We start from the raw sequence: 72,089 nt of genomic DNA, 5'->3' as shown, positions 1-72,089 counted from the left end.
GTCAATTACAGTTTTATATTATTATAATCAAAAGAAAAACTTTTGTTTGTACAGTCAACAAAATATCAAAAAAAATATCAGATGTTCTAGGCAATCAGATGTTATAGACTATACCACAGACAGCCTGATGTAATACACTATTCACATGCCCATATGTCACCGAATAATTTTATTAATGTAAAGAGTTCTAAAAATTATTAACTAAAGAAAGAAGTACTTCTCCCATAACATTCTGTTTTTCCAGTCTAAAGAGCATCTCTTCACACAGAGACTGCACTGTGCATTGTCTTCTGCTACATCTTCCCAAGACTCTGACTATTATTCCTACTAAAATACATTTTTATCAGAGAATGTCAGTATTTTCAGTACAATGTAGGTACCCATAAAACTAAAAATGCCATTCAAGAATATCCTCAGGATTATACACTGTATTATGCAGTCATGAACTGCTGTATTAATGTGTTTTAACCTATGGCAATATTAGTGTAGAGAGACATTTTAACATTTCACCTGAAGGATGGCACACTGGCTTTTTAAAAGATGAATGGTGATATCTGTTAACAGTTCTACTGTCAATGGCCTGGGATCGTCTACAGACAACGATCTCCTACATCTGTTAGTCTTTCCAAAATGTGCTGTAGCAGAAGTTTGATAGAGCTTTTATATTGCAAATACCTCCTTAAAAGGAATTTCTTTTCAAGAACCACCATTTCTCCTTCACAGTTCTTTAGCTTCATCTTAGTTGACACTAGGAATAGGTTTCAAATAATTCTAATTGAAAATATTCATAAAAGTTTAAAAAAAAACCAACTCAAGTAATTTACAAGAAGTAGTCTGGAAAAATAGTAAAAAAAGAATACATAAGTGGAACATACCAGTGTAATAAAAAAGTGCATTCCTCATCCTCTCATTTTTAAACATATGCATACATAGTTGCACATAAAAACATGGTGTGCTGCAAAACTTGAAATGGGTATATTGAAGAAAAAGAAATTAAGCATTTTCTAGTCAGCTGAAAGAAAACCCATGATCTCGTGTCCTGCCTGGTAGTTACAGGAATTTTGACCTCTTGAAACGTCCTGGAAGGGCATAAGGATAGCTGCTAGCAGTCCAGAAGCTTGTGGATGTGTTGACATAAGTCATCAGAGAGCCAGCTGGTTTGTTCCTTCACAGAGAAGAAAGTGGTTGAGGATGTGAATATTTAGGGTAGCCTTGACAGCAGTGACCATGAGATAACTGGGCTTAAGATCCCATGGGAAATGAACAAAGCAAAGAATAAAATCCCTGTTAAGGGTACCAGAACAGCATTTCTTGCTGAGAAATGTAGTTTGCAGCTTCTCATGGAAAGTTACCCTGAATGACAAAAAGCAAAGGGTAGTTGATCTTTTTCACAGACAGGCTCCCTAAACCTGTATGGAAATCCGAGCATTCATGGCAAGGACTGTCACAGATGAACTGTACTTGGAGAAGATTTACACAAAAGTGCAAACAAGGAGCTGCCCCAAGGGAAAACACAAAGCTTGTGTTTTCAGGGTAGGAGTTAGGAAAACCAAACCACAACTGGAGCTGAAACTAGTGAGGAATATGAAGGGCAAGGAGAAGGACTTACATAAGTACAATAGCAGCAAAAGGTCTGAAGTAAATGGCAAATGCTATATAGTGGGACAGGAAACTTTATGATCAAGGTGGAAAATGCTAAACTAATTCGTGACTTTACTCCAGTTTCTTTTGGAGAAGACTACCCTCAGGTTCCCCAGGTCCCTGAAGCCAGTGGCAGGTTCTATGGTAATGTCACAGATGAGACTCAGCACAGCTAACCTGCAGTGGGATTTGGATACTAGGTGCTGCTTAAACACCAGCAAGAACCAAGCTTGTACCTCACCTGTTGATTTTTCCCACTTGCTCACTGCCTCTGGTAGTAAAGTCATCAGATACTTAATGCCCATCCCCTCAAGGACATCACTGCTGGTGCAAGGAGGCTTGGCAGAAGGACATGGGGTTTGTGCTCTGCAGCTGCCCACAGGCACCAACTCCAGTGTAACTGGTCACCATCCCTGGACATCCACTGGAGCTTGTCCTCATGAAGTTCCTTCTTTTCTGGGATCTTCCCGACTGCTGTCTTTCCTCCAGACAGGATGTTCACCTATCTCTGTCTGAAACTCCTTTCTAAGGTCACTTTCCAGACTTTTTTTCTGGAAACCTTAATTTGCCAACCCCTGGGTATCCCAGTCTAAATACTCAGTATCCTGAAGTACAGCTCAGGATCAGTCTCCCAACTACAGTTCTGTCTTATGTCTCTTAATCAGGATGTGCCACTTTTGCTTCATCCAGTTGTTGCTAAAATTTACCACCAGTAATACTGGTTGTAACTAGCAAGGCTTCTGTTTGGAGAGTTCCAGCTCTACATCTCATGCATTCAGTGCCTGTCATTCTCCTCATCCTTGATTGCCTGATGCCTCTCAGAGTTCACTGTTTAAAGCTCTTTCTCACCTTTGACAGCTAGCAAAGCATTATCCAGATTACAGAAAGGTTGAGATAGGGACCACATAATTAAATTGGACATATACAGGCTGTGAGCTTGAAAAAGTGCCAAGGGAAATGACTGATAACACCGCAAGGCCAAACTCTATCACTTTTATAATAGAATGGCAACTGGAAGATGATCCCAATGACCAGAATACAGCAAACGTAACACTCATATTCAAGAAGGGTGAACTACTGGGCAGTGAACTTTATCTCAATGCCTGATTTGACCACTGAGTAAATTCTCCTGGGAGCCACATCCAGGCTTCTTAAGGACTAGAAAATTTTACAGAACAGTTAGCATGATTTTATAAAGAGGTAATTATACCTGAGGAAGCTGATATTATTTCAGAATGAGATCACTTGCTCAGTAGATAAAGAGAAAGCAGTGGATTTTGCTTACCTTGACTTTAAAAAGACATATATTATGGTGTCTATACCACTCCAACAGCCCTGGAAACAGGGACTGGTATCCAGGCAAGAGTATAGGGACACTGCCTGATTGTGTAGCGATGTGGTCAGGAAGGCCAAGATCTGACTGGAGCTGGACTTGACAAGGGAAACAATAAGAAGGTTTTCTATAGGTCTGTCAGCCAGAAAGAGGTCAAAGAAGTCATATGCCTGCTCATGAACTTGACTGACAAACTGGTAACAACAGATGAGAAGTCAGAGGTGCTCAAGAACACTTTGTCTCAGACTTTGTTTCAACCTGTTTTCTCACACCTCTCAAGTGGATGCGCTGGGGGATCAAAGTCCCTCCCACTTTAGGAGAAGATAATGTTTGAAACTATCTGAGATACCTGAACAGAGTTAAGTCTATGGGACCAGATGAGATGCATCCCAGAGACCTGGAGGATTTGGCTGTAGTTGCCAAGCACCTCTCCATGACATTTGAAGAGTCATGGCAGTCAGACGAAGCCCAGATGACTGATTGTACCCATTTTTAAAAAGAGCAGAAAGGAGGATCTTGGGAACTACCAACCTGTCAGTCTTGCCTCTATACCTGGATAAATCATGGAAGAGATCCTAGAAGCTCTGTTTAGGCACGTGAAGGGCAGGGAAATAATTCTAGACAACCAACACATCTTTACCGGGGGCAAGTCCTGCCTAACCAGCCTAGTGGTCTTCTATGATGGAGTGGTTGCATCAGTGGATGAGGAAACAGATATAGATGCCATCTATCTCAATGTCTGTAGAATAGCCTTTAACATGGTTCCCCACAATATCCTTCTCTCTGAATAGGGGAGAGAAAAAATTGGTGGATGGACTATTAAGTTGATGTGAAATTGTTGGAATTGTTGCATCCAGACAGAAGTGGCTTAATGTGAGGATGGAGTTCAGTGGCAAGTGCTGTCCCTCAGGGGTCTGTGTTGAGACCAGTAGTGTTTTATGTATTCATCAGTGATGTAGACATTCAGTATGGTGATGAAGATGCCTCTATTGACTTATTTCATAAATGTATAAAACATAAACTATGTACAAACCAATTAAAACCAAAAATAACTGCTTAATTTCGCAATGTGTCTATCTTAAGATCTATTTATTTAAAATAGGCTCGTGTTCTTACCACAAACTCAACTATTGACTATATAGCTGGTAAAAAAAAAAAATTAAAGTGAAACTTTTCAACAACATAAGGTATTTCTGAAAGTTTTTGTGGAAACATTTTTTTCCTTTATACTCGCCAAATTTAAAGAAGATTACAATCTCAGTTCAGCTGCAATTTCCAGAAAAAAGGAGGAAAAACATGAAAGCCTTCTCCCTGCCACTTACTTGCACTTCTTTATCCAAAACACTGGTGAAGTATCTCTCAAACTGGATCACACAAAATACGATGGAACCTGGAACGACTTATTGGGAAGGAGAGCATTGTTCTGTCTCTTAAGTAAATAGTGGCAATGGTAAATAAGTTTTTAGACAGTTTATTTTATCCTTACATGTAATCATAATCTCAACTGCCCTTTAGATTTTCAGTCTGTATGATGTCACCCAAAGGGCCACACATACTTACTTCATGTCACACTGAGGATGACTATTTCCTTTACACAGCTTTATTTCATGCACATAGGTTAAGATGCTTGTCATTCAGAATGGCTGGAACATACACTTTTTTCCTTCTAGATAACGGGTATAAATCAAAACTGCACACAGTTAACAGCACTCTAAACATCTGTACAAATGTACTGTATTTCTGTGGAACCAGATATGGTCAATGTTCACCTAAGTGCTCCCAAAGTAAAAGTAAATCAGAGGAAAGCTCCCATTGGCGAAAAATGAGAGAAAGTAAGTGATTCCTAGTTCTCTACCAATAGCATTTCATGTTATTTATTTCAGCAATATCTATTTGTCTTCCAAACCAAAAAGCTACATAGCTCTAAAATAACTCAACATGACTCTTTCTGTTCAGTGAATAAGCTATATAAAGGTTTAACTGCTGCTTAGTACTTTATTTCATTTGTCATCCACATAAGCTGGTAGAAAGGTAGTTGCACTTTTACAAATGAGATCCCAAATTACCATGATCTGCTGTCTTTTGCAGCCATCTATGATATATTTGACAACAGTTCTGTCATCACCAGAATCTCTTAAGAAAGCTCAGCGTTTAGTTTTCAGTGTTTCCTCTGGATCTCCTACCGTCATTTAGCATCCTTCTTAAATTTCAAAACTTCACACAGTACTTTAGCTTAAACCACATCAAAGTAAAAGGTGAAAAAATAGCTGGCTATGTCTTAAGAGACTGCAATCATCCCTATAAATCGCAAAGTGCAACCAGCTATTCTGCAACAGTGAATCACCTCTGATTCAGGTTGATATTATATTTTGTTTAAATCTCTCAGATATCCTCTGTGAAAAGGCTATTGTTGACTTCTTCATCCTATGCCTGTATCTCTTAAGCGACCAACACTTTATAATTTGGTAATGGCTGGAGGCTGAAACTTTGCCTGGACTCATAAGGTCCTCCAGTGTAGCTTGGTCAGTGAATTTAATGAACAGCTTGCATTACATCTTTCAGAGTACTAACGAAAAATATTGAATATCAGTGCTCACTACACACTTTCATTTTGATTATGAACCTCTGACAATTAGTCTCTGTAAACAGATTCTACCCAGCGTGATCCATAATGGATTTTGCACTGTGTTCTCTAAGGTTATCTGTCAAAATGTAAAATCTTAACCTGTTAAAACCCTGACACGAGTCAAGATATTACACCAACTGCTTCCCATTGTCTACAAAATGTTACTTTGTCACAGAAAAAAGTCAGACTCATCTCGTACAATATGCTCTTTGCAGAACCATACCCATCACTTTTAATTTTCTCACCCTTGTACATGCATTTGAAATATTTTTATTTGCAGATATTTGAAAATAAATTCCGGCATCATTCTGGGAACTGGAATGAGGAATACAGGTCCAGTTTTCCAGTTGCTCATTTTCAGAACTACTTTATCATTCACTATTTTGTTGATGTGTACTTTTCTAAACATGACCCAACAGTGACCACAGAAGTTTTGAATCTTATGTTTAGCTGGATACATGTGAACTATGACAACCCAGTTATAGATTTCTTTGTCGTAAAGGGAAGGCCAGAAATTGTTTGCAGTGGTATAACTCTCTCTTTCTCTCACCAAATTCAGACTACCGCTGCTAACTTCCCTCCAATTATTTTTTTCATTATTGGAGAATGGAGGTGAGAAGTGAAAAAAAAAAAAGCTCATAAAAACCTTCAGAGAAAAAAAATAGTTTTGTACATTTTCTCTACAAACCCACTGAGAATTTCTATAACAATATTTATGAAAATATTTCTCCAAACTGAAAAAAAATTGTCATGGTAAAATAATTGAAACTGTCAATGCAAAAAAACCAAACCAAACCAAATAAACAAAAAAACAAAACAAACCCACAGTGAAACAATGAAAAAAATTAAACATCATCAAGTATCTCTCTTCCATATTCTTGCAGTGTCTTACAGTGACCTGAAAAAGGCAGAAGTCCAATGACATTCCAAAAATTGCTTAATATCATCAACAGACTTTACTGGATCATTCTGTCTCTTGGAGAGATGGATATGATTTTAAAAATTAGAAGAGAGGGAATTAAAAAGTAAATGTCTTGAGCGGGTCCAATGCTACACCTCTGAGTAGAAAGAACCTAACTCTTTTTTTCTTCCACCAGTTGCTGAGTAGTTAGAAAAAAATCTTGTCAGGAAATTATACTTAAACAAGAAACAAAAGAACTCTTTATCAATAAAAAATGCTTACAGAAAACATTTGTCATGATTCATATTTAATATCCAGTCTTTAATGGGAATGATTTCTAATTCATAATGTGAACCTAACAGAGCATAGCAACTATTAGAATTGGTAGAATTTTTAACTCTTAGAAGACAACTTTCTCTTCAATGAGATAAACTTTACAATACTAAAATTAAAGTTGGATGAATGTAAAACAGCTTAAAAATACTACTGAAGCAACTAAAGTTTTATGACTTTAATTCTGGGGCACATAATTGAAAAATTACATAGAAAAAATACAGGAGTTAGACAGGACACACAAAATTTTGCCCACTTATGAATTACACATTGGTAAGGGTAAATACTGAAATATTTTAAATAATGTATATAGATCTTTCTTACTCAAATAAATCAGTAGGGGTGAGGTGGGGGGGTGGATTTAAAAAAAAAATAAAGAACTATCATAGATAGCTGGAAGTTGAAATGAGTAAGACAGGCAAATCTTGACTCTGGGAACACACATAGGGAGATAGTCCTACAGAGGGAGATAGTTAGACAACACAAAGAACTTTTAAAGGAGTATAACAGAAAAGCTAGGATGAGGAGCAAAGACATTTAAGCTGAAAGACTACAGTACCATAAAACAAAGGTAGCTATGTTCTGGGTTTTCTTCCTGTACTAAAATTATTGTAGAGAAACTTTGGAAAAAGTCTATGACAAATCTACAGCCTTGGAAAAAAATATAGAACTCTTCAAATTAGCTGTAAATAATAGGTATTATTTTTATTATTACTACTACGCTATGTTCATGCAAAGCACCTGGTCTTAAGGTAGAAGAGAGAAAGTGAATGGAGAAAGCAAAGGAGGTGAGGTAGACCTGAAGTGCACATGTGGCCTGTGAGAGGGATAAATAGCAATATGAAAGCAAATATACTCTCTTGAACTGAAATATAATTCACCAGGCATTTAAAAGGAATACGTACAGTAAGCATTCTGTTGTATTACAGTAAGCATTCTGTTGTATGTCTGAGAAGCATAGTCAAGTCCCTAATTACCCTTAAATATATTTTGAAGGAAAAGGCGTTCCAGGAAAATACAGGTGTTGCTATGCTTTATAGATTTCATCCATGAGACCTGATACAAAGCATGGTCCTAGAAGGAGACTGTTAAGGAAACTTCCCAGTCTGAAAGCTCACAAGACTCTCTGGCAGTCACACTCCCACCACCAGAGATTGTCACTGGTGGGACCAAAACCCCTTCTCAGTGAATGGCTCCAGCCAGCCCATGAGTGCCCTGTTTGACTTGCCACACACCCCATTCACACAGTCAGACCAGGTTTCCTTGCAGTCCAACCCCGGGTTTTCCACAACAGAGTCTCAGATGTCTCGTTCCACAAAGCAATTTATTCACGGTGCAGCGACACTGACACAACCTGAGCTGGTGCCTCTGAGGGGTGACCTCAAACAAAGTAACTGTGCTTTTATACCCTCACAGTTTAAGCTCAGGAAAGTCTGAGATCATGGGTTCCTGCCCGTGTCACTCAGTGTCAGGTCACCTGGCTGGGCCACTGGTCTCCGTGCCCTTTGTTATGCATTTCAGTGCTTCTTGTCTCTGGCTATCACCCAGAGCTCCATCTGCAGCTCCACTGCATCTACACACTGAGCTACCTGCACCAGATGTATTCCCCCACAAGACATCCACAGGGTCAGTGTTCCCTGCCACCAGTACTGTATAGTATAGACACAGCTGTGTTTATAATAGCAGGGGTACTGATGGTCAGGTAGCCTGTGTCTTTAAGGTAGTCTCCAAATCCTTCCTTGTGTGTGCTGGAGAGGAATTAATAGTCATAAACTGACACTCATTTTCACATTCAAAGCTATCCCAGTTATTTGATTTTGTAACCGTTTTTGACCAAACAACTGGTTAACTGGTAGATTTAAACTTACAAGTAAGCTGCTCATCTGGCTTCATTGATTTTATTTATAAACAATTGCAAATGGTAGCTACATAATAGTTTAAAAATCAGCATCTTCACAATATTTAATTAATATTTATATTAACATTTATAAAAAAAAAATCTTTTCTATTTAGCTAACAACTAAAAGTTTTTCTCTGAACCTCTGAATCTTAATAACATCCATTTAAATAGTTGTAGAGGAAATGTTGCCAGGAAAATTATTAAAATATTCATTGCAAGGAACATTTTGACATGCAAATCCTTCCTCACTTCTATATCTTTGTTTTTCTCTTTTCTCATATCCGTCCATTTGCACATACACATATTTCCTACCCCAACTTAATTAAGCAAGTGGGAGAGTACAGCTGATACTGCATCCAATAATTAGTAAAGAAAGCAGTAATAGTCAGCCTTTTGGGATGTAATAAGAAAGAAAGCTTTGAAAAAAATAGACAAATAGGAATAGTGAAAAGAAAAAGGTAAACTAAACAAACCAGCCTGTAAAAAGAAATCATGGAGGCCCTTATTGTAGCTGTTTCAGCAAAGCTGCTGATTAGCAAATCTCTAAGTTGGACCAGAATGAGATCCTGATTACTGTGAAAGAGGCAACTTCAGCAAAGGACCATGCTTCCCAACCCTTCTAGGCAAAAGAGAATAATGGTTGTGAGTGATTAAGAGCTCACAAAGGCCTATCTTTTACACTGAGGAATGTTTCTGATCTCACTCCTGGTCTGCCAGTTTTCCTCTAGGGCTTTTGTTCAGGACCAGGGACCCATAGTGAGATTAAAATACATTGTCCCACAGGGGGCAAATTGCTACACAAGTACAATAGAAATCCCCTCTTAGTTGTAAAAACCATTCCTGTCTATCTCTCATAGACAGATGAAATACAAATAAAGAAAAGCATAAAAGAAACTGTATTTTAGATCCCAGTATGATAATTTCAAAAGCCATACTTATGTTATCTCCTTAAAATGTCAGGATTTATAGAAGCTTTAACTTTTACACAATGGTCTTATTAAACGTACCATCTACTTGAAGCTGCTGTGCCAGTAAGAAAGAATATTATATTTGCCTGCTGCGTTGATACACAGATCAAAGTTGGGCAGGATTTGGATTACAGCTTAGTATGAAGTTATCTTGCAAAGGATATTCTCATTTTAGAAAATCATCAAAACACCACAAAAAGCGTATCTTTCAATCTAAACGAAGAAGATGATTCTGAAAAGTAACTCATACATGTAAGCAAACCTCCTGCGGACAACAACGCAGACTTTGTGATTTAAAAATCAGATACAGCAATTATATTAAAAAACAATCACATTATCAACATTTCATAATCAGTACTGGGTTGCTGCTACTGACTTGGTGTACTAACAACTAAGTATATTCTATAGGAACAATGATGACAATGTAGAGATTTAGCAGGAAATGGTTTTCAGGTATAGCTTGAAATCAGTAAATAGTAAGCAACAACCAGTAAGCAAAAGGCCTCATTTTAAAAATACTGTGGCACTAGAACATGAAAAATCCAAAACTAAACACACTATTATTAAGTAAAGAGAAAAAATTTACTCTCATACAGTGGGCAGTAGATCCATGTATGTCCTTGTTAGAGTATGTTCGGGATGGAAAATATTCATGCATTGAAAAGGAGACTGAACAAAATTTACTTAGAAATTACGGTCAATTACTGTTAAATTATTAGGAGTTACTAAACTGAGACAGGAATATTTAAACTTGGAGGATGATTAATATATGCTTTTAATAATTAATATATGCTTCTGTAGTTGTAGGTGTCTGATTATGTGTACTATTTTACAACTTCCACTGACAACTTCCAGAAATTCAAATATTTCCTCCTTCCAAAAATCCTGCAGTTAAGACTGAGCCTGGTAAAACCATCTTCCCAGTAAAATAGGTCCACAGTTTCAAAGCAGGATTTGGATACAAGTTGGAAGAGTAAGGACCACCTCATATTTGTAAGACAAGACTTTTGACAGCCATGCCAAGGAATTCCTGTGCAAATGATGAAACCAAGATTTCTGCATTTAAGGAATTTCCAGAGGTCAGAATACTTTAAAAGTGAGGATTGAACTTTACCAGGGAAAACTACAATCTTGACTTTGGAGTACCCCTTTACATTTGAAGGCAGGACTGAATCAGAGAGATTCTGAATGAACTCAGAGGTCCTATTCTGTAGCAGTTCATTATTACTCCAAGCACAAAAGTGTGAAAATGCAAGATTGTAGGTATGGAGACAAGCATATAAGGAAGGACATTAGACAAAACAATGAGCTTGGACTTTCTGAACATGGAGACTTGATTTCAACAACGAAACATCTTAAATGGGAGCAGGAACAGTTTCTTCCACTAGTCTATGTTCTATGTAACTATTACAGATATTAACTCTTAAGGTATTTGCAAATTCTTCCATTATTTTCAGAGTTCTTTTATGACATGGTTTGAGATAGCCCCAAAATTCCAATTCCCTAGTCCTAGCCCCCCTCCCACATCTCAACTTAATGTGAGATGGGTTTTTCCAGACAAAACACAACCAGACAAAGAATGGGGGAAAGGGAATATATTACAATGACTGTACAAATAAATACTATAACACATTATACACACGATCACAATTATCTCTAGCATGACATATAGTATTTACAATGGATCAGATCTCTTCTCCCCTCCAAATAAAAGTCCAGGAGGGAAAGAAGGACAGATCCCTTCCAGTCTCTGAACAGGAGGAGTATCTTCCAAGGCAGCAGGTTTCTCCTCATCTCATGCATGCAGCAGTAACTGGATTGTTGTTGCTGGATCTCTGTTCAATACACACAAGGGGGTCTCCAAGCCCCTTGGCTTGTCGTCTCCAAAACAAGGGTCTTTCTCTTCCGTGGACTGCGTAGCAGGGACAAGCTCGCGTCACCACGTCGTACCACGAAGTTCAGGGGTCTTCGTGGCAGTCCCTTTCCTCAGGGGACTGAAATTCCGCTTTGCAGAGCTCCGTGCTCTGCCTCAAGGCAGCGGGGGGGCGAAGCCCTCCTCCACATTCCTTTCCGTCCCGGTCCAGCTTCCCAGGATGCTCTGAGTTTCTCAGCTACTCTCTCTCTCTCTCTCTCTAGTGCTGCATGTCCAAAACTACTCTCCAAAATAGAAGTCCATCTCCCTCTTTTTCTCAGAGGGATCAAAGGAGTTTGGGGAGTCTGGTATCAGTTCTTACCCCCAGAACTCTGTAACTCTGCTGCGGGCTCTCTTTTCCTCGGCTCTCCTTCCAAGAGTTCCGGAAGAACCAGGAGTTCTTTCTCTGGTGCTGCATGTCTCTGTTGCTCCGTCTTATCTCTTCTGGCTCTCTGCCACCGTTTCTCTGGTCAGTACCGGCTGCTGCTTTCTCCGTCCACTGCCCACGATGGAGAAAAACATCTCCCGGCATAACTACAGGCACCTAGCCCAGCTTTATGCTGTTCCAGGTCCCGCTAGCTCCCCCAGCCCAGGGCTGGGAGGCCCCAGAGGCCCCGAGGGGCTCCGGGCCCCTTTCCTCGTGGCTCTACAACATGGCCACCTCACCTACTACCCAAACTACAACTCTTCCGTTTGCTTGTGGTATGTTTACATTTCTGCAGGAGCGCCCATTGGACAAGACTTCAAAACTTCCAGGGGTTTCCACCCCCTGGGGTCTACCACTGTTCTTATCCTCTGGGGGGAAAACAAGATTCAAACCACCACATTTTATAAACACCACCAATTACGATCCTTTCTGCAGGAAAGATTGACATCAGGCTGAAAATCAGAGAGCGTGCCCAGGTGGCTAAGCAGGCTGATGCCATTTTGGCCTGTATCAGAAATAGTGTGGCTAGCAGGACCAAGGGAGTGATTGTCCAGTTGTACTTGGCCCTGGTGAGGCCACACCTCGAATAATGGTTCTGGTGTCCAGTTCTGGGTCCCTCAGTTCAGAAAGGACATTGAGGTGCTTGAGCAGGTCCAGAGAATGTCAGTGAGGCTGGTGAAGGGTCTGGAGCACAGGCCCTTTGAGGAGTGGCTGAGGGAGCTGGACTTGTTTAGCCTGGAGTGGAGGAGGCTCAGGGGAGACCTGAAAGGAGGTTGTAGCCAAGTGAGGGTCAGTCTCTTCTCCCAGGCAACTAATGAGAGGACAAGAGGACACAGCCTTAAGCTGCGCCAGGAGAGGGTTAGCGTGGACATTAGGAAGAAGGTCTACACAGAAGGAGTGATTGGGCAGCAGTGACCTTTAAATTCCCTATATAATAACAGTAGATTTTGAACATTTATCCTTCCTGTTTAATTCCAGAGGCTCAAGGCAAGCCTGTATCAGATACAACAAAAAAACCCCTGCAGTTATAATCTATCAAAGTTATCTCATTGTCATGCAAAGACTAATTAGAAGATTAGATCTAGCAAGAGGCATACAAAGTGCAGCCAGAAAGGCCAGCTCTCTGTGAAATTGCTTTTCTTGGCACAGAGAGTTCGAACAGGGTTGGACCAGGCGACACTGAAAAACAGCAGGAAGATATAGAGGGACTTTTCTCAGTGGTAGAACAAAAGACATGTTCTTTACCTGCAGTGACTCTGCTCGGTGATACTGTAATTGAATTCTCTTCATTGAGTGGTGACTAGATTTAAACTTCCAAACTATAATTAGGAAAACTTAGAGTAATGAAGAAGTTAGGCCCTGTAAGTTTTCCACAGTGAGATTGTCTTCCTGAAAGACAGTACAAAGAAAAAAACTGCCCTGTTACAGAGTGCCAATTTACAACTGCAGTTTACTTTCAAATAGCCAGGAGAAAGGCATGTTAGACTCATCTATTAGGCTTTTAGAAACTGTAGACATGAGTGTGGCTCTGTGAAAAACACTAAGAAAACATTTGATGAGCATAGATGAGCCATAATGTTTACTACGCACTGTAATTAGGGATGATTTTCACCACAAAATGAAGCATACTTTTAAATCAAAGAATTAAAAAAATGTGTACACTTGGTTATTTGGAGGATTTCTCTTGAAAAAAATTCTATTCATCCTTGGTGAACTTCCATTCTTTTCTGCTGATGAGATTGTATATCTTGTTGCACCAACTCAGTGTGTTCAATTGCTGCTTGTAACAAGAAAGAACACAACAGCATTTTTCAACAGAAAAAAATGAAACCATAAAGTGTTTGGCATTTGAAGTGACTAGTTTAAAAAAAGATCAGCATATGTTCAAATACAATGATTTTTCTACAGGGTATTGACAATCTGAATCTTTGACACATCACAAGAACATGTATTTTTCAAAGTTTTTCACCCAGAATTGGAGGCATGCCCAGAGAAAACAAGTTAATGATTTCTTTAGCAGTGGTCAGAGCTTGTCAGGGTTGGAATATGGACCCAAACTGGTATGAGTGAGACTGATTTCCCCAGGAGATATGTGTGCCTTGTCAATATAATGAAACAGCTGAAATAGGCACTGTTTACCTTAAACAGAGATTTGTCATTGCAGCTCCAAGATGACAGTTCCAGAGAGAATGAGACGCATCTAACAGAGAGTATCTTGTAATTTATGAGGAGTGAAGAGAAGAAAGCATTGGTGGGATAGAGGAGACAATAAGGTTTTGTGGAAGAGGAGATTTATCATTAGTGATAAGAAACCTACAAGCATTGCTGTACTTGGTTGGTGTGAAACTGGTTTAGCAAAACCAAAGGAACTCTCCAATGTATTAAAGTTTACCATCAGAAATTGTTACATCTTTCCTGCTAAGTGTTTGACAGTACTTTAGACTAATCAAGCTGGAACAGTTAACATTAAAAAAAACTATGAACAAAAGTTGAGGACAAAAAGATTCACAAAGTTACATTTAAAAACCTTCTGTATCAATACAGAACTTGGTACTCATGAATTAAAAATGGGAAAAAGTTATCAGAAACATTTGGCAGCTACAGAAATTCCACAATTCTGGTGTAAACATGCTCTAAGAGGTTTCAGCAGTAACTGAGAAAAAATAGAGTCCGATCCCTGATTTGAAGGCAGAATTAAATTTATATTTACCTTTAAATACAAGTTTCTTGCTCTGAATGTGACTGTTGTCACAGGTTTTTAATTTTTTTTTTCTATCAAACATATTATTGTGTCTTCTGTGATCTCTGTCACCATTTGACTCCTCTAGAACTAGAAATAACTTTTAAAACAAGTACGATATATAAAACCAAAGCCTTGAAATATATGTCTTCATATTTAAGCTATAACAAGATATTTACTTTAAGTTGTGGGGAATATTAACAGCTGTAAGCACCTTATTACCATGTTAGCCTAATTAACACATCATTTTTTCTAGAATATTTAAATTTACTATTATTAGCTATGAAGGCAAAGGATGATGTCATAATCATTACTATGATAGAATTAAAGATTTTCACACTTTGAAATGCATCAGTAATGTATGTTAAACGTGGGTTAATAAAACCATGTACATTAACATTTTAAAGATCAGAAATTTACCACAAAAGTGACAGTTTGCAGGGTCATAAAAAATGAGATTCTGATTGACCTAAACATGGGACCATGGATTCTTTTACTGGAGGTTCAAATGACCCACATGGTCATAATGCTAGCCTGTAAAGCACTTATTAAAACTCACAGTCTTTGTGTTCTCTGTATATTATAACCATTAAAACATTAAAAAAAAAAAAATCAAACTATTACAAATTCTGGATTTCAAATATAAGTATCTCAGTTAAGGAAATTCAGGATGATTTTCACAATAAGTGAAAGTCTCTTCTGTGACAGAATGGTTTAAAAAGTATGGTTAAGTTACTTTTTGAAGTAATTTGTACTGCATAATAAGAGGAAAAGTGTCAAAGCTGGTCCATCAGCCTAATCCTATTGAACTAAAACTAATGACGTCAAGCTAATTGTGCTAAACAGAGCAAACAAGACTGAAAGGCTTTCAAAAGGCAGTTTTTGCAAAGACAAACTAGGGAGATGATTCCCAATTTTCATTCTTTTCCTTACCCTGAAACTCTATATGAATCTGAAACTTGCAGTTAGAACTGAGAATAGGAAGCAAATTCTCAGAGAAATGTTTCACTTTCCTATAAGGACCAAGGGTTATGTTTTATTTCTGAAATATGAAGCTGAATTAGTCATTTGAGATTCTGCAATTTTTATGTAATAAGCAATTAATTAGTATAATTAGAAAGGCAGAACTTGGGAAAATAGAAATTGCTCCTTCATATCATATTGAAGTTAGATGTAACCCAGTGTCGTACCTCTGACAGCAGACAGTGTTTTGGATGGGATTGAAGGAAATGCAGGACAGTGTTCATGGGATTACTGTTTTCAGCTGCATGGGTACCTCAGCACTGCTGGAAGTCATCCCCATCAAAGAAATAGATCTGAACTTCTCTGGTCTCTTCCCTCACCCGTCCAAGCTAATGTGACTGTTAATGTTTTTCTTTTCATCTCTAAAAAGGTTTGTAGTCCCTGACTTTGATCCCAATAAGCCCTCAGCCACACTGATCATGAAAAAGTGTTAATGAATTAGTTTCACAAGTTGATTTCATACATATGTGAGAAGATATTTCCTTTTCCCCACTTTAAAGGAATAGACCTTCACTTCTACGGTGCATCCTTTTCTCGACTTAAAATGGTATTTAGAAAAATCAGTCAATTTAGTGCTTCTCTGACTGAGCATAAACCTAAGTGATATGAGACAGATAGTACTCAGTGATAATGTCCATGACCCCTTTCCCTATTTCCACGAGAAGTTTGAGGGGACACCCCCCAAAAAACATCTGCATTGGGATTGGTCACAAGCTATTCTCAGACATACATGCACTTGCCTTCTCTGAAGGGGTTAAATGAACAGTTAAAATTCCTACATCTTAAAGTGATGAAAAAATTCTCTTCAACCAGAGAAGCAAGGAAGCTAAAGTTTTCCAAATGATATTATGGCAGATGTACCTTTTGTTCCCAATATGCCTTGTTAATTTAAGAGAAGAATGTCATATCCCTGAGGATGGACAGTAAGATTCTCCATCTTGGGTAGCTCATTCAGTGTAGTGAAGTTTGTAGGGCCCTTAGTGTGTGACAAAAAGGAAATCTAAGCATAGTATTTGGAACCTACATCTTGTCCAGGACACAGAGACTTCTGGGAGAGAAATAGAGCCAGTAATTACACTGGTTGAAGGGGTAACTTCTGAAATAATCAGTATTTGCTACGACTCAGGAATTGATACAGTTCATTTGAAACAAAACAATGACAGAGATGAGAACTGACAGGTGGAATTTGTATATAAATATTTATATTATGTCTTTCCCAAGTATTTATACTTTTTTCCTTTAAAAGTTGGTGGCACTAATTCAGAATTTTGTTAATATAGAACTTTCTTTTCCATTTAAAAACCTCTCAGCCCACTGAATGAATGTAGATAAATGTTATTCCAGAGATGCAGGATCATCTATCTTGAATCTTGAAATTTCTGTGTGCTCTGGCATAACCCCACAGGTACAATAAAACAACATATAAAAAAATTAAACTACATACAACAGGGTTACTGTATCACCTTGCAGAGCACATCACCAGAAATCCATTTCTCCATCTTCTAAAACAGCTGTTGCACTCTGTCTTCTTGCCCTGAGTGAGATTCTGTATCTTTGGACAAAGAAATTATTTGAATTCGTGTTTTGCCCTCAAAATCAGAATGAGAGTGGACAGACACCTCAGAAGCAATCTTTTCTTCTGCTGAAAAACGATGATTACAGAGCACTTCAATGATAGGTACGGGAAGTTACCTTTTCTTGTTATCTCCACAGGGCATCTTAATTGCTTTTTCCCTTGTAAAAACTAGTGTTTTCAAAATATTTTTTTTTATTTAAATCTACAAAACAGCTGAAAGAGATTGTTTTTTAAAGCATTGTTATAGCAAATATTCCCAAGCAATGACAAAGTAGAAACATTTGAAAAACAAGCCATGCATTTGTGACTTTTGTCTAGCAGGTACTGAATTCAAAGTAAAGTCATTTAAATCCCTTGAGTGGTTTAGAATTGGAGTGTTGGTATTCAATATGAGAACAATATGCTAAAATTAGGTCGTCTGTATGCTGAAAATTGTAAAGTTCAGTTTGGCTTGGGGTTTTTTTGGTAATATACTTAGCATTACTTCCTTGTAGTACTTGCATCTGAAAAGAAAGGAAACAGTTCCAAAGGATTTAATTGAATTCCCTTCTCTATTGAACGGATATCTTAACCTGAAAAAGAAGGTTATATAAGAACACACAGTACTGGTCAAGTCTAATCAAGTGTTATTTCTAAAGTTTTGAAAATGCAAAGGGGTATCAGAGTATAAGAAGTGTATAAATGTTGTGGATTACTTAAATAAATTTAACTTTTTTTAAAACTAAATTCAGTTATTCTTTGAAAACCTACAGTGAGATCTATCATAAATGCAAAACCATTTATTTTCAGAAGAAGAATTTTCTGTTAATTAGCACCTTATCAATTCTTGCAGACATAAATCCTAGAAAGAGATAAGAAAAAATGCACTGTAGAAAACTGTTCTATATGGTTTTAGAATTTTTGGAAACAATAAATTGTAAATTTGAGTAACTGTAAATTTCTTCATTTTGACTAAAAGTGAAATAAAAAGAAAAATTTGCTGAGGCTTCTGTTATGCCCATATGAGGCATTTGTAAACCAAACTATATAAATGTTGCACTTCAATGACCTGGTATATGAAAAATGTAATAGAAATCTTAGCCATAGCTGTTTATATTCCTAAAGACAAAACAATCATCACTCACAGTGGGTTTCCTTTTCTGCGTGTTTTGTGTGTATTCTTATAAGAGCGAGGAACATACTGAAGGTTGCCTGCAGTCTTGTTGACACGTTATATTATTCTTGTACATTAATTTAGTTTTTTATCATTCCTGGCATGCCCAAGCCAATCCAAATTTTCTTTAAAAGTCACTGGAGATACAGCTTCAGAGTTGGTCATGAAATCTATAGCAGCTAGGCCCCAGGCGAATATATAAGCAGCAAGACATACCTGTAAGAAAAAAAAAAAAAAGCTGAGAAATGCTTACTCTATTATAATACTATTAACTGAAATGAAAACTATATTATTATGTATTATTATACTAAATTAAGATTATATCATCAGATGTTAGAGGGAAATGCATTTTTTTAAGATAGTGCAAGTATTAGGACTACTCAGCAGTAATAGAAGTTACTGAGTTTTAAAACTCTGTAGCTAAAATCTGGGAACCAATCTAAAGAACGTTAAAACAAAGAAAAAAAGAAGTCAGGAAAGAAAAGCATGCTTTAATACATAGTAGCCATACAAACAATCCCTGAAACAGCTGAGCAGAAAACTAATAAAAAACTCTCATAAGAAATAGATTTGTATGTGTGGCACAAATCCAGCAATGAATGGATTGTTTTCAGGCTAGTTTCTTTATGTGTATAAAAAGAAAGAAAGCATCACACTTAAAGAGAAACATAAAATTATTCATGCTGTCAAGGTGCCAGTCCAATAGGGCTCCTATTCTGTATTTGAAATTATGCAGTAGAAGAGTGCTCAGGAAAACAGAGCTGTTAACACTGATGTTGCTATTGAGTTCAGTTCTCAAACCTCAATTCATTTGGCAAGAGTTATTAAAAGAAGACAAAAAAAAAAAAAAATTACCAAAAAACCTTCTACCTTGTTTAAAAAATTTAGATTTAGATATATACACACACACACACACACACACGCACACACATATATATATATATATATTACAAATAGTTTAAGGATTAAGGAAGTAACCATGTATAGGAAATTCCGGTAATGAGTGAGCTAATTTTATTTATAACTTTGGTTTCTTCTGTAAGAAAATATTCATTGAAGGCAAGACAGAAATTAACAGAGTAAGCGGCATGGTCAAGAAATCCACAAAATACCTTGAATCCGTCAGAACTCTGAAGTAAAGCTGGTAGTTTAATGTGGATCTAAGACAATGATATAAGTGAAAGAAAAGCATGAGAAGACAACTAGGTAAGTGTAAGAAAAAAATTCCTCTGTAACACCTTGTTGAATAGAATATTTGAATAAAAAGCTTTGCATAGACCTTGCACAATGAGCATCAAAGAAAAGAAGTGTTATCATAAACAAATCTGTGACAATGGTGCATATGGTCAATCAACAGTCCCTTAGGAAACTGGCAGTAAAGTAATTTATCCATGGACTTGGGATGTTAAATGTCATCACTGGACTGAGCTGGTAGTATCATACAAATGACACAGTTATTAGGATAGGATTCATGAGAGGCTGAGTTGTTTAACCCATAGCTGGTTTTGTTCCATGGGTGAAATAAACTGTGGGTCTGGTACAGTTTTCATAATTTATGACTGCAATCAGTAATTACAAATATTTTCTTTCAAAATTAACTAGTCAAAGGTCTGTAGTGGAATAAAAATATATACAGAACTGATATGAGTGAAAGAAAACATTATCAGAGAACTTGTGGCATAGATCAATTATGGAAAAAGGATGAATTGACCTAGTTTTAACGGTATTGAATGATCACTGAAAATCTGAAGTGTCATAACAGTGGAGAAAAACAAAAATTGTAAGACCCATCGCCCTAAATCTCTTCAGTATTCCTAATTAAATCCAAAATGTTTTAGTCCTGTTGACTGACCTTTATAGCTCAATCATTTCATCCTTGGAGTAGATCTTGGTCAAAGCATGACACAAATACAGCACTTAAGTAGCATATTTTTTAAAGTTCTGCTGCTTGTATGTACACACAACTCAGGTTTCAATATCTAAAGAGATGTTATGTGAATCTTTTGTTCTGTGACATGATTTTTGATACATAGAAATACATATCTATAGAATGTAACTTGTTTTTTAATTCTTTATATTTTCAATACAAAAAAACATATGATAGAAAAAAATTTACATGAGCCAGGTATGGACAGGTGGGCTAAGGTTTGCAAGTAGAGAATTTTCTTCATGGCATTTGTGATTGCTTCAGTTGCAAGGCTTATATAGAAATAGAAAAACAGCAGTTTATGCACATCCAAGGGATATCTAAACTCTGTGTCAGCCCCATACTGGAGGATGAATTTTAAAATCCTATTCTGTTGACGTTCAGTATACGGTCAGGGATAATGCGTATCGCATGTGGAGCGTCTTCTCATATTCAAGGCAAAGGATTGTTATGCAAATGAGGTTATACTAAATCAAAAGGAAGTATCCTGTGGGAGTCTTTTATGCAACAAAATTAGAGACTTGGAAAGTCAGGAGAACACCAAACGAAGATATTATGTATTCTAGTCATTTGAAAACAATGCAAAATGTACATCCCCAAAGGCAATCTGTCAATACAGAACAGAAAGCAGTGAGATTTGAGCTGAGTCATCCATTCTAATCAACACCATTCAGGATCACATGGGCCATTTCTCCAAGTGTTGTTCTACCTTATCAGTTCAATACTTAATGCATGTATGATCCATCATGAGACAAAAATAACTGTGTCTTAAAGAAAAGGCATAAGTATAGAAATTAAAAACATGAATTGTTAGTTTAAACATCAATAAAGCTGAAGAATGTAATTTTAACAAACATTTTTCACTTGAATTTACTTTTTCACCATAGTTTCCATAAAAGAATTGGTGCCTCACGGTATACCCAGCCTCAGGATTCTACCTTTTAAGGTCTTTTCATGTCCTATAGGTCTAAATTAACATGTTACATGAATATATCACCAGGTTGCTGTATAGATTAGCACTGGTTTTGACAAGATATGTGTCAAAGATATGTGTAATCTATCATACACTTCTAATTGAAGGAGAGCAAATAAGGCAACCAAACTGAGTGCAGAAGTGTAGTAGATAGAAGAATTTTGGTCCGGTGAGAAAAACATGACACTGATTATGTGGATGATTATGATTATACATTGCTAATAGAATATCAATTATTATCAATAAAGTATAAAATATAAGCAGGACTATAGGGTCACGAATGCACAGTTACAAAGCAACAAAGCATCTATGGAGTTACTTTAGGATTTTATCTCCATACATTACCATGTCTTAGTGCTTTTACTCACCTATGCAAAAGTGAGTGTTCTCTGTCTTCGGGCTGGATCTACCCCTGCAGGTGTCCCTGCTGGAGTGGAGTGTGGGAATTCACCTGGAAGCTGCATATGACCCCAGTTTGTCCAGATGTTTCAGTCTCCAGCAGCATTTTGTGTGTTTTTGCAGGCTGATGTGTACCAAAGTCAACCACAATCATCACAGCTTCCACATCCCTGGAATGCATCAATTACATGAGCATTCAGACATTTCCTTCTGCAATTCCGAACTGGTCTTCTTATCTCAAGACAATTCACACCTGATGTTCTTGTCATAGGACAAATCATATTGGCTATCAGAGACAATTGCAAGGGAGAGAGTATGTGTGGGAGCTAGTGGGAGAACACAGACACTCAACTATCTTTTGTCACTGTCACATCGAGGATACTTTTCTAGAGCTAAGACAGTCTACACAGCTTCAGGTAGTTGTTTTATTTGAGAACAATCCTTAAGATAAAAATAAATGCCCATAAATTATTCATAAAATCACAGAATTGATGAGTGGAAGGGACCTTTGTAGGACTTCTGTAGGTCCCCTAGTCCAACCCCACTGCTCAACCAAGAACATCTAGACTAAGTTGCACAGGTCTATGTCTAGTCAGGTTTTTAACAGTTTGAATGATGAAGACTTCACAACCTCTCTGGGAAACCTCTTCCAGTACTCAAACACCTTACAGTAATGCCTCAGTAGAATTTCTTCTATTTCAGTCTGTACTCATTACCTCTGGTTCTTTCACTGAGCATCACTGAAAGAGTCTTCCTCCATTTTCTTTTCTTCCTCCCAGTAGGTGTTTGTATAAATGGTAAAATCCCCTGGAGGCTTCTCTTCTGTAGGATGGATAATCTTTTGCTCATAAGAGAGATGCTCTGGTCACTGCACCACCTATATGGTCCTTCTTCTGAATTCAACCCTATAAGTTCATATCCTCGCAAGGAGGATTGTAGAACTGGGCTCAGAATTCCAGATGTTTCTCACCAGGACTGAGTAGGGAAGGACTGCCACCCTTGACCTCATGATAACACCCCTTCTTGTATAGATCAAAGGACCACCATTTTCTACTGTAAGAGCATCGTGCTGTTCGCCAAGACACTCAGACCTTTCTCTGCAGAACTACTTTCCAGACAATCATCCCTCAGCCTGCCCCTAGAGACTTTTCTCTCTTATGGCAGGAGTTGATATTTTCCTGTATTGGAAATTGTGAGCTTCCTGACAGTTTTTTTTCAGTCTATAAGATCCCTCTCAGTAGCAGCAGAAACATCTGCTATGTCAACCAATCATTCCAGTTTTGTGTCATTTGTAAAGTTGCTGAGGGTGCACACTGTCCCATTATTCAGATCATTAAAAAAGATTTAAATTATTTTGGAGCCAGTATCCACATCTGGGGTGCAATACTGGAGAATGGCCTGCAGGAACTTCATGCCACTCATCAGAACCATTTCGGCCTATCAGTATATGAAAACAAGTCTGATAGTTCTGTCAGTTTCCAGGCCACATCACTGTCTACTTACGTGTCACATAGTCAAGTGATATGTCCTTGGGGATGTTCAGGATACAGCCTTAAAAGCTTTGGAAAGACAAGGTAAATAACATCCACTGTTCTCTGCTCATCCATGAAACCAGTATCTCATCATAGACAGCTCTCATGCATGTTTTCATCTTCATAAATCCATATTGACTACTTCCAGCCACTGTCACGTCTGTAATGTGCTTGCAAACAGATTCCAGAATTATTTGCTCCACTACCCGCACCACATTTGAGGTGAGATTGTGTCCTGGTTTCAGCTGGGATAGTTAATTTTCTTCCTGGTAGCAGGTACAGTGATGTGTTTCGGATTCACTATGAGAGTAATGTTGATCACTGATGTTTTGGCTGTTGCTGAGGAGTGCTTATTCTGAATCAAGGACTCTTCAGTTTCCCCTGCTCTGCCAGTGTGCAGTTGCAAAGAAGCCAGGAGGGAGCACAGCCAAGACAGCTGACCCAAGCTGACCAAAGAGATACTCCACACCATAGAACATCACGTCCAGTATTTAGACTGGAGTGAGTCAGCCAGGTCTGCCAACTGCTGCTAGGGAACAGGCAGGGCATTGGTCTGTTGATGGTGAGCAATTGTATTGTACATCACCCATTTCTCTCAAGATTTGTCCCTCTCCCTCTTTTTCCCTTACATTATATAATTATTATTATTATTGTCATCATCAACATCATCACTATCATTACTATAAAAACTATTAATACTACTATTATTAATGCTACTACTACTGCTGCTTTATTGCAATTATTAAACTCTTCTTATCTCAAGCCACATGTTTTACCTTTTTCCTGTTCTCTTCCCCATCCCACCAATGAGGGGAGGTTGTGGAGTGAGTGAGAGGCTGTGTAGTACTTAGTAGCCAGCTGGGATTAAACCTCTGTAGGCTGATGGATTTAGAATTCCCCAGGTACTCCTTGACCTTGTTGAAGATAAAGGTGACATTTGTTCTTTTTCAATCATAAGTAACCTCCCCCAGTCTCCACAAACTTTCACAGGTAATTGAGAGCAGCCAAGTAATGATGTAAATCAGCTCCTTCAGCACTTCTGAGTGCCACTTTTCCACTTCCATGGGCTTGTATATCTACAGTTTCTTCAAGTGTTCCCTAACTTTATCTCCTTCCACAGCTTAAATGGCAGATGGACTTTAACTTTTCCTAATACTGTTGGTAGAGGCACCAAGCCTTAAAAGAAGAGCAAAAATTTGAACTGTATTAAATTATGTTGGAATACTTTAAGTCTTTCAAAAGATCACTTGGTGGTGGGAACTTGTAAAATATGGCCGACCTGACAATTCTAGGTATAAAAATCCACAGTAAAGAGAAAATCATGCAAAATAACATTTCTGAACTTTTCAATTAGCATTATAACACTATTCACACAAAACCTACTCACTCTGATGAATGAATAATGTCTTTCAGAAATAAGAAATCTTGTTAATAGGATTACGAATTCTCTTAATGTTTTTCTAATCTCTTTCCCTGAAGTCTATGACACAACGTACACCGATAAAAATAGAATAAGAACAACAAAGGAAACTTTTGAAATATGTTTTCTTCTTACTGTCACATTTTCTCCTTTTCTTTTACACCCTAGAACAAACAAATGACGTAGCTACAATATTAGCTGATTATCTTCTTTCCCTTCTATATCCTCACTGTTTAAAAAGAAGTATACGTGTTTGCAAAGTAAGAAATATAATCCTCCTTTAGGTTGTTCCAGTGCCAATGTACAATTAATCAACTAAACCAACAGACTGAGAAAGAAAAATGAAATTTCTTTAAAAAATGTGATCTTTAACAAAACCCAGACAATGTACAGAGTGGACTTTTCTCTCTTTATAAGTTGTATGTTAATATATTTCCCAATGTTTCAGTTGATTACACTTTAATATAATTTTCCTGAAGTCACAAATCTCTCACATGATAACCCACTTGATAAAAGACTAATGAATTATTTTATTGTGGTGCTGCTGTTACTTCATTTTCTGCAGAATAGCAGTGTCTTTAGTCCTCCATAAATCAAATGTTGCTTTCAATATTTACAATCAGATTCCTAAAAGCCACAAACAGCTTTTAAATTTACTCCCACACACCCTTTTGTGATGTTTTTTTAGAGTGTGATGTCAAGGTACATGTAAATGTAGTGGAAGTAAACTGAAATATAAGGGCAAAGCTGAAGTGCAAATGTTCAGTGAATGCAATCTTTCTCCTTAAGGACAGTGAGATGAGCTGGATTCACTGACTTTGTTTCTTGGTCCCAGAGCTTTCTCTTTAGGAGAGAGGGCAACACCAGTGTTTGTTAGGGAAAAGGTGTACACAAGCTGGCAATAATTGATCTACTTCATGCACTAAAGGTTGTCACCCTCTCTGTTGGAAGAATATCTTTACTATTTTGGGGAAAAGAAACTTCACAAGTACTGTACAAAACCACATTGGATAACTGTCACTCTTTGGTACTTTAAGTGATGAAGCAAGACCAAAATTACTTAGGTAAACAAGAATGTTGGAAAATATTCTGTTACAATGATTCATACATAAATTTGCCTATGTTCAGGAACAAAGACTCCTGACAAATACTATTTCTTTTTGTGTGTCTGTTCTGGACCCTGCATTAACCTATTCAGCATCCTATCACGTTCCAAATGAACACATTCAGTGTTTAAATTTCATAATACCCAAATCATCCTGCTCTTACAGCTCTCTATTTTGTTTTAAAGAAGAACCAACATACTCAGAGGTATCAATGCTATCTCCCCTCTAATACACCCGTACAACCTTTAAGAGAATTGAGTAGAAGCTGTGTGAGGAGCACCTGAGGTCGCTTGATCTGTCCAGCCTGGAGAAGAGGAGACTGAAAGGAGATCTCATTGTAGGTACAGCCTCTTTGTGAGAGGAAGAGGAGGGGCAGGCACTGATCTCTCCTCTGTGGTGACCAGTGACAGAACCCGAGGGAATGGCCTGAAGTTGTGTCAGGGGAGGTTTAGGCTGGATATTAGAGAGATGTTCTTCACCGAGAGGGTAGTTGGGCACTGGAAAAGGTTCCCAGGGAAGTGGTTCTTAGCACCAAGCCTGAAAGAGTTCAGAAGCATTTGAATGATACTCTCAGGCACATGATGGTCCTATGCAGGACTAAGAGTTAGACTCAATGATCCTTGTAAGTCCCTTCCAACTCAGCATATTTGCTGATTCTGTGAAATAAAGATGACAACAGATACAGATATATTAGTTTGAAAAACATCTCTCCGATGATTTCTAAATAATCAATTATATCTACCTAAAAAAATTCTCCAGCTTTCCCTTTAGCAGTTTGATCCCCTGGGCTGATTGACATGATAAAAATCCATTATTTCAAACCACAACTGCAGTTTTTTAGTCATTGAATTTAAGGTTTTTATATTAATTTATATTTCCTCTTTGGGGTATCCTGATCAGCAATGTGCATAACATCAGTAGAATCTATGCATGGACTTCAGCTTTACAAATTTTCTTTTATGCAAGTCAGACCCTTGGTACCAGGGTTTTCAGAAATGAATGTTCAAGTGATATTAAATCATTATAATCCCATCACAGTAAATGTAGACACAGTAATTTACAGTAGTTGAGATTCTGGGTATAAATATCAGACTGGTCATTCCTCAGCTCTAGCATTACATTAATATAAATTCAATATCTTCTTTGAAATTATACTAGTTTAAAATATGCATATGTTAAAGGATGATCAAGTCCCTTAATTTACACCATTGCTGATCAGTGTGCTCTCGCATCTTTGCCCTGGGAGATGGGTAAGAGAGGACCAAAATCCCTCTTTTTCTCTCAAATTTGTTCTACTTTATAGAAAATAATTAAATATTCACTGGCTTGGATTGCAGTCAGTTAATTGTGGTGAAAGATTGTCTCTGTGTATACTCTTCTATTGACAAAGAGTTCTAGCAGTAGAGAGAGATTATTATCTGTAGAAGAACCAACAAGTTGTTGATGAATGCACTAATTTCAAGCAATAAAGAAGGGACAAATGTTACTCTCCATGTTATAAGTGGTTTCCTGGGAGCTGAAGCATGTCTTCTATGAAGACAGACTGATTCAGCTTGGAGATGTGAAGGCTCCAGGGAGACCTTATATCACCTTTCAGTACCCAAACGGGGCCTAAAGAAAAGTTGGAGAGGGACTTTTCAGCAAGGCACACAGTTGAGAATAGCTTTATAAACTGACAAAGGGTAGGTTTAGATTAGATATTAAAAAGAAATTTTTTACTGTGAGACACTGGATGAAGAAGACACTGCCCAGACAGTCTGTGGATGCCCCATCCTTGGAAATGTTCAAGGCCAGGTGGGATGGGGCTCTGAGCAACTGTGATTAGTGGATGGTGTCCTTGTCCATGGTAGAAGAGTTATAACTACATGATCTTTATGATTCTCTTCCAATTCAGACCAGTTTATGATTCTACAATTTTTTTTTCAAGGTCTTTTTAAAACAGGAAACTTGAAGAATATGTTATACAAGAACCTAGAGAGAAGTATTTTTGATTGAATTAACTGTGGTATCATGACTCTTTTTCTGATCCATCATGGCATTCTGAACTACTTGTGTGTTTGTGTGTTTTCAATTCAGAAAGAGCAATGGGATGTGGTAGATTTATTTGGGATGAGGCAAAAAGGAATTAGAATAGTCGTCCCTGAAAGAGATGGTAGGAAGAAAGGTTTCTGTAACGTGTTCTCTCTATTGTCTTGCAAAATTACTTCTGTTTGTGCAACCAGACCCCAGACATGTCAAAGACCAGAGTGGTACAAAAAGCAATATTTTTATATCACAAAGCTGTTCTGTTAGGCTTTTACCATTACATGCTACTAGTCATGTAATGGTAAACTCCTTCTACAGAGAGAACTAATACCTGACATATGTTGGTTTTAACAGAATGCCAGACTGGCAATCCTCAGGAAACAGCAAAACACGTGTTTTGGTATTGGTTCTGAAACAGATGGTGAGAAAATTTTAACAATTTTATAATTCCTTTCCATTTTATAAATCAGAAACTGAGGCCTAATTGTCCATTGTATTTGAATAATTTCTAAATTCTCAAATAGAAGAACAGGATTACTTCATTAAGTTTTTAACCTGTGTCTCCTAGAGTTATCTACAAACCTTTTAAGCTGAATTCTGAATCTTAGTCCTGCACAAGTATCTTCCTCTGTCACTTAATTTTTCACACAGAGGACTTTGGGAGGATTTTTCAGGAGACTAGAATGCAAAGTCACGTTCCTAGGTGATGTGCATTACTCAGAGCTACAGTGGTCTTTCCCTGTGCAACTGTGGATTTTAGCCTTTCAGACATCTAGTGCATGATCTACAAGATCTACCAGAAACAAGAAGTTATTTTTCATTAACGATGAGCAAAAATTGAGGGAAATTTTAATAAAATTTATACTAGTTGCACCAAAATTTTTTTGCATGCTGTTATTTTTAATTGAATAATATTTCTTCCATTCAGGAGTTGTGCAGCTAAGGCTCTTAAAAAGATTTCCAGAGTGAAAATCACATGTATACAAATATTATATAGTTTCTTAGAAAGTTTGAACTAGTCCTGCTTTGATGTATATTTCCAATTAAACTTGGAAAACACACATCTCTATTTCCAACAGATCTTCTTTTCATTGAAAGCAAAACCATAACAAAACAAAACAAACAAAAAAACAACTAAAGAACAAAAAAACAAGCACCTAACCAAAAAAAAAAAAGTCCTCACAAAAAAACTGGGGATAACTCAGGTCTTCTTTTTCTCAGGTGACAAATGATCAAAATGTGTCATTTAGATACAAAGCACAATATCACACAAGCACAGTAGCTGGGAGGCATTTTTCAAATTGTGCAATTATGAACTCACATTATAGACAATATACTCTCATTACCATTGAAAAAGCATCAAAGTATGTTTGTTATCTTCCTGAAATGAAATTGCACCAGCTGGAATCTGAACTGTATATTACTTAATGAAGATAAAGACTACAACTGAAAAGTGTTTTTTGGAATTACAGCAGTCTTATAATCGATTTTTGATGAATGCTTACAACTTGACCAAGTAAAAAAAAATTTAAACAGGTGTTTATAGGAGTCAATTAATCAGCCTTTTCTACTTTGGTTTCCTTTGGACTTTTCCAGCCATCAAAAAAGAAGTTAGCACTTTAGTAATCTGAACTTCCTCTTAAATGGAATCCAACAAAATATCGCTTAAATTATACAGGACAACCATTGGGTGAAATGTAGAGTAATTAATAAAACAGAAGCTAACATTCCAAGATAATTAATTAGAAAATATTTTCTTTGTTTCTTTTTTGTTTGTTTGTTTGTTTCTTTCTTTCTTTTTCAAGTTATTCTTCAAACTTCTTAATTTAATTATTTTATTTTATTTTATCTGATTAAGGAAACAAGTCTCCAGCACCAGTCTTACTGACCCTGTCGGAAAGAAAAAAATCTTCTGCACTGTGGAAGGAAATCATAATCTCCTCTGATTTCTGTGTAACCAAAAGTTTTACCTTAAATTTGCAAATACTGTTAAAACTTTGTCAGTTTTTGGCTAATATTTCAAATGCAGAAGTCTGTATATATATGTAGAGTCTGCCATAACTGAGGACCTAGTACTCATGATATACTCAAAAATGTGTTATTTCAAATGTAAACACAATAAATAATGTTCTCATTTTCATGAAACTAAGTCTATGAAGAAATTTTTAAAACAAGTTAATTCTCTTCAAAATTCTTTTTCTCTCAATGGTTTTTCCTGAGTGACATACTTTCATTACTACATTGAACTAAAAACATAAAGAAGCTAAAACAGTGTTTCAGCAGGTGCTAAGTTATCAGTTGCTCTTTATGATTTTTAAGCTAATTGAATTTAAGTATTTTAAGACCCAGATTCTACCATAACACAGTACCATGAGATGTACTTGGAAATGCTGTGAAATGCCATATAACCACTCACTTCCAAAATAATAGTCTTTTTTGTGAACTTTTGACTTTTTAATAAAAATTAAAATTTTTAGAAGTAATTTAAATTATAAGAAATGTGGCTTTCCCCAATATCTTTAAACGTATGTAGTTTTTTTAAACCAATGAAAAAGTCATCCCAACTAGGACTTTGTTTTATATAGAATACGTCAAACTAATTGCAATCTTAATATAACAGCGTAAAACAGGCAGAAATCAAACATCTTTAGTTTTAATACACAAGGGAATTTTAAAGGCAGCATATTTTCTCTTGATTAATTTTCTATTTTATAGGAGAAATTAGCAGAGCTTTGCTTCATTTACTTCAATATCTTTTAAATGCATGAGAGGTGAAGAAAACTAAATAAATTATTTTGAAGTAAAAAGAAAATACTTCAAATCATTTCTCACTCCAAAAACCCTTTTTATTTCATTTGTCTTTCCAAAAAAATCTTTCCAAAAAAAAAAAAAAAAAAAAAACCATACTTTTCAGATGTCCTGATTCCTGAAGTATATGTGCTTTACCTTTAGGAAGACACTACTGTGCTTAATGTGGCATGGAACAGAGAAAGCATAGTAAGAAAACATATAAATAAATAACAGCTAAAATTTTTAATCTTTCAGCTAGTGATGCAGTGCCAGTGTCCCAAACCTTTTCAAAAAATTCACTTTTTTCATAAAGCCTCTTTTATTGTGAAATATATTTCAGTGTACATGTTGTTTATACAATGTAGTAATCTATTCCTGATTTATTATCTTTTCAGTTACAGTCTTAATTCTCAGATCAGTATCTTTCTTATAATAATACACGACTATGTTTGTAAACCTTGCATTCAGGCAATGGGCACACATTTCAATCTTACAGAGGCTTTCTCTCTTATTTTTCCTTGGTCTTGAATGTAGATGAATAAAGTAGAACTGAAAGACAAACATATACATCTTGCAAGTGAAATAACACTTACCCTTAGAGTTTAATTCTAATAGGCTTTTCTGTATGCATTTTCAAAGGCAATTGTTAAATTTAAGTAATTTTTTGAGAATTTTACATTCCCCAAATATCTGATCTATTTTCCTTTTAAAATGTTGTGGTAGGTTGGTCATGGCTGGATGCCCAGTGCCTACAAAAGTTGCTCATTTGTTCCTCTCCTCAGCTGGGCAGGGGAAAAGAAATATAATGAAAGGCTTGTGTCATGGGTAGAGATAAGGACAAGGAGAGGTCACTCACCAGTTACTGCCATGGGCAGAACAGGGGAAATCAACTGAATTTACTGTCAATCAAATCAGAGTAGGGTAATGAGAAATAAAGCTAAACCTTAAAAACACCTTCCTCTTATTCCTCCCTTCTTCCTGGTCTCAACTTCACTCTGTTTTTTCTACCTAACCTCCAGTGGCACAGGGGGATGGGGAATGGGGAATGGGGAATGGGGACTGGGGTCAGTTCACACATTGTCTCTGCTGCTTCTTCCTCCTCAAGAGAAGGACTCCTCACACTCTTCCTCCCACAAGATACAGTCTTCCATAAACTTCTCTAATGTGAGTCCTTCCCGTGTGTCGCAGTCCTTTACAACTGCTTCAGTGTGGGTCCTTTCCATGGGGTGTAGTCTTTCAGGAACAGACTGCTCCAGCACAGGCTTCTCAGAGGGTCACAGCCTCCTTTGGACATCCACCTGATCTGACGTGGGTTCCCTCTTAGGCTGCAGGTGGATCTCTGCTCCACAGTGGACCTCCAAAGCCTGCAGGGAGTCAGTCTGCCTCACTATGTTCTCTTCCAGGGGCTACAGGGGAATCTCCTCCTCCTCCTTCTTTTCACTGACCTTGGTGTCCGCAGAGTTGTTTCTCTCACATATTCTCAATCCTCCGTTCAGCAGCTTTTGCACAGCAGTTTTTTCTCCTCTGTTCTTAGATCTCAACCCACAGGCATTACCATCATCAATGATTGGTTCAGCCTCGCCCAGTGGTGAGGCCATCTTGGAGCCAGCCGGCATTGGCTCCTTTGGACACAGGGGCAGTTCCTGGCATCTTCTCACAGAATTCACCTCTTCACCTGCCCTGCCACCAAAACCTTGCCATACAAGCCCATTACAGCTGTTTTAGATTAGTTCAAGTGTCATAAAAATTTATAACCAGCTCATATTTTTGCTGTTATCTTCTATTTGAAAGTTTGAAGTTTAATTTTGCCCCTTCACTCCCACAAACTCACAACTATCTGTTAGTTTTCGCAGCTTCAGCTGATTTTGTCCCAAGACATGCTTATGTATTTTTTTGAAAATAATAATGTCACAGATAGGATTTCCTCTCTATGGACATCTATATGTCGCTTACTTCTGTGCTCAAAAGGTGCAAGGATAATCAAAATTTTCACCCCCTTTCTTTCTGTTTGAGCACTCAGTGTACAGTACTGCAGGAGCAGGACTGCATGGTTTTCTTAGACTGGATCTCATTATGAACAGTGGCTGTCAGAAGATTACAGCCCCTGTCCTTAGAGATAATGAGCAGCACCATCTGCATGCACCATCTGGACTATGAAAACTGATAAGTTCAGGAAGTGTGTGAGACAAGGAGAGACCTTCTTCCATGTGTAATCTCACCAAAATAATGAATATAACATGATTGATAAATCAACACTATGGATTATGGATAATTGTACCCACAAAAACATAATGCCAGTGATGTTTACTGCCTGAGAGGATTAAAGCATTTAAATAAGGAGAATGTAGCTTACTCTTCCCAGACATAAAGAAGAAAGTAAAAGAAATACATGGTGAAATATAGAGAAGTACTTTTTCTCTCATGGATTTCCTCATAGAATTTCTTAATCTAAAGATGACTTACAGGATTGATTGTTGAAGAGATGAGGAGGAGAGAAAGAGTAAAATAATCATTTTGTTAGAAAAAACAAATCTGATAAAGCAATTGACGAAAAAACCCAACTGTGCAATCCTAAAATGGCATTGTCACAGTCATTGCTAGCATGAACCAGTTTTCTTCTTAAAATATATAAACTTCAAAAAGCAACTTACTAAAATGACAGATCCCTGTTGCCTTTATTTGCTGCAGTGCTGCCTACCAGCTGGGTAAATAGGTGTTTCCGCAGTATCTGAATGGGAGCCATCTGCAGAACATCTGTAGCTACAAACACTTACAAGCTGAAGAAAAATAGCTTTTGTTTCATGTTTCCATCACAAATATGGAACTAAACAAAGAAATCTGATTTTAATTAAGCCAGTTAATGTTTCAAAGTGTACCATTTGCAAAAGAACAAGGAAGTGACTTTTTCCCTTTTCTTGTTTTACTACTGGCCTTAAGTCCAAACAGGCTGCTGAAATTTTGAGCAGTACATTTTTCTTCAGTAGAGAATATTTTGATAATCACATATAACTCTGATACAGAATCAGATAATGAGTTTCATTTCCCTGGGTGTCAGATTGCCTATAATCTGTACACGAGTTTGATTCATATATCAACTAATTCACTGACACCAACTGTCTGAAGACAGAGCAAACTGGATGGAAGACCTCAAGATAGAATGGAATTAAACTGTCTCAGAAAATATATATTTTCCAACTGTTGCACTCCAGCTCAGAATGAACGAGACTTCTTTTTCTATGTTGGCTACAACAATTTCTGAATAATAACTTTAAAACTTTACTTTTAGATAGGAGGCAATCTTGACATTGTTTCTGCTGGACAAATTTCTGTGACATCCTCTGCTTGGTGTCCACAGGAAAACTTATTTGACATCAGCTCTCCTTTGCTTATCTCTGTGGTACTTCCCAGAGATTGCAGATTGCTGTGGGTCAGGCGCTGCATGGACCCAAGTCACAGTTTGTTCCCTCTTCTTTTGGAGAAAGAATTTTACCCTTGATAGGTTCTGTATGGAAGGAAAGGGACATCCTTGAGCTAGACTAACACAAAGGAGATAGAGAGCTGGCCCTTTTCCTCCCTTTTTTTTTTTTTTTTTTTTTTGTTTTCCTAACCTGGAAATCACAGTTCTGTGAATAAACAGCTCCTTCAATTAGATTTAAGAAGATTTTGTCATGGAAAAATTTGGACTACAATATTTCATCTTACAAAAATTTACCTAATGTTGGAACATTCTAAATATGATGCTGACAATATTCCTTCCTCCAGTTCAATTTTGTGCAGGGTGTGCAATAAGGAGCATTTAATCAGTTATTTCATACTGGAAAAACCTTTTTTTATTATGGATATTCTCACTAAAAGAAATGCTAAAATGACTATCTGGATATTCCCACTATACTGACATTTTCACACCTTTTTTTTTGCTTTCAGAACAGATAATAACCCCAGTTTTAGCAGATTTTGGAGACCACGTATCTGAATTTTCATCAAGACCACTATCACTTCTTAACAGATTACTTGCAGTGTATTACCTACCTGTTTCTCTTTTACAACTGAATAGACTTGTGGTTCAATGCTGTACAAGTCTTTCCGTGGTTCATCTGTTATCAGCTACAGGTACAGCACAGATATTACCTGCAAGTGGAACGGGCAGAAAAGAACAACTAAAAATTCTACCATTGCTGCCACTTGGTGCAGACAAATAAAATTATGTTTCTGATTATCTTAGATAGTCTTAGATAAGATGGGAGGTGAGAATAAAAAGACAGAACAGGTAGTCTGCTAGAAAGTAATTTTTCACTTGCTTTTCTCTTAATTTGTATTACTGCAGGAAATATATATATATTTATATATATATATACATATTTTTGTTCTGACAGACTAAGTTTAAAGCACCATCTACTAGGCTTTAGGAGCTTCTAAAACACGTCTTGTAATGTCCACAGTACTTTTGAAACATTTAATGTAATGAATAATTAGAATATTTATGGGAAAAAAAACTTTCTCAATTTAATTACATTTCCAGATAAAATACCTGGCCATTTGTTGCTTTATTGTCCATCATTTTCTGCTCATGGAAATAGGCATATATGAGCTGAACCTGTAGTGAGGGAAGAGTAGGATGCTGGCTATATCTCATGCTGTTAGTTTTTACTAAAAATATATGATAACATCAGTTATGAATTGCAAATGATTTTTCAACTAGTGCACTATCATAAATAAATAAAAATATTTTAGTATCATTCAGTCTTTTATTCTGCTCTTCACTACTAACTGAACTGAAAGTGCTTGATATACAGACAATATCAGTAACAGAAGATGAGAGGCAGATACTTATTTTTCAGTATAGTCCTTCCCATTTAGGATCTCAGTAACAGAAGATGAGAGGTAGATACTTATTTTTCAGTATAGTCCTTCCCATTTAGGATCTTGTTCTTACCGCTAACAAAACCAGCTAAAATTCCTGTGACAAGAAAATGCTGAAGTGCTTTAAACAGACACTTTTTGTATTTGTTTAAATCATGCTTACCTATAGGTACATATGAAACTATGATGAAAAAGGCACCATTAAGGTATAGGAGCTGGGAAGTTAACTAAGTTTATGCAAAATAAAGTTAATACATCTATTATATAACTATTCTATTAATAACATAACATATGCTATATATAACCGAACAACATTAATGTACCTACCACTGCATATACGTATTTCCTCAGCTCATATGTGTTCTTTTCACTTCATCTTTATTCTCAGTATATTTCCCTAGTGTAATTTCCTAACTAAAGGGGAAATAAAAGCACTGAGTTTTCTCCTCTCTAGTAGATTTGCATTTTCTACATTTTTGCTTCTATGTTGTCCTAATTCAGAAGTACAATTTACAGGCTCCCGGCAGTGGAGCAGATAAATTTTCAGTGAAAGAAAGTCAACATTTCTGACTGATCTAGACAATTCTAATAAATGTGGTTCAGTAACACTGTAGTTATGGATATTCACTTCAAGCACAGAGTTGGAACAATATTAACTGTACAACTATAAGTAAAACTAAGGTTTAATTAGCTCTAGCAAAAGAATTATTCCAGTAGATAAGTGAGCAATTGAATATTATTGATTATAACAATATCTTCAATATTAGATTGAAAATTTAATCAGTAGGTTCATATTTAATATGTGTATTTTGGCTTGTTTTACTCCATAGAGGGAGAAATCCTGTTATGCAGTTGTGAGAAAATGTGATGAAAGTACAAAGTGGTAAAGAGTGAAGGCTTTATTAGAATAGTGAACAAGAATCAACAACAACAAAAACCTCAGTGAAAGCTGTAACAGGTTCAGGAATAAGAACAATCTACAAAAAATACTGACAAGTTAGATGAAAGAATAGAACATCTTTGCTGATACTGAAAAATCTAAACTAATTTTTCAATTACTAACCCAAAAGCTCTCTGGTAATTATTGCATGTATTCATCTAGTATACAAATACCTGCAAGACACCCTTAAAATATCCACACATCCTATTGAAATAGAATTATAAAAAATATTTTCCATTAAATTTCTTTAATAACCCGTACCAGGAAAAGACAAGAGTGCAAGAAGTTCATAGGATTAATAGCAGAACATGCATATTCATGCTTAATTAAAGTTTTTATATTCACTGTTGACACCAGAACAAATCATCTCTGGATCCTATAGTCACCATCAATTAATGAACTGGTAAAGGGTACAACATGGTAAGTAATTATTAGCAAAAAACTTGGCCAATTACCTTAGCTGTTGCTACTGGTGCGTTTTTTTGTTTTATATTGGCGTTTTTTGGGTTCTTTTGGGGTTTTTTTGGTGGGGTTTTTTTTGTGTTTATTTGGGGTTTTGTTACTGTTTTTGTTTTTGCTTCCTTTTTCAGAAAGAATCTACAAATCCCTTGTGAATTGCAGATTTCAGCCACTCTACTTGTACTCTTGTGTACTGATAACTGTAGAATTAGAATGCCAAGATGACCCAGTCAAAATCAGCATAACTACCAGTAACACTTGCTTAGGTGGTTTAGGATTTTTCCCACTTTATTAATTAAAAAATCTAACCTCACTGTGAGTGGATGAGAAAATTTGGCAATATGAAGCACTGTCATTTACTTGAGGGCTTATTTCTACTACTTCAAATGCTAAGATTTGATTAAATATTTCTGGAATTTCAAGATGAGTCTCTGCTCAGACTTGCAGATGACAAAAAAGAGGAGGAAAGCAGCAGAGATCTCCCACTGTCCCTGGGCTACAGACATGTAAAACCAAGCACATAATTTTGCTTCATGCAGGTCAGCTTTCCGGAGTCTGCAAGATGTCTCAGCTCCTTCCCTCACTCTCAGTCTGCTCTGCAGGCTGCCCAGTGTGCCCAACAAGCATCAGATCCCAGGGCTTCATGGGTCATCTGCTTTCTAAACCCCTATTTTCTCATGGGAAATTTGCTGGCTTAGTGTGAGAGTCCTCTGAAAGCACACTGATTATGAGGGATTTCACACACCCAGTAGCAAGTTTTTTCCAGAAAATAAATGGTGTCAGGCTTGGGGCAGGCTGTGTAAGAGGCTCATTGCCTTTGCAGGACTGTGCAGGCCCTTCCTGAAGACCAGAAAATTTGTGCTCTACCATATATATGAGTTTTTAAACTTAAAGTAGGACTTTAGAACCATAGAATCATAGAATGTGCTGAGGTGAAAGTAGAACCCCTGGCCCTGCGCAGGTCTATTCCAAGAATCACACCTTTTGCCTGAGATTGTTGCCCAAATGCTTCTTGAACTCTGTCAGGCTTAGTGCTGAGAACCACTTCCCTGGGGAACCTGTTCAGTGCCCAAACACCCTCTGGGTTGCGAACCTCTTTCTAATTTCCAACCTAAACCTCCCCTGACACAACTTCAGGTCATTCCCTCTGGTTCTGTCACGGGTCACCACAGAGAAATCAGTGCCTGCCCCTCCTCTTCCCCTCACAAAGAGGAAGTTGTAACTGCAGTGAGGTCTCCCCTCAGTCTCCTCTTCTTCAGGCTGAACAGACCAAGTGCCTTCAGCTCTCCTCACACGGCTTCTCCTCCTGGCTCTTCACCATCTTTGGCATGAGAAGGGATGGGAGGGGGTTGCCTGATTCTTAGTGTTGGGAGATTTTCTCAACTCTTAGTGTTTTATTTGTCTGTCAGTACCCCCAGGGAAGCTGAAACCCTTATGTCCAACCAGTCTGTCAGTGTTCCATAAGGGGATCGATCCTTCACCGAACAGATTCACAAGATCAGAGAGTGATTCGACTACCCTTCCTGGAGGCTGGGAGGCTAAGACAAGAACATGAAGACTCCTCAGCAAGTTTTCCCAATGTGTTATCCACCACTGACAACTGATAGCACCTTATAAAGGACTCACTCTAACAGTTTATGGAATACTACCTTTTATTGATACAAACTGTGACAGGTTAATAATGTTTGTAGGTCATCAGAGATAATATCTGACTGCAAAAAAGTATTTAAAGCAATCAATCTACTAATACTACAAAACAAGCACTAGCTCTAGTCCTAATAGCAGCATTTAGTGCACACAGAATGAGTTTCTTACTGGGTAGGCATCCCTGGGGTGGGGAAGACAGGTTCATCCTGTCAACTGATCCTAGCAGTTTAGGTGGAGTCTTCCTCCAATTTCCCTCTATTCTCAACTTATTTTTATACTGTCTCTTTAGGTTTAGGTGGAGTTTGAGTGACTTTAGTCATAAACAGGGTAGTCATCGACATCTGTCTCCTTTGGTTGACAGATACTGTTTGGTCTTTGAACTACAAAGTACTACCATGTTCCCCTCCCTACAGGGATGTCTATGGAGGAGGCCACAGAATCTCTGCTCCACTCCCCCCTCATTCAATCCCCGACAGCAGATTCTTATCATTGTTTAGGGAACTTCTGTGAGACATGTAGACCACATTCCTTCCAGGGAGTAGCAGCTGCATTCTACACTGTAATTCCTAGTCTCCTCTAATTTTTAACCCTATCCATTGTTCCACAGTTTTCCTTACACTCCCTTGCATGCTCTCTAATTGTTTTACATTCTTCTTACAGTTTGTACATACATCCATACCCTGTCCCAAGGTGCATAAACTGGCACTTGCCTTTGTCAACTTTTAAATGACCCCTACTTAATTTTCTATTTCTCTTCTGTATATATGGGATGCAGCACCAGTTCAGTCTGCATAGCAGCTTAGTCTGTATGACAAATAGAAGTTGCATGATATGCATCAGAAAATTCCGTCTGGAGAGAAAGTCACAGGTAATAATTGCCTCAAATCAGGCAAAATTAGAACATCCTTTTCTTCATAAATGAATAATACTTTCTACACAGCTTTTGGTTTGTTTTGTTCTGTTAAATAAAAACAACTTTCATCATATGTCCTACAGATGAAAATGAAAGGCTGATCCCCTTTTCCTCCCTGCTTGACCCTCTTCAAGGGTAACCCTGTCAGAGGCCTGTGCTGTTTTCTATGACACATGAACATTTTCATTGCATATATCCTTTCCACTTCCAGTTTCAATGGTGTTCATCTATTCGTAACTTCCTTTATTCTATGTCATTGTATATTTTGACAATAAAATTAATATTCCAGAGATGTATTATATTTTTCGAATACAAATCCACTGCTCAGAGAATGCTTTTCCAGGTTTCCAGAAAAATTCTGAGGGTGGCAGAAAGTGGGAAAGTTTTCCATATGACATATTTATTTACAGAATTCTTTTTCATTTAAATTGTCCCTGCTCAGTTACATGACTTAAACCTGTGTACTGAGTAGTTTTGAAAGCCTTGCTTCCTGTGGAATGATGCACAAAACTTATTTGGCACAACAAGCTGGTACATGATTGTAACACCATTTTATTTTAAGTAATACCTGACACATTTTATCTGATTGTTTTTGAAGAGAGACAATTACAAGAATTAAGTTTCAAAAACAAGAACTCTCTCCTCATATTTTTTGAAAGCTCAAGTCTATTAAGATACCAAAACCTCAGGTGTTGTACTTGTATAAGTACAGGTACTTTTGAGGTGGCTTCAGCTGCACATCACTTCATTAGAGAAAAGGCCTTAACTAAATGGAGCAGCCCTGTGATTTCTGCCTGTTCTCTGAAAATCCTGCCAAGACGAACTCTGAGAGTGCAGAATTCAGCACGTTCATAAAAGAACTTGGTCAGAAATTCCACCAGTATCTCTCTTATTTTCTTTTATCATTTACTCTAACCTCTTTACGAGATTATGCCTCACAGCTTTCATCTTCACTCTAAAGTGCAGGAATGGTAGATGAATAGGACAGGTAACTGTAGGCAATGCCAATAAACAGTAACAGACAACTGGAGATTCATTGTGCCTCCTAGAAGGTGAGCTGAGTTTTGAATTAATAGAAAAAATTATTGTTAAAACATGGGTAGAATTAAAAAATAAAAGAATTGACATTTGTTAATCTCTTCATAAATGATACAGTGCATGTCTTTTCTATATGAACAATCTTATGAAAAATTTATTACTAATATCTGAGTTGCGGAATTCTTACTCCATTGACTAGATATAAAAATTGTACCCTTACTGTCTTTTTTCACTGGTATATGCATTTGTTAAAATTAACATTTGCTACCAGAGCTCAAACTGGGCTCCATGAAGGTAGTCATTACACACATAAAAACTTCAAAGATTTTACAACCTGCAAGATGGCAGGCAAAACAGGGAAAAGAAAGCCCACTAAAATGAAAACATTTCCTTAAAGCCAAACGTGTTCAGGATTAAAATAATGTTAGATCCCCCCATTCTAGCGACCTTTTTACTGGAATATGTTGCCTCTTTATTCTACCATTACTGATACACTATTACATTTTTTGCTTCCAGCACTTTCTTGCTTTTTTTCATTGAACATTAATGAGTATTGCAAAAAAAATATTTTGCTATTAAGAAAACAGACATGCAGTAACACAATTAATTTTTAATTGAGCTTTGGAAACAGTAATCGAAAGTATTTATTACTGACTTTACAGAAAGACATATCACATAAGATGAGACAGACCTGTAACATAATGCTAATACAGATACCTAATGAAAATGTGACTCAATATGTTTAAAGCTGGAATGAGAGGTAAAACTAAGTTAAAGTACTCTGGCAGTATGTATCTGTGAATGCATAATAGTTATGCTCTCTAGTGCTCCCCGAAATTCTGTTTCCCAAGATATCAAAGCTAAAGTCTTCTTAGACAATGCATTTTCTGCTCTATCACTGTTCCTTGCTTTCCACCATAAAGAAATCTGGGCATAGGAAGTCAGTATATAAATCCAGAAGTCAAGCCTGTTCTCCTCAGTGTGTAATCAGCCTTTGCTTCCAAGTTTGTTTTGTGCAGGTACGAATACACTGCATGAAAAAAAAAAATCACAATTGGACCCTAAATCCTGCAATACTACATGAAAATTCTATATGCTTCTCATTACTTCCTTCCTCCATGTTCATCAAGCATAAACCTTGTATCTCAGCTCTTATTTACAGACTAAAACAAAGAGAAACCATCAGAGAAAGTATTGCTGGGTATTAGCATTTTTTCCCCCAGAATTTACAGTTCCTTTCTTTTGTACAGGAGCAAACTGTTCTAATAATTTTTCTGTAAAATTTCAGTTAGGCAGAAATCACAGATGGTATATCCACCTGTTTCTGTTCCCTTAGTAACATCAATAATATTATACAACTCTATAAACCAGCTTACACTAAGGGATTGTTGTCATCAGCCATCAATGTTTACAGGGCCAGAATACTAATAAGATCTTACTGTGGACAATAACACACCCACTGGATGCCTTCAGCAACAAAGAAATCCCACTTAGAAAAAAAGACTGTAAGCTAAAGACAGTACTTTACTGAGTTCTAATTTCTGCTGTCCAATAAGTGGAACTACAATGTGTGTGATGAATTCTAGCAGTCAGGTCTGTTTCACTTTAATTGCGAACCGGAGACCTTGGACAGTAAAGTATTCTTTTTTTGTTTGGTTTTCTTGCTAGATTTTCACGTTAAATGCTTCAGGTTTATTCTGATTACCAATACAGATTTATGTACAGGCATGCCACCCGGGGATTATGCGGTTGGCTAGTTAAGTATTCAGAAATCAGTTTAACCATTTAGAAACATTATCTTCCCTGAGTCATTCTAGTTTGGCACTTGATGAAGCGACTAGTGTGCAGCACAGGTCAGCACATTGTACAGAAACGCACTTTTGGATTTTCTGCATCTGGTTTTTGGAACTGTAGCAGATTTTGGGTGTCATATTTGCAACAGGTTCCTTCTGCTTAAATAGGAGAGTGACTGTTATTGCATAACCTCTGCCTTGGTGTCATGCAGCATAGTCCCAGTCTTCCAGGGAAGTAGGCCAGTTTCCTCACAGCTGTGTTGCAGGGACCAATCTGTGTGGCCCCCTCCACCATATCATCATGTACCCCCTGCCACTACCTCCTTGTTTTCATCTTCCCAGCGTGTAGATTCATAAACCACTGGTGCCTCCCTGCAGAGTACTTCTGCCTCATAGAGCACCATGCAGATTTTACAAAATGACACAGTGGTGAGCTTCAAAACCCTGGAGATTAGTCTCAATGACACATGGCTGTGCGTTTTAGTTAATTGGTGTGACTGTAGGGAAGCACATGGGCCCTATGTGAACCCTGCTGGACCATTTTGACCAAGGAATCATGGTTATTTTTCACCCATGCAGCACACCTGCTGCAAACGGGACCTTTGTCTTTTCTTCGAGAGTATTCATTCTGACCCTTCTGACCTCAACATGCAGTGTTAAGCTTACCTTTTGGACTGATGTTAACAGAGTTTCTTTTGCATTTTTGATGGTAGGGAGAACATAACCTGCCCCCAAAAAGAATCAAAATAGCCAAACCCCAAACACTCAGAATATATAAGAAAATCATCCTGTAGCATATCTGGAACAATAATCAGAAAACTGATTGTGCTCACTGTACGTATTTAGTTAGAACATCTCTGTGATCTGCTGGACCTCTTTGCATTTCAGTATGTACAACACTGCATATTGTTGTCTCTACTTCTGGAATTTTCTGCATAGAATATTAAAAAAATGTAATAGAACCAAAATAATTAACTTTTTTTCTCTGTATCTCATTCAAAAGCAAAGATGCTAAAACAGTTGCCAGTAAATCAATTACACTGTAGTGTAATTGTATGTCAACATATCTGGAACACTGTGGTCTTAGAAAACAATCCCACAAACCCAAATTCTTCCTACAAAATTTAATTCAGTTACAATTGAGTCTAAAATACTTGTCTTACCAGTAGTATTCCAAAAGCATAGATTTTTGGGTAAAATGACAGAAATGCAAGGACATAGAGGAAACTACTCATTAAAGATATTATTTAGAAATAAAAATACCCTCAAATAATTCTTATCTTTTTCTGAAATGTGTTTGTCACACTCATTTTCAAATGGGAAAATTTAGGTTTATCAGTCACTCTCCATCACCACAACAAAGACCATTTTGAAGTATCAGGGATAAAGATCATATATCAATCAACTGTAAGGAAAGATTTAAATATCATGTCATTTCACAAGCACATTCATTTTATTACTCTAAAGGTCATTCTAAGAATAATTTTTTTTAAGAAAAGATTTTAGTCACCCAAAATAACAAAAAAAGCATTTATTACTTAAACATTGCAAGATATTTTCTCAAGATTAAATACACTTTGATTCCATTAATGTCTCTACATTTCTGATTGAAGCTTATTTAACATCAATAATGAGATGATAAGCAAAAAGATCATAAGATTTAATGAAAAGATAACTTTTTATCCTCTTCCGTCTAACTTCTTTTGGACAGAAGAAGTCATGACAGAGTGACAGGAATAAAGAAGCTGTAGTAGAATTAGACTTAGAATCTATTTCTGCTCATAAAAAGATGATTATCTTTTTATTTTATATATATATATATATATATTTGCTTTAATGAAACTCAGCTGTCAGCTCCTGATTGAAACATCAATACCTCTACCTCTTCAGGACAATCTGTCATAATGTATTATAGGCTTACAGTATTTCTATTTTAAATGACATACTGATTAAAGCTGGTCAGAATTTTACAATGCTGCAGAAAGGGTTAATTTTTGTCCCCTTCTAGGAAAAATATTAAAAATATTCCAGTTTTATTTAAACCATTTTTCCTTTCAAAATACCTCATAGCTGAGGGAAAGTGAAACAGTCTTTGGAACTTTATTATTCAAGTAGCCTGTATATCATTAGAAAATAAGGCTGACAAATAAAAATTTTATCTGTTCTATTAAAGTGAATGTTAAATATAGTCTTCAGTGTATTCTGGTCATATATAAGCTTGTTTTCTTGTTCTCCAGACAACTCATAATCCATGTGAGCACGTTATGATGCTAAACTGATCTAATAATTCTTTTACAGGTACACAGCCTCGAGCTGAGCTCCTAACTATTTTGACTACAGGGTTTTTAGTTATCTCAGAGAAGAGACAGGGCAATCCATACATGATAACAATTCCTATGAAGATATCGTTACCTCTGCAAGACATCAAGGGACAGTAAAATCCATTAAAAAGAGAATTTTTATCCTTATCAGATAACGTGTTTTAGGATAGAGGAAGCCATAATACAAATAAAGAAAAGTCAAAGATTTGAACTCATATAGCTGAAATATTGACAGTGGAAATTGGTAGCATACAGTGTTGTCATCTACTTGTAGAACTCATGAAAAATCTGGTCAGTGATGTAGCAAGGTTCACTGAATACGGTTATAAGAAGTCCATTTCTCCCTACCACAGTTTCATCCCCATTAAAACATAGCTTTCATATTGAATTGCATATTCTGGGGAGAAAGGAGCAATGATAAAAAACTTAAGCTTCCCCATAATTTCCTTATTTCTATCCCTTAAACATGATAGAAAAGGCCAAAGGAAAACCAAACAGTGCAAACTGTTATCTTTTTTGGCTTTTTTCTGAGATAACTATTTACTTACAATAGCTTTTTCCATTAGCCTGAAGAATAAATAAAGCTGAATCTCAAAAAGCAATTGATAGTCTGTCATTATTTTTTCATAGGATGTGAAAACATCCTGTATTTCAGAGATCCAATGAATAGTTATAATCTGATGAAACACAAATAAAACTACTCAACTTTTCATCCCTCTCTTCCAGTTTATTTAATATAACTGGTAGGATAATGTGATTGTGGATCAATACATGAAGAAAGAAATAATGATTTTATTTTCCCATATGTCTTGAAATCAAATGAAGTAGTTTTTTCTTCTCACGGAAGGGTATCTTGGAGGTCCAAAGGACATTGCTGAAACTGCGAAGAGTTCGTCAAAAGTCATGTTTCAGTTTACATGTAACTAAACAGGTAATGTGAACAAGGTCAAGTTGTCTCCCACAAAAATAGACATATTTATCTGCTAGTCACTACAAAATTTTAGATTTGCTTTATCAGGTATTTTTAAAATTTGGATTCCATTCCATTCATGATATTTCTTTAGATAACCTTTTTTTTTTTTCCCAAGACTTTTATTTTGTCCCACAAAACTCAAAAAGCAAGACCTCTCCTTAAACTTTGGGTGAACTGTTACCCTCTCTCTCAGTCTTTGCTGGCAAAAGAACATTGTGAACATTGTGAACTACTTTCTCCTCTTCAGAGAAAGGTTTAGCTGTTTGGCATAAATACCTCTTAGATCATTATTCTAAGTGTGTTCTACTCCACACACTTAACAGGTTAGAGAGCTGGACCAGCTCACAGCTCACGACACTCAGTTGCCTCTGCAATTCATTTGAATGATGACATTTCCTGTGACTTAGAATAATACACTGTTTATATTGTTCAGTTCCCAGTCTGTCCCATGAGAACAGTTGTCAAGGTCCTTCTGTAGGGCTGCACAGCCCTCTGGGGTATTGGCCACTCCTCCCAGCTTTGTGTAAGCAGTGAACTTGCTAACAAGGCATCTGCCCCTTCATCCAAGTCATTGATGGATAAGTTAAACAACGCTGGGGCCACTATTGAACCTTGGAGGACATCACTCGTGACAGTCCTCCAACCAGACCCTGTGTAATTACAACCTTCTGTGATCTACTGTTCAGCCAGTCGTCAATCCACTTCAGTAAAAAATCTCTGGCTTATCCCTACTGTGTTATATATATTTTTGTTGATGTTTAGGTCTAACTTAACTCCTAAGTTGAGGTCAGACAAACTGAATTAAGAGAACTACGGTAATATGCATCTCACACTAGTTTTCAAAGGAAAATCAATACAAGCCCAAATCATGCTGACAGTACTTTACCCGCTTAAACTTCTGAAATAGCTACTTTTAGCACTTTTTCAACATAAAATGATAGCAGGATGGATGTAGAGCATTATTCAATAAGTCTATCTCCAGCACAAAACTTCAGAAAGCTTTTGATAAATTAAATATTCCATTTTCCTGTCTGAAAGATTGGTCTAAAATTGAACAAGATCAGGTATTTGGTCAGCTATACATTTTTTCTTATATAAAATATGACTGCAATAAATGGCATAATAGGAAGATTGGTGGAAATCCATGTGCACTTAAAATAGATCATTTACAGAGGAAAGCAAAAGCCTTCAGCAACCATAAAAGTACACAACTGATTGCTGTGTTGTAACACATTTTTGTTTCATAAAGTTTTTGCAGTATTCATTGCTTGGTCATTGGAATAGAAATAGATGAATGATTATTTTGAGGGTCTCTGGCACTGTAAGAAATGTGTCATGAACTGCATTTTTCAGAAGCAATTTAGAACTCTAAGTCAAAACCAGAAAAAACATGAGTTTATGTGTGAGTGCTGGAATAAGCTTCAGGAAAAATATTCCTGAGGTTTAGAAAGGTAATGGATTTCAATATGTTTTCTATGTAGCAGTAAAAACTGAGTAAATTTCCACTCAAGTAAAAGGGAGCACTTTGTGCCAAACGTGAATTACTTTTTCCTTTCTTCTCTCCCTGTCCTTCTCCTGAAAAGTCACACCTATTGTATGTGTCAGTTTTATTCCGAAAGGTGCTGAAAGCCTTTGCTCCCACTTAACATCAGCAGACAAAAGGTTTATGACATCATTGAAAGAGGTACATTCCCATATTCTTCTCATATGCAGGATCTTGTAGTATGAAGTCCAGTTCTTCCTTTCTTTCTCAGCATCTCTCAAAAGTCAGATGCTTCTCAAAGTGAGAGTGATATTTGTCAGGGTTGGGTTAGGTTAGAGAGGGCAAAATACAGGTCTCCTGGCTTCTGAGTACTGCATGTCAGAAAAAATATGTAGCTCAAACAGACCATTTAAAGATGAAAGAAAGAAAGGGAGAGAAAAGAAAAGCAATACATTCAAAATCAGGTAAGATATGTTTGATGGTCTGGGAGAAGAAACAAATCTCAAGATTGCACAAGCAATTAAATTTAGGTCTGGAGCAGCACATGGCATAGATTTCATCTTTTATGAATAATTAAATGTCTCCAATTACCAATATTTAACAATCAATTGAGCAGTCAGGCTTCTCTGGGAGCTTCGTATTGCTTGATTTCATAACTGTATGTGGAGACAAACAACAGCGGGAAAAAAAAGTGCAGTCATTCTTACTAATTTGTGCCACAATGTCTTTTACCTCCATTTCCCAGGTGTTTTATGGACTGCACTGCCTCTGCCTACCTGATGAAACTCTTCTTTCTGATCATCCTAGCAAGATAAATCTGCCAATGTTGAATTGACTTGTTAAAACCCTAGCAACTGTGCCTCTTCCATACTTAACCACAAAAGCAGATGTGCATATGAGCTGCCTTTTGAGTGTTCAAGTTCCATATTTCCCTGCACCACCAAGGTTTAAACCCATCTAGGCAAGAGTACAAAATTTTGGAAAGCTCTAGAGGGAGGTAGGTCACTGCATCATCTGTATTAACAGCCTTACTTTACCAAGCTCTTTAAGTATATAGTACAACTCCTGTAGAGGTTGTTTCTTCCCTGGCTTGACCTCACTGAGTCATTCTGTGGGACTGATGGAAAGTGAGCCAGAGGTTGACCATATTAAATTGCAGACAAGCACAGAAAGCCTCCCTATAGGGGCAGAAATAAGGACCATAATTACTTCTGATATGTTTATTTTCACTGCAGTGAAACTGTCAAATAATAGTTTACTTGTTTGTTGTTTTTCTATTAATCAAAAGTAGCAGAAACAAAACCTGTAACAGAATATATTGATTTTGTCACATTACTTTCAGTAGCAGAGATGCTATATACTCCTACTTTCAAACACACTCCTCTAACAGTCAACAAACAGTTTTCAGGAATGATTTAGCAAATCAGTTAAATCCTCATGTGGCACTATCCCTGAAAAGATATGATACTTTATTCTTATTTACACCTCTGTAGGACAATAAAAGTACAGTTATTTAAGAGAAGTAATCACAGGAGTGAACAAAACAAGGATAACAAAAGGGAGGACATGAAGAAAATTATTTGGCCAGTATAAACATTCAGACTCTATCCTTGAGCCATTTTTTTTATGAGGGGCAAACAAAGACCTTGCTTTGTCCTTCAAGCAGGGTTAGAAGCTGAGGAGCCAGGTCTTGATTTAGAATTGTGATTTGAATTCTGTCAGAAATCTACAAAGTTTTCAGAAAATACTTCAGTTTTACCATCTTCCTTCTTGTGTTTTTTTTATTAATCATCTTTCATGTCTGGAAGTAAGAATTAAATATATTACCTATAGTCAGAGTTCTAGGTAGCAGGTGAATCAGTTATCAAGAAATAAAAAATACCATGTTAGCTATTAAATAGTGAAATTTCATTTTACATTTTTTCACATAACACTTACAAAATCCCAACTTGCTATCTCTCTGTCCTGGTTACCGCCAGAACAGAGATAATTTTTTGCCAGGAAGGGGACTGTGGCTGAGGACCTGTAGCTAAGAGGTTATTATATATCACCTCCTGTCATTGCTGGGGGTGGGAGTAAACGACTCTTGCTTCTGAGAAGAACGGCATGGCTTCCAGCCTAAAAAATGTGACAGGTGGAGAAATTTTATTTTCTGGCTTTATTATGGATTATATGTGTAGAGCAGCACCAAAAAAACCAAAACCAATAGCAAGAAAAAAATTCAAAGCAACCAGAGTATACCAAACATTGCCATTTGTAGTCACATCAAACACATAGTTTTCTAATTTAAGAATTTAAAAAAAAAAAATAAAGCTTAGTTTTTTCTGATTATAAGATTTTTTGATCCTTGTCACAAAAAAAAGTTACACATATATCTGAAAATAATTGTGTATCCATGCATCCACATAGTGTCTATAACCTCTGACTTTAGATGTCCATGAACCCTGACAGTCTCAAATAACTTCACCCTGCAAAATTTCTTCACTAGAAGTTTATATATAGGGTAAGACCAGCATGCAAATCCTTTTATATGCTACAGTCACTACCTCCAAATGGTACATTGATTCAATGATGCCTCCTAGATAACCTGTTTCTGTAGGGAGCTGGTCTCCTCTGCTTTCAGTGGCTGTCACCAAGAGCACACAACAGCATGCAAAAGGAAGAAAAAAAAAACGGTGCAAAAACATGAGAGAAGCCATGAAACAGGAGTGATGAAAACTGTAGATCTCATTTCAACCTATTTCAACTGCAAAATAAAAAGATATATTACATGTATATCAAATAGGAATTGTGGATCAATCATGAAACAGGATGGGGACACAAAAATTTGAGAAAAGCTGCTAAGAAAGGCAGCTAGTGAAAGCTGTGACAATAAGCACATTTTCAGAAGTTTGTATGGGAAAACATAATAGTAGCTAGAAGCTCCTTATCAGCATGAAAACAGGGGAGAAGCAACTACAACAGCTGAAAAAAATGGCCTTTTTTAGTCCATAACTGAAATCTTCAAAAAACAAGGAGACAAGAATATAACTGCCCTGAAAAAGTGTTTTATAGAACTCAGTTGTCAAAGAGAAAGGTGTAACCCATTTATCCTTACTGCTAAGCCGATGCTCATGGGGGACTGTCTGCACCTTTCTGTCTTCACCTTCACTGGCCTTTTAGTTAGCAGTGCTTAGGCACATCTAAACACAAGGTGCCTTGCAACACTGAATTCAAGAGCCAAGGAACTTCACAGGCCAGCTGGCATCTAGTTCAACCCCTTGTCCAGAGCAGTCTCAGCTGTGGAATCAGACCACACTGCTTAGGACTTCAGACTGGTTAGGATTCCACCCTGCAGGGCTGGAAACTCTCCAAGGAGGGAAATTCCATCATTGCCCTGGACTTCAGTCATGTTCCTCAGCTATTCTACCAGGAGAAAAGTTTTCCCTTATCTCTAGCTTCCCCAGTTCTGCCTTTTATTTTACTTGTCCTGGGTTTTTTTTTTGTACTTTTTCTATGGATTGAAGGAATCTCATCATTTCAGCTGCTCTGGTGAGTGTCCTAAACTACAGGAACAATAAGGTTAATTCTGACAATCCTGAACACTGTTGATTTTATCAGGATTCATGACTGCTAGGTAAACACAGGAATGATACCTATTGGATACCCTTAACATCAGTTCACTGGTCTTAGTGCTTCTAAGGTTAAACCCAAAACTCTGAGTTAATTACAACTTTATGTCAACTGCAGAGCATAAGACCTGCCAGTAAAAAGTTGACCCATCAAAACTATTGGACCAGTTTGAATGGACTCATGTTTTGAGTCATGCAGCTGAAGAGCCACAGACATCAATAAATTGCAACTGTCACAGTACAGAAACTGTAAACATGTTTGTTTTGATGCTGATGTAGGAGCATGGGACAAGACGACAGGCAGCAGTTAGGCTGGGGCAACTGTTCTTCCTTCAGCTACAGTTGTGATCACAGCTGTAGCATAGCCCTATGCTGAAGATAGTTAGAGGACAAGAATGCTGAGGAGGCTGTGGTAGCACCTTCCTTCCCTTGCTACACACTCATGCACAGTACAGACAATTGCCCCAGATACTCATTTTCACTTATTGCCTTATTTCCTTAACTTTTCCACAAATTTCAAGCCCAATAATTTATTTCAACCATTTAACTTTAATAGAACAGTGTAATCCACATCTTGTATTATACTGAGAAAAAAGCTCCAGGGAAAGGTTACCTTATTATTATCATTAGCAGTGTTGCATTTCTGGCAGCCTTCGAATAGATTGAAGCTACTGTAGTCAAAGTTTGTTCAAGATCCCCAGCTGTATTATTGTTATTCTCAAATGCAATGGAGAGGTGGTACAGCTAATTATTACCTTATTCACATTTAAAATGTAGAATGTGGTTACAACAGCCTGGTGTTTGCAATACACTGGCCTGCCTGCATTCCTCAGCCTCTTTCCACATACAAAGTGACTCATGGTTTGGTTTGAGCAATTTCCTTAAGTAAAAATTGATGCTGCTCCACAGGCAACTTCAGATGGTGTTCACCAATAATTTCATGATATTTTCTTTTTGAAAAACTGAGGAAGAAATATCAAGGATAAACTTAAGCCTTTCAGACAGAGAATGGTTTTGAAAACAGGAATTAGTGTCCTCCTTGCACCATCAAAAAAAGAAAAAAGTCAACTTAGTTGATTTTTGGAGTTATTCAAATGGTGAAGGGAGAATTTGAAGCTTTACTTGTCATGGCATAAGACTCCATATGCATTTTGCAATTATAAGTGATCAATACTTATAGCCACTGATGAGCAGTTCCCCACCTCTGAGGATTAACATTTGTTCTTAGTACACTGAAATTTCATGTACAGAGGTTACACAGTTATACCAGAACTGCCAAGTTCTTTTGTAAATTATATAAATGAAGCCTAATCAGTATTAGCTCGTATAATTGTAGGTCCTGAAATGAAATATAATTACAATGAATAATTTAACATAATTTAATTGGATCTTGGGAATACTTTTATATAAAGCAACTATATATGACTATCTACAAAATTACATTCTGTCACTTGTTATTTACAGAGAAGTATGACTTGTACTTTGTCATAATTAAAGTCAGAGTAGCAGAAATTCCATTGTAGCAAAAACCCCAACACCCAGATATCTTCCACATAAAATTAAGAGCCAAATCTTAATTTGGAATGTGAATGATCCAGAGAAAAACTAATGAAGCACTGAATTTGTAATTTTCATTTTCCTTAATTTTAATGGAAGAACCATTTACTTAGATCTTCTGCTGAAACTCCTTGTCATTTATCATGGCCAAGCTAAGTGGGGGTTTTTTAAAGGAAATACTCTTGGCTGTTTTTCCTCTCTCTTTCTCCACACTCCAGCCCCATGGGAATGGGAAAAAAAGAATTTCCAAATGGGAAAAAAAAAAAATCACGAGACTACCTAAAGCAAATGAAACAGAGCTGCTACCTTTGCTAAGATGATGTTTAACTTGGGCACAGAGGTTCTGGTCTAAATTCAGGACATTATAAAGTGTTATGAATAATGTTGTAAACGATATAAAACCTGCATGGGAAATGTTGGGTGAACCTGGATGTTAGCAAAGCCAGACCCTGAAAAAAGCTAAGAACAGGCAGCAATAAAAGCAGAAGTACCAGATTAGAGAGAGGTTGATGGTCAAATACTGTAAAAATTAGTTGAGGTGCATCTTTTCAGCATTTACATTAATATCCATAGTACCAGTTAGTGAAATGTTCTTATCTTACAAGGCTGAGATGTATCACCAAAAAAAAAAAAATTTAGGAGGTAAAGGAATAAATGTGGAGTAAAATGAAGTACCTTAAAATAAAAGGTCTCTTTTTTCAGTAAATGTCTTACCAACAGTGTTTCCTTTTAAAAAAAAAAGAAATTCACCACTCCTTTGTGTTTCCTTAGAAGAACAAGAAAAGCCAAATGCCATCGAGGAAATAGACTTCAGGCAAGAATAGTGAGCAACTGAACTGGCTCTGGGAACAAAGATCAGAAAAAACACTGCAAACTGCAGGCAAGAAAGGCGGTGCAGGTCCAGAGCCTACAATTCATGCTGATTAAGACTGAGGGCAGGATGGCACAGACAGTCCTACCTCAAAGGAGGAGAAAGAAAAACTCTACAGAGGGACCACAGAAGAGTACCGAGTTTTTTGGGCCTCAGAAAAAAATGATTGATTTTACTAAAATGAAGCCTAGGTGGCTGAAAGGACACCATGCAAAGGTGGAGAGAGGCAAATACGCTTCTATTTCTGTTGGTTTTTTTTTTTTCTTTTTTCTTCAGTTTGTGTTCTCTGTATTCAAAAAAAGGAAATTATTTCCTCTAATTCAAATAAGGAAGTGATTTATTTGGTTCAATTCAAAACCACTTAAACTTGGGGGCAGGCCTAAGTGTAAGAAAGGTCTAGGGTGATCCTTACTTGTCATCCAAAGCAGTGGTTGACTCAGATATCTGTTAGTATGTGAATGGCAAACTAAAGAGAGAAAGGAAAAAAACCAAACACTAAAAGTTATTTAATCAGAAAAGCAATGATAATCTATACTCAATGGGTATACACAGTACCCATACTTTAATTTGTTATTGCACATACCTAGTCCAAACTGTATCTTGATATACTTCAAGATATACTTCAAATATACTATCTGTATATTTGTATTTCCTTCCATAAATACTTTCAAGAGGGAGATAAGTATGTGCTAATAACTGTATTTATATACACATTATATTAAAATTGGAAACATTTTCAGTTAGGGATATACTACACCTGTGCTCAATGATTTCAGAACTTTAGTAATTCCAAATATAATATTTTTTTTAAAAAAATCATATTTTTCTTTTGTTCTTTTCTCTGCTGTGGTAAACAACCATTAAGTTATTCCATGTGTTGTGTTGCACATCACCTGATCTGATAAAACCAGACACAGATATAATACTATTCTGTTTTCCTCTTCAATTTTTCACATCCAGCTCTATTTCACTGGAGATCCCTGCATTTATCTATTGGCAGAAAAAAAATACATTTCTGTTTGCTTTCTGGGCTTTTAGATAACAAATTTCACTTTTTAAATGTTGTCCTGTCAAACATAGACAAAATTAAAGTAGCTTTCCAAGGATTCTTCTTTTTTTTCTGGACTAAGAAAGTCTTATTATTAGAAAGAGCTGAGAAGATATATCAGTTTGTTTGTTTGATTTGCCTTTTCTAATAATTTAAAAGTACAGACACTTTACAATAATTGTAGCACCATTAGCTACATAAAAAGCTGCTCATTTATTCAATGTCTGTTGCTTTTACTGGTTTACAAGATACTTAGTCACATCTGCAAAAAGGGTTGTGATACTTCATGCTACAGCCACATATTTGTATGAGTAGGTTGCTGTGGCAGATTTCAGATGAAGGAAGTAGACCAGCACTGACAGCAAGATGAATGTGAAGTGTCTTCCTCCACATTATTCCTCTCAGAGAAAATGTTAAAGATACATCATAATTTCTTCTTAATGATTATTTGAGTAGTGTTTTCAAAAAATCAATTAAAAATAAATATGAACCCTTACTTGACATTTTGAAGCCAACAAATAGACATTTCTGCTAGTTTAACATAATGTTAACTTGCCTGATAATAACTTTAAACTAAAATGAAAGTGTATATGGATCTCTAGTTTATCATAGGTCTTACAACAAAACCTCAGTCTATGAGCAAACTTTTAAGGTAATATCTGATAATTGGCAAAAAAAGACCTAAAGTGATGTGCTGGCTTTGGTTTGGATAGAGTTAATTTTCTCCATAGTGGCTAGTATGGGGCTGTGTTTTGGATTTGTGCTGGAAGCAGTGTTGATACCACAGGGATGTTTTCATTCCTGCTGAGTAGTGCTTACACAGAGTCAAGGCCTTTGTTGCTCCTCCCCCCAGTGCATCAGCAAGGAGTTGAGAGGGGATAGAGGCAGGAGAGCTGACCCCAGCTGACCCAAGGGATATCCCATACCCTATAGTGTCATGGCTGGCATAAGAAGCTAGGGAAAGAAGGACAAAGTGGGGATATTTGGAGTGATGATGGTGTTTGTCTTCCCAAGTAATCTTTCGGTGTAATGCACTAACCTGCTACTGGGAAGCAATGAATTAATTCCTTGTTTTACTTTGCTGGTACTTCAGCTTTTACTTTACCCATAAACTATTTTACCTCAACTCAGAGTGTTTTAGACTTTTACCCTTCTGATACTCTTCCCCATTTCACTGGGGAAGTGGCCACGTGGGGCTCACTGGGGTTAAACCACAACATAATGTAATCAGAAGGGGCACATAAAAAAAATTTGAAAATTAAACTGTTAAATGCTGAAAAAGTATTTGTTTTTCAGAAACTCAGCTGCCTGGGACCTGATACTGAGTCATCAAGTCTTGCATGTGTAATAGCAACTTGAGGGCTTTGGAACACATGTGGCAAATGGAATAATATTTCCATCCTGTCTATAGTGGAGTTATCGCTATTGGTTAAACAGTGGGAGGGACAATTGTTTGTTCCTAGCATAAGCTAGTATTATAATTATGTAAAACAAACTTTGGGAGGTAAGTGGGATGTCACAGTGACTCCCACAATTATTAAAACTTTTCGCAGCATAAATACTTCTGATAAAATTCTTTTCTATAAAGCCTGAAATATAATCTGTCACAGATTCATAAAACAGACATTTCTTTGAAAAAAGAGCTTCACCAAGTTCTTTCCTGCTATTTGGGATAGACATCAACTCTTCTCACTTCAAATACAGAAATATTCTATTTGGTAAAGGGAAATCTTTCTTAGTCTTAAATTTTGGCTAAACTGCTTTCTTTGGTGACATCAGAAGACAACAACCAGAGAAGGCCAAATTCAGCAGCCCAACAGAGGTGAGGCTGCTACAACTCCATGCCCACAGGTCCAGCTAGCAGTGAATCTGAGCACACATTTACCATGTGCAGGCACACAAATACCTGTTTATACCACATATCACAGAATCACAAATATAAGAGTTGGAAGGGAGCCGCAAGGATCATCAAGTCCAACCCTTAGCCCTGCACAGGACTATCCCCAAAAGTAACACCATGTGCCTGAGAGTATCATCCAAATCTTTTTGAACTCTGTCAGGTTTGGTGCTCTGACCACTTCCCTAAGAATCCTGTTCCAGTGCCCAATCACCCTCTGGGCACATGTATATATTGCTGGTAATTCAGATAACTCAGCAGAAGTTGACACACAGATGAATACAAACATCACCAGTGGCCTCATTCTGCTCCTCTCTCCTGCTGAGGAGGATGCAGGTCTGTAGAAGGGAACATGCCTATGTATACATATATACAAGTACACATTGACCAACACTGTCCACACACAACCTGACTATTTTATCCCTTTCCCCTCTCTAGTCTCCCAAGTTTCTTCCTCCACAGACAATATAATCACCTCTTTGTTCTCATCTTTGTTTCCTCCTTAAACTCTTTCATAGCTAATATTGCAGACAAAACACTGGAAATTTTATTTTTTTTTATTTACCTCTTCCAGGATTCCAAAATACTTGATATCTTCACACTCAGAACATAATCATCTCCAATAAAAGGTTGCAAAGCATGCTGTATTTCATAATGTGAACAAAGGCACAGTGTCATTTATTCTTCCTCTCCTTTTTCCCTGAGGGTCTAATACAGAGGAATTAACTCTGCTTTAGCATTGCTGTTGAAATAAATTGAAGATTGCAGAAGTGTAACATAAACAAGAGCTGCTTTCAGTGTACATGCAAACTTGCAGAGTCCTTACACAAATTTTTATCTAAATACTTTCAGATATTTTGGAGGAGCTTGCTGTAATGAGAAAGCATAAACACATATTCCCAAAGCTCCAGCTGATGTTTTTTCTATTGCAACAATTTATAACGTGAAAAATTTCTTTCATATTTCACATAGTAGAACCCAAAGGACTGCTCACCATTCATTCCAGCTTTTGGGTTTTGGATCCTGTAATTTCCTAAATGTACTTAATTTCCTTTTCAAAAATTTATGGAGTCACAACAGGAACATTACACCCAGAGCTGCAAAAAATATAGACTTTTATTCATTATGGTGTACTCTTTTTCCAAAAGTAGGTACAATGATCCACGCATCTTTGAAGCTCAGTTCATAGGAATAGATATGACCAAGAAAGTGCTTATGACAAGAGTAAAAGCAGACTTATGTTAGTCTTACTAAATAGTTCTCACCATAAGCTAACCAAAGTGGATGGCTTTCTGTAGGACATAGCCTCTGTAAATGATACCAACAGAGCCCATCACCTGCTAAAATGATCTGTGCACGAAGTCCACATACCACGTAGGAAAGAAAATGTTGCAGCCCACTGGATTTCGGTGAGTGCTTGTCTATGGCAGGGAAAGACCCAGGCTGCAAGGACAGAGAATTTTGAACCAGCACAGTAAACACCTATCTAGACACAGCCACACAATAATTCTCTCCCTTCTATCCTCTTCCTATTCTTTCACTGCACCAGATGTGTGATTTTTTCATTATTAAAATTTTGTTTATTTAACATTTGGTGCTACTGACTATGAAGCTCTAAATTCCATTTATAGTTTTAACTACTTTACTGGAGTTATGCAAGCAGATAATCTTCTTTAAATCTATTTTATCCAATTTGATAAAGGAATTATCATAAAAGGATGAAATGGAATATTATGGCAGATTCGGCTTGCAAATCTCATTAAAGCAGTGCACATATGTGTCTACTTCTGGTTCTAAACAAAATAGCTGAGTGATACAAATACATAGCCAAAAATTTGAGTCGGATTTAGTTTTACAAAGATAAAAGAGGTTTGAAAAAAATCTCATTCAACACACTGATGCCTGCCTTCATGAGTAGTGATGGTCAATAAGCAAAAAAAAAAAAGAGTAGTCATGTAAACTCTGGCTTCCTAAGACCCCCTAAAAATTTGACCACTAAAGTTTGGTTCCAACAATGTAGACTTATGAGCTCAACATCATTAGATATCAGTTTATTTTTCTTCAGCTTCAAAAAGACTTTCCTGATTTAAAGTTTATAACTGAACCAGTATCTGTGCCAATAGACACCCTTCACATGAGTGACCATGCCAATATTTCCATCCTATATATGAAAAGTTTACCTATATCATACAGATATTTTCTGTCTTTCTGTACATCAAGGCACAAAATTATCAGAAACAGGATCTGAAACCAAATTTTGAAACATTTAAGTTTGCACTGAAACAACCAAATTTTGCGTCACCAACTAAAAAAAATGTTTTATTTCTTCAATGGAAAATTGATCTTAGCAGACACAGAAAGATAATGATCAAAGTTCCTAGGTGGAAGACAACTATAACAGTGTTTTCCCAACCGATAAGTTCAAAGTATGCAACTCATTTTGTTCCCTACTCTCATCTGATGGTTAAATGCCAGTCAATAATTTATGAAGCAGTAGGTTTTATGCCCTGATACCCAGTAGAATTGTAATCTCCAGCTGTGGAACATCAGAAGGTAACAAACAACAGAGAAATATTTTCAAATCTTGGATTACAATGAAAAAAAACTCTAAGAAATAATCCACAGAAGTTCAATCCCTTTTAAAATATTTAATAGATGGCTGTATTTGATTAATGTGTGTGAATATGTATGTTATTCTAAAGGGATTTCTAAAATGTATTTAAAAGATTTAAAAGTAACTGCTATTTTAGAGGAGTATAAAAGGTCAAGGTAAAAATTCTCTGTTGCTTCCGTTTGTTACATAATTGTTATTCGTAGTGTTGTTAGAGATGCTTGAAGATCCAAAATTTTTCTAAAGTAATTATTTTTTTATATTGCTATATTATCCCAGAGCAGAATTAATACTTTTCACTGACGTTGACTACTACTTTCAACAAAATACAGTATCAGATGTTTCTGTATACTCAGCCATTATGGTTTCAGTTGGTGGAATGTAGTTAACATATTTTATGCATACAATTCAGTGTGTAAGAAACTGTCTTAATGTTTTTTTGGCTGTTTTTTTCTTAATTTTTAAAAAAATTATAATTATCATTCACAGACTAGAAAAACATACTATTTGTCCCCAAAATCCGTTTCCACCTGAAATCTTGAAGAATACATGGAGACAAATTTAACTGTACCATACTCATCTTTACAACACTTATAAAAACAAGAAACACACATGCGTACAAAGCAATTTTTCTGAAATAAAATCTAATGACTGAAATGTAATGACTGCTCTTCTGCACAGTTCAGTGTGTGATACCTGACACACTAGGAGTACATCTGGATTGAGGAGCTTATTATTTGTTCTTATGCACAATTAATAATGACCTTTTATTGCTACAGCTCTATGTTGTCAGCACAGTATGTTATAAAGATATAATTGTTTAGCAATCAGAGTTTATGAGTATAAAAATTCAATATTTTCTTGTCCCTGTGAATAACACTTTTCCTTCCATTGCTGGAATTTCTCAGCTAGTTATCTTCTCCAAACATCCTGGAGGAAAACATCTTTAGGCAGCTTTAAGGCATGTGAGTGTACAGATAGAATGCATTTGGCACATGTAGAGGAGGAAATCTCATGAAAATAATGTTTACTTGTAAGCAGGTGTAGCTAGCAGTTTAAATTGGAGGAGGTACCCACACTAAACTGATGCACAGCTACACTATTCCATCTTGCCCTAAGAACCATACCTTTTCTGATCTGGCCAACACAGTAAATACAATGTTGTTAGAATGCCAAAAGTGTTTCACTGCTAAACTACAATTTATGATGAGCATCCCATGAAAAAAAGTAAGGAAGGAAAAGGCATTGCACAGATAAAATAACCAAGAAACAATATTTCATTGTTTTGGGCTTAATGTCCGTAGCACTTCAGCCCCAGGAGCTGCAAGCTCATGGGCTCAGCCAGGAGTTTTATTTTAAAATATATATTTAGGGTTCTTTAATACCTCGCAATAGTGTCAAGAGAATAAGCCACAGACTTGTTACCAAGAGGTGTTTTTATTAATAATTTAGGGGAAAAAATAAGGGAACTTGGCAAAAGCTCAAAAGGGCAGCGCCCAAGCTAAACAAAATGTTCCACAACAATACTGACATGGTATGTAGTATTAATCCACAACATTTAAGTCAAAATCCAATCCTTCCAGCTCCAAACCACCTAAATCATCAAGAAAGGAGCAAGAAAGAGAAGCAGAGGGAGCAAGAAGAGAGGAGGAGAAAGAGGGAGAGACAGATTATATAGCTACCATTGTAACCTTGTGGAAGACCAACTCTCACACATCCAAGTGGCAGGGCTGCAACACGAGGCAAACACATGCTTTTGGTTTTGTCTGCTCTGGTCACCATGGCCAACCCCCTCAGGTGGGGCCTCTGACCCACTGGCCACTCTGGGGTCCCAGGTCAGGGTGAGGGGCAGTGTTCTCACTGTCCCTGCCAATCTGAGCTGGCTTAGGGGCTCCAGGAGCTGTGGTACGTTATAGTTCTCCCAGGATGTTAGTGACTGACAGCTACTCTGAGACATCCCCATGTGGGCTCCAGGGGTTGCCATGAGGGATATGATGCCACCCCACCTCTGTGAGGTTTAACCCATTCCTTCCCCCTTCACACACACACACACACACACACACACACACACACACTCCCCACAAGGTGGTTCTGCCCCAATAATCACTGATCTGGTGTCTAACAATGTGTCATCTTGCTTATTCATGAACTAGCTTGTACAGATTCAACAATCACATTACTGTTCTGAAAATATTTTTGAACCCTTTGTGAAACTCATTGTTTAAGTACAATTCAAACCATTTTGAATAGGATGGCAGAAAGATAGGCAGCATGCAGTTCACTAAACCACAGTTAGTTTTAAGAGGAAATTTTGGAAGTTATTTAAAGTAGGTTTCAAAATGAAAAATGTTCTAGTCTTCTCCTATCAATTTAAATCTAAATGTAGAGCTTTAACATTATTGCCATACATTCAAACCTGGCTTCTCTTCTTTTTGTTTTTGCAGAGAGCTACTCTCATTATGTATTTCTTATAAAAAAGCACACTTGGTGATGGCTCTGGTGAAAGTGACATAGTTAAATAGCTGATTGTGCATTTTTAACATGCAAAATAACTCTCTTATGTGCAAAAAGTGCGGTGTTAATAATAAATTCCCAGCAAACTAATTTAAAGAGAATATGAAAGCAGAAACATTTTGTGGTTTACAAATTGTGATAAGTTTAAATTGGGGATTTTCAAAGGGTGGAAACAGGCTGATATTGTCCATTCAAACAAAAACACTAAACCTTTTCTGTACTACAGTTTTGGACCACATACTAAATTATTAACAAACACATCTTTAACTTTTGCTTTGGAAATCTTCTGTGAATGTGTGTATAAGGAGAAGACTGAAAAACAAAGTTTGGAAAAAAGGAGTGCATTACTTGGCTATAGTTCACCAGGGACAAACTGGTGAACAAACCTTAGGAGCAGGAATGCTGAGGGAGCTTGGTGTAGTGCTCTAAGGGAAACATGAAACAAAGGGCAGAGCAGCACAAAGGTGCTGAAGTCATGCTCTGTTGAAATCAATACTGCAGAGGTCAATAAAGCTAAAATGATCCCAGGGAGGTAAGAAACTGGAATAGTTTATTGAACTTACAAGTTCATATTTAAAGGGTTTAAGGTCTACATATTCAACAGAGAGTTGTACCTATTACAATTATTACATTTAGGGGGCTTCAGGGGGTGACATAAGGGGAAAACCCAGGTTAACAAATCTGGGGTCTTAACACATACATCATAGGGGATATTCATGGGGGAAAGACATACACATCTCTTGAGACAGGATTATGCACAGAGGAGCAGATACAATAGGGTATGTGATAACATTATGTAAAAAGTCTCTTCGCATCCTGCTGGACAAGGCAGGAAATATCCACAGAGATGAAGACAATGAAGAGGGTTTTTCCCAGCTTCTGTAGCCCACGGCTTCTGTTTAAACCCAGTAGTTTCTTTTTCTGATATCCAAATTTTGGAATCCAGCACAATACAGATAAGAAAAAAAGGATGGAGTGGTGGTTATACTCCATTAAAAACATTGTTTTTAAAAACAATTAAGCTAACAGGAGCTGAGCCAAAGAAATGATCCAGACAGTAATCGAAAGCTGAACTTTGCTTAATTTGTTAAAAAATACGTATTACTTTTCATGCCCTACATATCCAAATAAATAAATTCACTCAAACTCTACCTAAACATGAAATTACCTCTAACTTTACCTTTTCCTCTTCCTCAAGGAAAATAATATAAATATAACTGAAGTGGGAAGAGAGGTCGGAGAAAACTCCATCGTAACTTCTGGAACTGATTAACAGACTGAACCTTCTTCACCATAGGGATGCCCATTGGGTAAGAACCTTATTGTATGCGTGCTAAATGATTATTTTGAGTTAGTTTCCATTGATGATTAGAGTTTATCTGTATATTGCTCCCAATTAATTTTTGCAATCACTATGCTATCAACAGTAATCTCTGAACCTTAAAAGACCACAGTCTTCTACTACCAGTATGTTTGTTAATAAAGTGTGTTAGGGCTTAGTAAAGACTTCCTTTTCAAACAGTTCAAATAAGTTTTACTCACCAAGGACAGTAACCTATTCAGACACCGTAGTTGTAGTCCAAAGGATTAATTTGTTTAACATATTAATTTTTAAGCTGTTTGAACTGAAGGTCTAGTTTTCAGTAGAGTTCCCTTGGTGGTGTTCTACCACAAAATACACTCTAATCACTCTGGCTTTGGATATTGCACTGCTAGTTCCTTAGTGCTACTACCCAGACCATGTGTCAGCCCATCTGCCTACCATGCAGCTGTAATGAAGAACCCTTCCATGGAAAGGTGTTAGTTCACAGACCACATATCCAATTGTAGATACTTACAACCACATGGAAAGAGAAAACTGTCATGAGAGCGATGAGTTCAGCCTGTCACATCTCCACAAACAGCATGGAATTGTCCCCTTTTGATGCTTCGTTCTCAAATGCTGAATTAGAGATGCTCCCACCACATGAGGAGAGCAGCGGAGTTTAGAAACTCAGCCTCAAGCCTGCAAACTTACACAAATTCTCTCCTTTGAAATGCAACACAGGCAGATATTTTAGTAGGGATTAAGAAACTGAACCAGGGAGTAGCACTAGTAATTAGTTATGAGTTTAACCCACACAGTTTGAATACACGTTTTGAATATACTAAATACCAGGATTGTTTTAACTGGACACCATAATTCAGACACACTTTAGCTTCTATCCATTTCCTTAAGCACAGGCAATGCTAAACCAGTTGGTCTCTACGGTAAAGTAAAAGCCAACTTTCCTTTTTCATATTTTTGCATATATGTAGATGAATGGAGAGGGAAAAAAAAACACCCTTCCTTCTTCTAATAGCAGCTACTATAAAAGGATGCTATGCATGAACTCAAATGCACTAGAAGTAGTCTTATATTGGTTTGATTATAAAATAAGTAGTAAACTGAGAAAACAAAATCTTCAAAACCTGTGTTCTGCTTCACAATATAAAATACAGAATAGATATACCATATATTGGATGCTAGCCAGCACAGGAGCTTTTGTTTTCTACACTCTGTCAAGTAAAACAATAATGGTGGAAGCAGGGGGACTAGAAACCAAACCCCATGAGAACAGAAAAGGAAAAGATCCCTCCAGGATCTGAAAGATCAATATTCATTACAAGCAGCAACTACAATCTTCTTTTCACAAACATGATCTAGACCCACAACAGAAATAGACACATTTCTTGGCTCAGTCACATCTTAATATCTGCTAAAGAACTATACAAATCTGAACTAAAAACTTCTATTAATTTTAAGTGCATGGTCCTTTAATTTCAATATCATACTGATTTCATATATCATATCTCCTTGTCTAAATTGTTCTTAGGTCAAACTTTACTTCAGTATCTGTGCTGACTTACCTCTAGTTATAGACAGGGACAGCTTGGTATCAGATACATTTAACTTACATTTTAGAATCTAAAGAATTACACTGAAAACCAGAAATGCTTCAATATGCCATTATCACCACCGTTTGAGCATCTGTTGTATTACCATGCCTACAAATGCCTTTACATAGAGGGAGGAAAAAAAAAATCATTGTTTTCTATTGTACTTTATTTGTTGTCTCAATTGCACACAATCATTCACACATTTCTCTGTATCTCAGACAGTCTGAATCTCAGATTAAAAGACTCATCTGATGTGTGTGGTGATTCAAGGTTCCCCTAGGCTCAATGTTGTTTTGCTATAATCTTTTTTTTTCTTTATTTTTTTCTTTTTGCATTCCTTCGCACAACACTTCATAAGCAAACCCTAAGTGTCTCTCCCATCTCCGAGGCACTCTCACTTGCAGCAACTTGTCATCCAGACATGTCAGAGTAGAGGGAGCTTGTCAGTTCCCTCTACTCTGCCCTGTGACTGAAGCATCTGAAAAAGGAACTATCTTCTTTGCCTTGGGAATTAATTGTAATCAGAAAAAAGCAATGCTATTTAATTTGGAAGATGTGGGTTGCTACAATGTGGCACAGCCTAGGGAAATGGGAAGGGGTGATGTGTACTGCCAGCCTACTTAAATTCCCATCTATTAACAGTTTTCTGGGTAGGGTTTAGTGTATAGTATACTACACAAAGTTCTAAGTAGCTTCTACTAGTACTTTACTTAATGTACCCTTGTTAACACTTTTTCTTAACATTATAATATAACTAATCTTATGACAGAGCTCAATAAATTTATTTTGTCTTTGCAGCTGTTGAATTTAACACTTTTTCTGGACCATCTACAAAAGCAAAACTGCATGAACTTTCTTGGTAAAGCTGAAAAAGCAAAAACTTCCATAAATTGTGTGCATTATAAGTGGCTGAAATGAACTGGTTGCAGCAAAACAACTCCTTCACAAGAAATACTTTTGATGATGTCTTTATTCTGACATGATAATGTATGAACTGCATATTATGTTAGCATAACTACAGTGATAAGAAATTACAACTCCAGTCCAAAAGACAAAGTACAAAAATCCTTGGATAAAAATAACACTTGTATAGGTCTGAAATTATTAGCACATGTTGTGTGTGCTGCCATGCACAATCCCAAGCATTCATGCACCAAGATCAATGTATTGGAAGGAATTTGAGAACATATGCAGATAATGTGGATCTATTCACAACTGCTACTAGGTCCTACCTGTAGTGGTGCATTTCCCACCCCCCTCCCCGCCCCCTCACAGACTGTGCTATAATCTGAGTAATGCTCATTAGGCCTCAGCCTTGAAAACACTCAGGCTGAGCTCCTTTGAGCTTATCAGAAATACTGTCTGTTCCTAGATAGTGTTGTGTTGTCCAAAGAGTTCCTTGCTTTTCTAATGAAATTTTTTGCCTCAACAATTTTTATTCTCACATTTTTAAACTGTAAAAATGAAAAGTGCGGCCAAGGTGAAAGGTTATTATGACTAAAGCCCTGAGACCCTACAAACAGTGGCCCAAAATGAGACCCCCTGAGCTCTCCTGGGCCACAGCAGGTTGCGACCAGCAACCTCCCTCTGAGCTGAGATACCTCTCAGAGTTAGCAACTTTCATGCTTGTTATTTCTTGGGCTATCCTGACTGACATCTCACTCCTTGAGACTCAATCCTTCGCCAGTTGAGAAGAATGCAAAAATATTTGAAATGAGTATTTCATGGAACTCGAGGGAAATTTTTCACAGGTACCTTGTACAGACTCTTTGTGTGCATATGCTATATCAAATGTGATAGGGATACTGTTTTCTTAGATTCTTAAGCACTTTAGGTTTATGAGTAAGTTACTGTTATAGTGCAGTAAATCATATATGGATCTAAGTTAAATTGTTAAGTTAATAGGTTAAGGGTTGAGGGTTAAGTTGAATGCTGTTAAGTTAAATGCTGTTAGGTGTTAAGTTATAAGTTAAGTGCTGTTAGGTTAAGTCATAAGTTAAATTAAATGTTTTCAGACCTTTAGGTTGTATTCCATTTTGTCCTTATTCCTTCTACCCTTTTGTCTTGCCTACCCCTCTGCCTTCCCCAGCCACAGTCTCCACATACATAGTCTTCTGTTTATTTTGGTCTGGACTGATACTGATTTTAGAATGTTGTGTGTTTTTTCTCAGTGCTTTTAGCTGTTTACTGTAGCACTAAACCTGCATTATATGGGAAAACTGTGGTTTAAACAGGTTTTAAAATGGCTTTTGGTGGTCTCTTTGCAAACACATGCTTCTTCTTCCCAGCACCCCCCATGTTATCCATGCAGGAATGTCCTGGGAAGGTGTCCTGAGGTGTTTCCCGTTGGCCTTTGTTAACCTCTTCCTGTGATTGGGTGTTCCTGTAAGCCCCTTGAGACTTCTAATTGGTTACTCTGTGAATCCTCCTAAACCCTATAAATGTAACATCCCCCACAATAAACGCTCTCTTGCCTCCTCTCCACACCCGGTGTCCTGTGTCCCTGCCGGCCATGGGGCCACGTGCGGGGGGGGAGGGGGGAACACTTCTCCCCTCCAGGCTCAGGGCCTGAAAAGACCCCTGAGAAACCCCTGGAGTTCCCTTTCCCCATCCTTCAAAGCGTCGCAATGGTTCTTCAGATGGAAATGGAACTAGAACTGGGCCGCCCTCACACTGTGGGTGGGGAAAGGGATCCAGAGTTTACTAAGTAGTAGAGTGAACCTTGCCAGGAACTCTGTTGTGCCACTGCCTTTATATTAAAACTGCTTTTGCTGACACCTTTGCTTGTGATTTTTCGGGAGATCTTAAAACTCATTTCATGACACTACCTTGATGCTAACTGATGTTACAGTCTTGAAGCTTGTCATAGCAGCCTCCAAAATGATCTGTCTTACAATATGAACCACAAGATTTACCGAGTATATGCAATAGAAAGAGTAAAAAATCATCTCAAGGAAACAAATACTATGGTTCTTTCCTTACAGCCAGGATAGCCAGGACAGATGGATTTCTGCAAAGCCGTTGATACTGTCTCTCACAATATCCTTCTGGACAAAAAGTTGTCCATACAGCTGGATAAACATGGCATGTGATGGTGAGCAACTGACTTGTGGATACGATACAAAGGGTTATAGTGAATGGGATTACACCAGAGTGGTGACTGGTCACTAATGATGTTCCACAGAGCTCCATCTTAGGCCCAGTGCTCTTCAGCATCTTCAGATATATCTTGGATGCAGGACTTGAAGGGATACTAAGCAAGTTTGCAGATGACACAAAATGCAAAGGAGCTGTTGGCACCCTCAAAGGCAGCTGGTTCTGAGAGGAGATGGTTGCTCTACTCTGTGTTGCTGCAGCCTCACCTTGAGTCCTGTTCTCCAGATTTTAAAAGGTTAATCATATGAGAGTCTATAGACTAAATTATCTTTGTTTGGATTTAACATGATATAGATTCTGTTTACATTTTAGGGTTTCTTAAAAAGAAGGAAGCATTAAAGTTGTCAGAGAGATGATCAAATATTTTAACACAGTTAAAAGCCTAGGATTCTAAAAAGGCTAAAAGTTGTTGAAAACAAATAAGAAAAAAGTTTTGTATAAGAAAATTGCTTTCTTTAGGGCTTGTTGCAAGCTTTTCAGATTTGTACTCATAAGACATTTTTCTTAACAACTTTACTTTCCTTCTACTGACCAGCAGGTCAAGTTTCCTCTGGCTACAGAAATTATATTAGAAAAAAAAAAACACATCAGTTACTGCAAAAGGATGATTACTTTTGTTTTTTAAAAATAGAGACTTCCAACAGGTATTTGGATTTCATTTGTCTGGGACTGTACAGAAAAGATTAGTGTCTCTACCCAGTAATTTCCCTTTCCAAATGTCTAGCAGGACATGGTAAGCCAAAGGATGGAAACAAGTGAACAGAAATCACACATGTAATGAAACTTATTCATAGTCAAAAGCCACAGCAGCCACAGCTGTGGATTTTGCACCTGGGATGTGGCAACCCTGGATGTATGTACAGACTGGGGAATGAGATGCTGGAAAGCAGTGACAGGAAAGGGACCTGGGGATCTTGGTCAATGGCAAGTTGAATCTGTCAGCAGTACCCTGGCAGCGAGGAGGGACAACCCTGTCCTGGGGGGCATCAGGCAAAGCATTGCCAGCCGGTTGAGGGAGGGGATTGTCCTGCTCTGCTCTGACCTGGGGAGACCTCACCTTGAATATTGTGTGCAGTTTCACCACAATGTAAGAAAGATATCAAGCCATTAGAGAGTATCCAAAGGAGAGCTGAGTTCCCTTGTTCTGTTCAGCCTGGAGGAGACGAGACAGAGGGGAGAGCTCATTGCAGTTATAGCTTCCTTATGAGAGGAAGAGCATAGGCAGACACTGATCTCTTCTCTGTGGTAACCAGTGACAGGACCCAAGGGAATGGCCTGAAGTTGCCTCAGGGGTGGTTTACGTTGGATATTAGGAAGAGGTTCTTCATCCAGAAGATGGTTGAGCACTGAAACAGGCTTCCCAGGGAAGTGGTCACACCACCAAGCCTGCCAGAGTTCAAGAAGCATTCGGACGATACCTTCAGGCACATGTGTGACTCTTGGGGATGGTCCTGAGCAGGGCTAAGGGTTGGACTCGATGATCCTTGTGGCTCCCTTCCAACTTGGTATGTTCTGTAATTCTGTGCTAAAGTCAAAGAACACCATGCTTTTAACTGGCATATTTATAGGCTCTGCTAACAATTCTGATCCAGTAGTGGCCTTCTAATTTCTGTCAGAACTTATGATTTATCACAAAAAGTTTTTACAATGTTCTCTGGAAGCCAAACACTTTGAGACAAGCTGATCTGTAAATATGTGCTAATAATATGTACTGGAATTTATCACATTCAATTTATATCATTGACCTACTCCTCAGTTCATGGAATTTTTGAGGTTAGAAGCGACTTTTAGAGGTCATCTTATCTAGTTCCCCCACTCAAGTAGGAGTGTTCAGATGGCTTTAGAATACCTCCAAGAAAGGAGGGTCCAGAAGCTCTTTGGGCAACCTGTTCCAGTGAGATTCAGAGAACAGATTAAACTTTATTTTCTCCCCAAATGTTTGTTGCAAACAGTCTTTCCTTTGAATAAATAGTTTAGACAGATCAACTATTAATTTTTACTTTAAAAACCATTTCTGAAAATAAAATTAACAAACTAGAAATCATTTATGAGAGAATTGCATTGATACAGATCTCCATTAAAATATTGTAGCCTCACACACAGAAAATAATAGACTGATTATAAACCTTCAGTTTTTCGGGGATCATTTTCTTATGTGACAAACAAAACAATTATTATAAAAATAGTAAATTTTATATATTTATATCACTATATGTAAAAATAGTAAATTTTCCTCTTATTTTTAATATTCTTTACCCTTTTCTGTACCATTTCTGACTAAAAGCACAAACAACTTGTAGAGTACCTGTGCAGGATAAATTCAGGAAGGACCAAACCGAGAGCTACTACTGATTTATGGTATGAACTGGATTTGCAGTTTGAACAGAAAACATAATGGTACAAGTTGAAATGGTAGTGGTTTTTTCATACAGTCTTTTTCCAGACATTGCCACTTCTGCTACAAAAATAGCATTAGAAGCAGGAATTTAGTTGATTTGAGATTCTGCTTCATGTGAGTAAGAATAGAAATTCCAAACAACTTTTACTGTTCATTATGGTGTCATTTTGAGCCCCCTATCTGAAAAGCAATTGTTTCAGCAATGCAGCACAGGTTTAAAAGTTATGATAGTATAAAAGAAACAGTTATCACACTATCACAAAATGGCTAAGACTGGAAAATATCTTTCAAAATCATCCATTTCAACTCTCCCTGCCTAGGGCAGCATCCCCAAGAGAAGGTTGCCCAGGCCAATGTCCAGGCAGGGCTTGTGTGTTTCCAGGGATGGAGACTCCAGAACCTCTACCAGAAAACTGTGGATGTTTGATCATTCTAAAAAAATTGTCTCTGTTTCAGCTTGTGCACATTACCTCTTGTCATGTCAATGGGTACCACTGAGAAGTGTCCATCTTCATTATTTCCCCCATAAAATTCTTCTAAACCATCTCTTCTTCAGGCTGAAAAATCCTGTGTCTGTGAGCCTCTATTCCTTTAACTAAACATTTCCTGATCTTTAAATATTCTTCCATCAAGGTCTTCCTTGTGCCAGATTTTCTCTCTAGTCTCAGGGCCCTGGGACTGTTAAATGTTGGTCTTATGGCCAGTTTTATCAGCAAAAACTTAGGCAAAGAAGCCATTAAATTTATGCTGCTCCAAAAAGTCCTATTTTGAAGTAAAGCTCTGTTTCTTTGGTGGAGAAATCTGTTTTCTGTATGCTGTTTCCTCTGTCCTTTCCAATCTATCAATATGTTCCAGGAATAATGTAAAATGTTATAAAATTAAAGAGATCATTAATTTGACTAGTAAATGCTAAATGAAATTCTTTTTGCTGGTTCAGTATCCATTGTGAGTAGCAAAGAAAAAAAATGAGCAAAAATATAAAATCGAAGACGATTCTTGCTGTTTAAATTAGCTATCCTCAATTTATAAAGTGGGGTTTTTTCTTTTTTTTTTTTTTTAATTGGGCAAATTATATTTTTGAATCACAGAAAACAATGGGTGAGAATTCAAATCATACCTATGATTTGAAGAATCATGTTCATGCTGTCCCTACAGTTCATGCTTATGTGAGCGTTGGTAAGTGCATTGTATTTCACCTGTCCTCATTTTTGTGGCTGGCCTTGTGTGGGTCTGCCTATTTGAACCTGGTCTCATTACTCACTGGGGATAGGGAACTGCAGCAGCCCCACACATATTGGTCCAGGACAGCAGAAATCTACCTGGGTACTTGAAGCAAAACATACTTTGCTACGTACAACTACCACAGCTTACTTATTCACAGTTCAGATGAAACTTTAATTATTTCAGAAGCCTGAAGACATTCTTTAGGGTACAGAAGGTAAAATAACCCTGATAATTCTAGTGCTTGGCTTTTTAAAACCAGAACATGATGTTAGAAGCAAGGAAGAATCTGCTTGTTCTGCCTTCAGCATTCCCGTAGGGTGAACCACAAGAGGAAACTGAGGATGCTAGTTTCACTGTAAAAGCTTTCTCAGCTTCCATCCCATTCAAATCACCTACAGATATGATGCCAAGGACATATTTGCTTTTCAAGCAGAATATGGAGGAAATTTGTGCTTCATATCTCACAAAACACTACAGCTCTGCAATCCAGGCTGTGGTTCATTCCTCCCTGATTGGGCTGGCCATCCCCCCCAGTACATTGCCTCAGGCCCTATCCATGCTCTGATCTCATGCTCTAACTCTTTCCCTATCATATCCCATGATCTCTGGAACATATTCTCCCATCTGTATATCCAAATGGGTTCTCCAGAGCAGGAGCGATCTTTCTGCTACTCTGAGGATCCATCTGACATATTCTTCTGAAGCATTAGCAACTGTAAACAGACCATGCCAGAGGCCTTGTAAGGATATATTACATCCCCTGTTCCCTCTATATAGTCAGTCATCTCATCTCCGTGTATAATCAGATTGGTCAGGCAAAATTCAGTCTTGAGAAAAACAGCCTGGCTGTTCCTTCTGTTTCTTCAAGGGTTTGAAATCTGCTTTTAGGAGGACTTGTTTCATTTCCTATCTGGATGGGGTTGAGGAGAGGCTGACACACCTGTAGCTACCAGGAACCTCCTCCTTGCCCTTCTCGATGGGGGCAATGGCTGTCTTTTTCCAGTAACAATTGTCACTACCTTTCAAAGGCACCCCCACAGTGACACACCAGACACCTCTCAGCACCTTAGATGTGTCCTCTGTAGTCTCATGGACTTGCGTGTGTCTGAGTGGCCCAAGTGCTCTTCAATCTCCTTTTCCTATGAATACTG

This window comes from Corapipo altera, unplaced genomic scaffold (assembly GCF_003945725.1).
Source record: "Corapipo altera isolate COAL_440 unplaced genomic scaffold, ASM394572v1 61129, whole genome shotgun sequence".
In the NCBI taxonomy this organism is placed as follows: Eukaryota; Metazoa; Chordata; class Aves; order Passeriformes; family Pipridae; genus Corapipo; species Corapipo altera.
The sequence above is the reverse complement of the archived record's forward strand: the minus strand, read 5'-3'. Positions refer to the sequence as shown.